We start from the raw sequence: 72,089 nt of genomic DNA, 5'->3' as shown, positions 1-72,089 counted from the left end.
CCTCATTTGTCGCTGGCGGCACAGTCTCGGCGAGCCTTGGAATCCCATTTGATAATCAAGCATTAAAGCCGAGGATAAAAGACTATTATGGGAGGCGATCACAAAGGGGGAGATAACCCCACGCAGCAAGTGAAATATCGTCAACATAAAATGCAATTAAGGAGCAGTGTGAACTGAGGATAGACACGCCCGTGTGGGGAGGGGGGGGGGGGGGGGGTGGGGGGTGGTTCCGCTTACATTATCTTGACCGGGATCAAATGAACACACAGGATATGATTGCCCGGTCAATTTTACCCACATGGCTACAGCTCAACATTTTCATCCTGGTATTAGGAGAATGTGCTCTTTGCGTTGTAGATATAAGAGCACGACAACCATCAGGTGTGTGTGTGTGTGTGTGTGTGTGTGTGTGTGTGTGTGTGTGTGTGTGTGTGTGTGTGTGTGTGTGTGTGTGTGTGTGTGTGTGTGTGTGTGTGTGTGTGTGTGTGCGCGCGCATGATTTATATAAAAGAGTTTATGGGGAAATGCATAGCTTATATTGTATGTACAGTATGTGTGTGTGTGTGTGTTTGTTCAACTATTGATCAACTATTTTCTAAAGAAAATGGTTTAGAATGACGTGCGTGTGTGCATGCAAATGTCTACGTGTGTGTGCTCATACTGTGTGTGTGTGTGTGTGTGTGTGTGTGTGTGTGTGTGTGTGTGTGTGTGTGTGTGTGTGTGTGTGTGTGTGTGTGTGTGTGTGTGTGTGTGTGTGTGTGTGTGTGTGTGTGTGAATGCCAGGCTGCCCTCACAGCCGCACACAGCGCAGAACTCCTGAGTGCTCGGTGTGGTTTCAACACCGCAAGACAACACGACCCGCGGTGAAGCCAGCAACATTTCTAGCAAGTCAATACTGCTAATCAATAGCCCCTTCGAGGTAGCCAGCCTGGGGTAAGCGATGACAACGGGTTTTAAAGGCGCTCTCATGAATACGGTGGCAAGCTTGGCACGCATGTAGCCAGCGCCTCATTTGCTTCCACCTCATGCCTTTGACCGTCAAGCTGTTCCTCGTTTCGTTTCAAAGAGCGGTACGGCGGCAAGCGCATGCTCGTCTCTCCTTTGGCTAATGATGGGTATGTTTCATCCAAATCCCCTCCCCTTCTTCTGGTAACACTTTGAGACGGAAGTCAAAGCCAAACTTTGTTTGTCATTGTTTTTAAGACGCCTGCTTGTTTGTGATTATCTCGAAAGAACTTGTTGTAGGACAACCCGACAGAGCCGTATGGAGCATACGTTGAGGTCCCTTATGGGATGCCTCCATTTTTCACATTGTACGTCAAACGCACAGGCGGTACGACTCAGCTGAAAACAATTTAGGTGGCTGGTGGCTGCTCTTTTTAATGACGTTATTCATACAACTTTTAGCTGTTTTGTATTTTTGTATTTTGTATATCACAAAATAGGCAACTCGCAAACAACCGTCAAATGCAAAAGTTAAAATTGTTTACACCACTGTTTTCACCATGTCACCATTATTAATAGGTGCAGTTTGGGATATTGTCATTTTATTATCTTTGATGATAAAACAAGGGTTATTTTTATGCATCTTGCTCCAGGAAGTAAGAATGTTTGTGTATGCGTATGTTTTAAGAAAGGGCATTAAATAAACATCCGCTGTCTGACAGAATGACAGAAAATACATAGAGATGTAGAATTGAATAGCAAATAGACGTAGGTTGTAAGGGAAAGATAGAGAGAGCATGGAAGACAGAGGGAGAGCGTGAGAGAGACTTTTGGTCTTGGAAGTGTAACGTCATGAGATATATTCCTCAGATGGCTCTGGTCAAAAGTAATGTTACAGAAACTAGAGGGAACAGGGCAAGACTTTAATGCGTTGTTTATAGGGATGTGCGATAACTTTTTTTTTTAACCGATACCTTTCAGCTCCTAAAGGCCGATACCGATTACCGATAACACACACACATATACATATACATGATCATGACATTGTCGCGCAGACATCAGTAGAATCAATGGGGGGGGTTTAGGGGGCTGGCTTGCAAGGGGCAGGATATGACGTAGGGTCGAGGTTCACAGTACGGCCCTGTCACTCAGGTGTGTTTTGGTCTGACCGCAGACAGCAACGGAGGCAGAATGGGCGGAACTCATCGCAATCATCTTAAATGTTGCTGCAGCGATGCATCATATATTCCGTTGCATCCACAACATCCGCATCAATCGATGAAAGATTGGAGCATACAGTTACAGACAAATAGAAGAAAACAACAAATAAGAAAGGCGTTGCGAATGACTGCGTTACCGGAGGAAGAGAGCGTCTTCTTTTGCTTCATTTCACATCTAACAAACACTGGGACAAATGTAGTTGATATCTCTGTTCAACTGAGAAAACAGGGAGTGGAAGGCCGGGACCCTATAATGTTCAGCTAACTGTTGTCAATAATGAGTGTTACGAGAGTAGCGAGATGTGTGTGCGCGGGAATGGCAGTGTGTGTGTGAGTGAGTGGACGAGCGAGGAGAGCGAGCGGTAGCGTGTGTCAGTTTAGTGAAGTAACGAACGAGTCCGGTTGTGTCTGTGCAAACGTGTATTGTAACGTTAGTGAAACTAAGAATAAAATACCCAGCCTGTCAATCATCGGCGGCCGCTTCATTCCGACCATATTCCGACCTATAACTTAAGCAGACCCACTGCCGGTCAAAGTGAAGGGTGGTACCCCCGAGAGAACATCTCCCCTGTGCTCCTCGACTACGGTCTGGGAGCCGACAGCAGGAAAAGTGTAACATAATATTAATAAAAAACATTTTCTATATCCGCGTGCAGTTATGAACTCATGTATTGTAATTGATTGTATGATGTGTACTTTTAGGGTTACGATAAGACCTTTATTTTAGCGTTAGTGGGAGCGGGGCACTGAAATTATATAGCCTATGTTATCGGGGCTATTCGTCATGATATCAGACTTATCGGAATGACGTAATAATTTCTGTTATCGGCCCGATAATTATTGTGCACCCCTAGTTGTTTATGCAATTTGTAATTAACAATTGATGATATACCTTTTTAAAAATGAAATTGAGAAACAAATGAGACGGTGTGGAATGTGTATCCAATGAGGAATGTGTGGTGCTGTTTTTTTTTTATATTGTATTACTTATCTATCTATGCTAATGAACATGATGTTGACAAATCCTCGAAGTGAATTTCCCCTGCGGGATAATTTCTTAGTGTGTCACCATATCGAAAAGCCAATGCATCGGAGCATTTGTTTATTCTCTCACAATCCAAATCAGCAATGCACACATTCTCAAACGACAGGAAGAGTCGGTGGTCTCTTCAATCCCTAATTGAGTACACAAGAATAATCACATTACCGCCGCAATCTACCAGAATATGGCTAATGACTTTCTCTGGCTAATGGCCTCCGCGGAGATGACAGACAGAAGTTTAGTTTTTTGAGTTGTGTTCGGATGATGACAGATGTGCCAGCCAGTCTTCGTGACAGGGTATAAGTGACAATTCATTCGTAGAAAAGGTGCTGCTCATTTGTCTGTTGTGTTTGTCAGTCTGGGACTAGGCGAGGGAGCCCAAAGGTTGTGTCAGGACAGCATTAGGGCCACACATGAGAAAAAAAAATTGAGTTCTGACTTGATTTTTTTGTTCTTATGTGTGGCCATAATTCTCTTCCGTACAATTCAGCCCTGCTTCCCTTCCAAATGTCCTGTACTTTACTGCCTCATACAAATATGATTTTATGTATATTTTTGGGCCACAGAAATCTGCTCTCTTTGTGCTTTGGGGTTAACGCTGCAGTTTAGTTTCACAAATCCATATGGCATTGTGGTGGCCGTTTTATATACTGTATAGATATAGATATATGTCATTGACTTTCATTGACCCCAAGTAATAAGGCCTGCTATTGATACAGGAACTGCAAACGTTAGATTTCGGGGGGTGGTCAACACAAACCCTTTTCACAGATAAAAACAAGGTTTTCTTGCCAGATTTGATTCCATTGTATGGTGTTTATCGTAACCTCCGCAGCTCAGAGTCAACAGAGACGGCTTCATCTCCTTCTTTTGTTTACATGTATTGCTTCAGACAACAGAGAGACAGTAATCAGATACGGTTTGATTCATCATCTTCTCCCAATGGATTAGCGTTGATGCCTGACATCGGCTCCTCCCCCCCCCCCCCCGTCTGTCAACGCCCTGCCAGAGGCTCTGGCTTTGGGGGAGACTGACAACCCCTACACCCCCCCGCCACGACGGTTCTACACCTTAGACGATGGTTATCGAGGGTGAAGCTATCCTCATTTTCACACACACACGCACACACACACACACACACGCATGCACGCATATGTAAAGCGCTTTGGGTGTCTTGATACCCCACACCGTATCACTACTATACGGCAGTTCGCCCGGACGTTCTTTGTGTATTACAGTGAAAGACCTAGAAACAGCGGGCACAGGGATAGTGCGCCGGGGCGGCCGCGGAACTCCTCAAGCCTCAAGACGTCTTGCTTTGATCGGACCCATTTCCACACACACACTAGCCCATGGACTGCGGAGCAATAACGCCCTATAGCTGCTCCCTAACGACCTGCGTGTCCCGTGCTCCCCCCCCCCCCCCCCCCCGGTTAGGAATGCCTGCTAAATAACTCCGCAGTAACAATATGTGGTTGTGCTGAGCTCACTGTTGGGTGCCTGATTGTTTTGAAGAAAAATAGAAAATGGCCTCGTTCTCTTTTAAACACAAAAGGCAATCACGAGCACTTGAGTATATGCAGCCCGCCGGAACTTCATAAGCGAACAGCGCTCCCCGAGATGGGGCGGGGGGGGGGGGCGGGGGTTTCTTATTATTTCTGCCGAGAGATTAAAATTGAAGATGTCCCCAGGAGGTGGGCTCGTGTGGGTGACTTGTGTGACATGTCATCATGAGGCGGTTAGCGTTTCGACGCCGCCCGGGTCTCCCAAGCGCTCTCTTATCCTTTAAACGGCTGCCGTTTGGAGGCAACAAACAGGGTTATTAGGGGATATTTTTACCTCTTTTCTATTTGAAGAAGAAGAAAAAGGAGGAGGGCTCAATCAAACAACATTAGTGCAGATTTTTCAAGAAATGACCAACAGCAAATTAAGTTTGTTTTTGTCCTCTTTAGGCCACTGAGTAGGCTATTGTACAACTCTGAATAAATTTGGAGAATAATGGCCCCAGATTTGTTAGAACTTGCTACGGCCTCAAGTGGGAAACCTTATTGATACAATAGGAGGTAAACCATGCAGCCATTGGGCAGAGCACAATGAACACGTTGGTATTTCTGTTGGATATGAACGTTATTAGTTAAAGGGCAGAAACAGTGGAAGCAGATAAATGGAGTAGAAGAATGGTAGCGCACTATTACGTAATTCTTTATCAAGCGCACTGCAGAGAAATCTGAAGGAAGATGATATTTTGTTTGGATCGTAGGACCAAAGTGTGTGCCAACCACTCTGCACGCATCAATTACAGACCAGAATAATAAATATCAGAAACCAAATGGCTTGTCCGTTTCATAGTCTGTTTCTATGCCTGTTCATCGTGACCAAACTGCCACACGTTTGGTGGGGCCGTGATGCATGCCGGAGCCCTGTTCTGTTGCCCACAGTCAGTGCGTTCACATTTGATAGCTTGATAGGATTAAACCATACACTGACTTGCCACTCAAACAGACAGCTGTCTCTTGTCTGAGTATACATGCCGATCAGAGAAATCTGATAAATAGCCGGAGCATGGCTGACTCCGCTGGCGCTGTATCCCTTTTCAACAAGTGGTTGTAGAGCAACTTCTGGTTGTCCTATAGGTCACATGAACAACAAACTATCTGGCGGCATTCAAGTTATTGTTTAATTCAATATTTTCATTTTATTTAGCTCTCGCAATTGGTGAAGCATGAACCGGGTCTCCTCGCCCGTCCAGAAGTGAGTTGTTGAGCTTTATTCTTTGAAGCCATGTGTCGTTTGTCCTTTCCGGCAACTACACTATTATATTATGTCGTCTCTTTCCACTTCCCGGTGAAAGCCCCGGCGGAAATCCGATTCCGATACGATGGCCGAATGTACGTGCTGTTAGTTTGGCGACTATGAACGACTTATCTAGGTGTTCTTGTCAGATTATGGGATGTCTGTCTTATGGTCCGCTATTGGTCCGATGTAGGTCAGACTAAGATTTCACATGCAGTTTACATGCATTTTAAAAGTCCAGACAGTGTCTGATGCCATCAGAAATGTAAATTTCTAGCGCCATGAAACCCCACTGAGTGAAACTAAATATACTTGACCTCTGAAAAAGAGTTTAAAGTGTGTTTTTTCTTTTGCTCCTCACACTAGTTTGGTCCTGTTGCATCAACACTGGTCCGTGCAAAATGCAATATTGGGTAACAAAAAATTAAATACGACAATGAATAACACTGTGTGTTTAGCCAATGAATAGGCTCTAACATTGAGTTAGGCTCTTGCATTGAAACACCCAAAGAAAAGGAAACAAAAAAACACTTTTCTCACCTCCCACCTGCGTTATTTTCAAGGGAAATTGTTGATAACCTAGATTCAATCACGAAAGACCACAAAATAATTTTTACCTCCACTTAAAAGACAATTCCTGTATTTTGAACATTGAGTCCCCTTTCTGGTTTGTCTAGGATGAAATAGAGTGGTTGATACCAACATTTTGACTATTGGTCCTGTCTCGGGTATTTGGCTCATTTAGAATCGCCCCTGCCTGCTTCAGAATGGCTGGCTACGGGCATTCACAAACCTGTCCTTAAAACAACCCTAAACGTTTGTTTACAGAAACGTGCAACTCACCGAGTGGTTAGTGGTGTTTGTTGATGTTCCGTATCAAGTATCGTAGCGAAATAGAGTTTCTGTCGTGTTTTATTTGGCATTTTGTTTATCCCATTGAAACGGAAACCGGACCGGAACTGGAAACGGAAATGTGGCTGTTTGGTTGTTGTTACATTTGGTTGTAGTCTTTTCGCTCGGTTCTCCGTCTCAACAGTAGGGCTAGACCGAGCGAAAAGACTACAACCAGCCCCCCCTTTCCGTTTCCGGTCAACGAGCAATGGATTTACAAAACACCAAATAAACACGACAGAAACTGTATTTCGCTACGATACATGATTTGGAACATCAACGAACACCACTCACCACTCGGTGACATTGCACATTTCTGTAAACAAACAGTTTAGGTTTTGTTTTATGGACAGGTTTGTGAATGCCCGTAGCCAGCCATTCTGAAGCAGGCAGGGGCGATTGTTAATGAGCCAAATACCCGAGACAGGACCAATAGTCAAACTTTCGGTGTCAACCACTCTATTTCATAGACGCCGACTACAAAGTGAAGCGGTCACAGGTTCCTATTAAAAGTCTGTGCCAAACTCCATGTCAGGTCACATTAGAACTGAAGAATGGACCCTTTTGAGCGTCACGTGCAATTCTTCTGGACATTTATTTAAATCTATTTAAACCGCAATTTATTTCAGGGTTTTGCGAAATAGAAGAAGCAACAATGCAACATTCATATTTCACCTGATGAATAAACCATGACGCATTGGCGTGTGAAAGCGCTAGCTGGGAGCCGCTGCTTTGTATCCATTAGGATGCAATGGAGTGTAAGGAAAACGCTGCTAACATATGATGCATGCTTTTCCATTAAATAGGAATAACGCCACCAAGACGCCACGGCCACAATAATAACAGCAGCGCGTTCTGACCGCGGTGTAACCTGTGGCGAATGAGAGCACTGCATCAAAACAATGCAAATGATGAGCTTGTGTGGTTGTTGAATGGGGAACACCTACGCGCACGCACACACGCACGCACGCACGCATGCACGCACGCACGCATATACATGCACTGTGTACACACGCGTACACACACACATGCATGCACACACAAACACTGAGTACACACAAACGCATACACTTACAACACGCACACACACACACACACACACACACACACACACACACGTGCATATACATACACACACACACACACTGTACACACGCATATACATACACTGAGTAATCACACACACACACACATACACACACACACACACACACACACAAACTTTACGCAGGCATATGCAACACGTGCAAGCGCAATTTTAAGCGTCATAAAGGTTTGTGATATAGAAATGTCACGAAAGCATTTCCTGTGGTAAAACACAGCGGGCCCTAAAATCCCCCAGTGGATATAGATTCAGGGGCTGACGCAGCACTTTCACTTCTAAAAAGGGCACTGCTTCAGTGGCGGTGGAGGAGCCAGAGCCCACCAGCTTAATAGAGCTCCCGGCTTCACCCTTGGCAAAGTTCCCCGCTGTCCAGTGATTGAGGCCCGCTGACACCTTCTCAATACGTCCGTCACCTCTCTCCTGTTTTCTTACACCAGGCAGCTGGTGTCTCCGGGGAGGAGTGGACCACACCCCCACACCCCACACCCCACACCCCCACACCCCCACACCCGCATGTGCACGCACAGCACACGCACGCACACGCACGCACATGCACGCAAGCAAATATGTATGCATGCATGCACACCAAATGCTTGCGCATGTAGGCACACAATCCAACTGCACACACACACACACACACACACACACACACACACACACACACACACACAGACGCCTGCATGCCTGTACACACATGCCCACACTCACACAGACAAACACACACACACTGCGACATAAACACAACCCCGCAAACACCCTTAACAACTCTCAGACACACACACTCACACAAATGTACTGCCCCTGTGTGTATGTATATACACATCTTCATTTATTTTTTCCACCCAGACACACTCATCTGCTCGCACACACACACACGAACATGCATGCACATGCACACACACACACATCCCTGCATTTGTTATTTGTCCCTGTACTCCTGTTGGGGCCTCTTGGACCAGAGCAACATTGAAAATAAGAAACTGTTCTTAATTGTTTTTATCTGGAAAAATAGAAGGTTTACACATACACACACATGCAGCCACTCAAAAATATGCGCATACAGACACACACGCACACACACACAATCTACCCTCTACCTCTATCCTTCGTCGTAGGACTATCCACGACTGTCTCTGTGCCTTGGTGCCACAGGGCACCGCCCTCTCTCTGACAGATGGGAGATGTGTAGGGAGAGCTCAACTCTGGAAAAACCCCCGGGTTATGACAGCAGTAACATGGTGAATAAAAACGTATTAGAAACAATCTGGAGCGCTCGCCTGTTAAAGCGCCACAATCTGTTTCAGCCAAACGATCTTAATTTTATATAGAAAATCTCGACGAAACGTAAGGGGCCAAGTGGGAAGCTTTGTAAAGTTCGTATCTGGGTCACTTTACTTTCATTGTCTTCCCCTTCCCTTGTGGAGAGATGTCTGTTCACGCTTCTTCCTCACGAGTTTGCAGGCATATGCAAGGAATTTTTTCTGAGGCTAAACGTGCCACAAGAGAGACGGAGCGACAGCGGTGTGGAATAAATACCCTGCCACACTGCCGGGGAGACGAGACGGATGGAAGCCTGGAACCACGGCAGCCACAGCAACCTTCAGCTCCGTGGTGAAGGCGAACGATATGGCACCGGAGCTCTGGCTGGATCGTTCAGCCAATGGCCTTTGACCGAAGCAGCATAGGTGGGGTGGATGTATCCGACTAATGAGGCCTGGCACCGCAGACCGCTCACCTTAACAACCACCGGGAACCACTTTCACAGGCACTTGTGGCAGCCAGTAATTCCTATCAAAACACAGGGGATTTGGATACCGGCGATAATGCCTGTGGTAGCGTACGGTTTAATAACAATGTCAATGTCAAGCGCTGTTACTCTCCCATTTCCCCGGCGCTTTCAAATGAACTCTCAAATCCATAAGAGGATATTACACAATGTACAATTGTCAAGTACGGCCTTCGTAATCTCCACCGATAATATAAGAACGCACAAAGAAATATCGTGTTGTGGAATTGGAAATTAGGAGAAAGAAAACCAGAAAAAACGACCCCACTGTCAACACTGGCATCGCTCGTGCTCCGAAATCCCCCTTGATGATTAAAACCACCACAGCCTTTCTTCACTCAGGGCGGGGCAACGGCAAGGAAAAAGGGAATAATTCCCCCCAAAATAGCGAGCACCGTTGGCAATTTCTACCCACCTGGAATAGTCTTGGTCGCGGTAGGACGGATCTGCATCATTACCCTGGCCCTATGACAGGGGGGGGGGGGGGGGGAGGGGGTGGTGGTGGCCCATGCATGACCCCTTGACCTCTGCTGGGCATTGGGAGGGGGGAGGAGGACCCCCCCCCCTTTCCCCCTGGTGTTGGGGAAGATGTGTGCTGACAAGGCACACATCTTTGTGCTACCTCCACCATGCATGCAGCCTTCAATTAATGAGGCTTCTCCAGTACTCTGCACAGGGGTGGGTGGGGGGGGGGGGGGGGGGGCGGGTGGGGGGGTGAGCTGGGATGGGAGGTGAGGCAGGGGGCGGAGCCTCTGTTGTCATGGAGGTGAAGAGAGAACTGTACTAATAAGTAAAGTCCACAGGGCAGAGCAGACATCTATAGATATATGGTGAATTCCACCTACCCCCCCCCCCCCTCCCACACACACACACTTTTGAGAGTTCCTATGCATTCAACTATTCCGACTATTCAACTAAAGGGTAGGTCTCTGTCAGTGCGTTTTCAAAACACACATTTCTGATACAGCATGTCTTTCCACAAAGAGCAAAATGCTACACGGCTGTTTTTTTTTTTTTTTTTTTTTACATTTGTGGTAGTCGCGGTCGGTTTCTCCACAGGAGAATCGTGGCATTGTGCGGGGGGCTAACCCTTAACAAGCTGTCAGGGAAGGAAATGGGGCTTCATTTGAGGCTATTCCGTGTTGCTTGTTATGGAAAAGGCAAAAAAAAAAAAAAAAACCCAGAGAGAATCTCGCTGCAGTGGCGGGGCGATGTCACGCCGTGACCACAACGATTTCCAACGAGCACAGCTATACTCTACCCTTACTCAAACGATTGGTCGCAAAGCGTCTTCTGGCGCCTTTGTCCCCGGCGGCTCACCGCACGGCTCATTTATAGTGTCTCTGAGAAATTCTGCCAACGCTGCTCTCACCCGGACCTAAAATAATCACGGGAGAGAGAGAGAGAGCGCGGAGGCCTTCACTGTGAAATAAACAAAACCAGGTCATCCCGGCTTCTTCAAAAGCCAGACGGTGCAATTGAGAAGCCCGGCTGTGGCTGTCGACGGTCTGTCTAGAGGGGAGCACACAAAATGTTTGCCAATTGAAATGTGCCCTTTAACAATTGTTTTGGCATTCAAATGATGACAGCGAAGAAGTGCGGAGAATTGGAAACTGTCCGAGTTTGGAAAAGAGGTAATGCACTTCATCAAGACGGCGTTATTTAATTGGTGTAGCATTTAATGAACCATTGTGAATATATGTATTATTTAATGAAGCAGTATGGACAGTGAAATTAGTTTGTTACACGCCAGCAAACATTTGATTAGAATTAATAGATCAATGACTGTCTTGCATTCGTTAGCCACTCATTGAGTTAAAGTCGCAACGTGTTGCATTTGAACTGGCTTGCAGCTTGAAATAACATGGACATATCTGTAGTCAAATGCTGATCGATATTGATTTTAATGAAAGTATCTATTATGTCACATATTACTGATATATTCTAGGAACAAAATGCTGGCCAGCCTGTAGCTCTCTCTTTGTATACAACAATCGTACTATCGGCACTCCCAACAGCACTCATGCCCCCCGGCCAGCCGAGCTACGCTACGCTAGTTTATAAAAACCAGTTAGAGTGGACTAAACACGGTTATTGAGCGTCTGGCTGGGAAAGGCTCAATTTAACACATTGTGATTTTAAGTAGGCACTCAATTACCTTAAAGTTATGATATCAAACTGCTTCTAAGAACAATGTCCATAGTGGTATACCATTTCAAGGGAACACAGCCATGAACTGTCCAGATTTAGATTAGGTAGACTCTGCTTAGTAGGCTGGTTCGTGTATGATCTTTTCATCAAAGTGCTGGCTGTGAACTCCCATTTGTGATGAAATGGCTTGTAGTGGCTAATCAACTTCACACGGGGTGGCAAAGGGACCATTTAATTAATGACTGGTCATCAACAATAAGCAGACGATGGACTCAGGACTACCCTCCACTAACATATGGTGTCTATGGCCCACGCAGGCCCAGTCAGTCCCAACCTGACGTGATTACACAGCAGGCAGAGGGAAAGGAAACGTACTGTGTTCCACTCACTAATTACAACCTCTGCCAAACATTACTGCATGTGTTTTACTGTGTTACTCTGCATTACTGTGTGTGTGTGTGTGTGTGTTCCGGAAGGACATGGAAATACGCCATATAAACGTCTCAGTGTTATTTGACAAGGCTTGAACCCAACCCCCTTTCATCACTATTATGCTCTTGCCTTTGTTGATCCGCTACGAACATTCAAAACAAAGACGGAACAAAGCACAAAGGCGGATAAAAACGATTTGTTGATTTGTAGAGAAGACATGTGAGCTATGTCTTCACAGGAACTCCTAGATCTTAAATCAATAGTCATCAGTTTAAATAATGGTGAAACGTTACAATAAGGTAGCATTAATTAACCGTTCTTGACCATTAGTTCATGTAATAAGCATTTACTTAGTTAATCAATGTCTAGTAATGATTTACTAATGGTTGTCATGTTTACTAATGGTGTTCATGTTAACTTAGGCATTAATTTATACATTATTCAATAGGGTAGGGTAAGGGCTACCTCAAGCCCTTACCCACTAACCCTAACCCTAACCCTAACCCTAATCAGGGTAATATTCATGTTGGCTTACTTCCTCTCAGTTTTTGCGATTAATACTCCCCTCCCTCCTTCCCTGTCTCTTTTCCTGACTTTAGATTAAGTCATAATTGTATTTTTCAGAATGCATAGTGCTACCTTAATCACATCCATAAATAATTTATACTTTGAGTAAAGGACGGTACGGACATTTAAAACACTAGGGGTTTTATTCATCCTAAATATAGTGAGCTTAATGCTACGTGTTTTTCCAAATATTATTGCAGCCATACCTTTTTTTCTTTTAGGTCTTTTAAGAAGGCAGAAATCCCCTTAATGTTAAATAGAAAACAATTCATTGAATACAATAATGAATATAATTGGTACTTTGTACTGTTCCAGGAAAACTATTGCAATTCTCAGACTATTTCCTTTATCTGAGAACATCATGCATACAGGACACAACGACAGCGCTGGTGTCAAACAAGGTTGTGGATGTGTGATGGTCTTTTTTTAGCCTGTCATACAAAGAGCAAACCATGTTGACTCAAACAGATACACGCCGTTACTATGGTGAAATTATCTGTACAAATCAGTTTGTTATTGAACGTATATTACAAAGCTTTCTCCTCTTTCTATCTCTAACTGTACGTTCTAGGCCTGGGCGATATGTCTTAAAGACATATCACGATATAACATGATCATATTGATCGATATCGATTACTATTGATAATTGTAATGACCTAAATAGACTAGGAATTACCATGCTGGATTTAAACACTTCTGTTTAACACGTAATATGACCTTCCACTGTTCTTCATTGATAAATACTCCAATGTCGATACAACAATGAAAAACACTCAAATATTGTAAATAAATACGGAACCGTGTTTGTGTAACAAACCCAGCTGCTAGATTCTGTGGTCCAGTCTCTTATCGATATATATTGAACATGTTTTATATTGATATTGATCAAAAGTCTATCACAATACGATAATTTATTGATTTATTGTCCAGGCCTAGTACGTTCACACCAAAAGCGACGGGGCGACGCGACTCCATACAAAGTCAACGTGGAGATGCGTATCAGGCGACTTTTGTCGCTAGAAAAACCTGCGGCAAGATTTGACTTGTGGCGCGGGCGTGAACGCCCTGGCACGGGGCGAGAGTGTTCACGAGGATTTAGTAGCGCGACGTGACGCAGCACGTCGCTTGAGTTGAAATATTTGAACTTATTTTAAATTTTAAGAGCCAATCAGCGTTCACTCCCTGAGTGGCATAACGTAACAGCCAATCAGCGTTCAACCGTCCAACCGTTCCCTGCAGTCCGGAGTGAACCACAGCATGGAGGAGAAAGCGATTGTTGCCGTTTGTGACTCCCGGAGCTCTATATAATATATAAATATGTATATAATATAATATATAATATCACGCCCAAAAGCTGTGTGCGCCTCCAGATGATATTATGAATAGACTGCGTCGGGTTCTTCCGACGTCTCTGGTACTTCCACAACAACTCAACTTCCTCATACACGCACGACTATATCCGCGTGACAAAACTTGCACAAATCACTACAGCGACGCATTATGACTTGTCGCGCGAACCAAACTCGTGCGACACCGTGACAAATGTGGCGTTTGGTGTGAACGTACAGTTAGGAGTCATATTGTTTGCTAAAGCTTTCATACATGTTTCTCTTGTTTTTAGCAACTACCTACCACGTCACTCCTGAAGTGACTTTATCATTTGCTGCCAGGTTATTAATACCACAGGACCAAGTTTATTGTATGAAACGCATCGTGTATATAAAAGGTCATTCAAACGTAATACTTGCTGCAAGCATATGTAATTTTGGTATAGGGTAAATTGTATATTTCACATGGTAATAGCAGCTGGTTTGTTAAACAAAACAGAGTAGTTGCAGTATATGTTTGCGTTCGGAGAAGAAGATGTCTCCTTTATTGCCTGTCCCTGTTGTTTGACACCAGACAGACCCTTTCTCTGTTGTTCTCGCTGGAGTAAACACTCCACGGTTGATTTTCTGACAGAGGACGTTTAGTTTAACTCTCGGGTTAAACGTTTGTTTAACCATGATAATCAAGGAGGAAAACTTGGATCAAAATCCACGTTTTTATTGTTGTTGTCTATGTCACCAAACCTCACTCACAAGTTGTACGTGTCTAGCGAACAGAAGACAGAGTTATACCTCTACGTGCCATGGAACTTAAATGATGTTTCAAACGTTAAAATAAGATTGCTGAGCCGTCCTGTGGTTATGGTCCATTGAATGAAGCTGTTATGATCAATACTATACCTCTAGTGTACAGACCCACCCAGGTGAAGAGAAGCGCTGGGCACGTGCAGGAGTTTGTCGACCTGCTAAAAGAAAACTCCCAATATGAACACAGCGCACACATTTTAAGGATGGGATTCTGGAGACCAAGGCAACAGCACAGCTCGGTGACTTGTTTTTAAAAGCACCTTTCATCCACACTGGATGCCTTTGGCAGAGACTCCAAGAAATAGAATATGATGCTAGGAGGAATACAAGCCGGATCCTCTAGGATGGATTCAGCGACTCATCTGATGGCATCAAGGATACACACACAGATGCCCTTCTTCTACTCACTACTCTATGTTGTGCTTTTCTTCAAATGTCTGCTCATCCAATGGGATTCATTCACAATAACACCAGACTCCCTAAAAGGCATGCACATCGAAGGGTACTGCACACACTTGTCTATTTAACAATGATTCGCCGAAGGCGAAGTGACTATTCAGGGAGCCTGAGGTGAATAATTGTTTTAGTATATACTACACATGAACACTCCAAAAATAAACAAGATAACACTTTTTGCGGGGATTAATTTGTATTTATTAGTGGTTTATTTGTTTTTATTAGCGTGACGAGACGACCGTCACGTGCAACGTTTTGCGATGAAAACAATATCCCATGTTTGAGATCTCAATCATGCCCAATATCCCGAGATAGCGAACAAATCAAATTGTGCCATCTTAGGAGGTTCACGTGTAGCATATACTAAATTTGCATACTTGCATACTACAGACCAAGTATCTGGTTAAAGCGTAGAACAATTTGCAGTCCTCCTGGATACAGCCAGCAGGAAGACAGATGTAGAATCCAGCTCTAACACCTTTATCACAATTTGATGCTGATAACATGACTCGACACGATGCACTGACATTAATAGTATTCAATGAGAAAAACAGCCTTCACACGCAGAAATGTAGAAGAGATTTTAATTGACTTAAGGTGAACTGAATTACCCGGGAAAAAAGATAAATGTCAGCACATTACGCTCGACGTAGGCTGTGTACGGCCACAACGCACCGCGATTGCACCAGGGTTCTGCGGCGCGGAGAGATGAGGCAAACCACCGCCTCTCTCCTGCAATGGTCCGTCATCACTGTTTTGACAAGCGAAAAGAAAACCAAACGAATAATCAGCATTGACCTCGTGTACACAGCAGTCACTCCATAAACATGGATTCAGAATTGCTTAATGGTTAACGACTGTTTTCTAATTGGATGTTGTGAGTTTCTAGTTGAGATTTGATTGTATTTGCCAGTCAGGTGGGCTGTCACAAGAGGCCAGCCTCAGAAACCACACCCCATGCCTCATGATGGAGTACCCACAGTGGCTGCTCATGACTCGACACTGTCCATAAAAATCCATCTCCCGAGACTGAAAGTTAATATTGAAAAGTTTGAGAGGCTGAGCCGACCGTGACAATCCCCCCGCCGACCCCGACGCATCAACGACACCGTTCACTCATGTGGGTCACAACCCCTGCCTGCTTTTCTTTCACAACTCGGAAGACGATTGGTCCACCGTTTTCCGTAGGCCAATCACAACGGGGGGGGGGGCTCCCGGTGTGAGTGAAGCTGCTCAGCGACAGGCTATCTTGGAGGTTTTTACACGCTGGCGCTGCACTGATAATCGGGACCTCCTTTCGAGCACTTGTCCCAACACCTTTCCATCTGTTGACGTTAACATTAATCATAGTCGTGCTCCTGACGTTATTGTTCCAGATGGCTCCGTGTGTTTGTGTTCCTTCCTGGGGCAGATGTTTGGGGTTTAGGAGCATCGCCAAAATCTGGTTTTTTACTTTCTTTTTTTTTTTTTATCTGATGTTTAATCTGAAAAAATGACTGCTTCACCACACAGGATCCAAGTCCTGGCAACCTAGTCTCACAAACACCCTCGGTGCCAATGTTAACCAGTTGGGCTACACAGTCTGCCTCTTGCCTGAGGGGGGAAAAAAGCTGAATTTACGAGCTACGGGGCGAGTGGCTTTGAAGCTGCTGTCCTGTGTGAATGGATGACTCTATTTGGCATTCGCTAGGTAGCAGGAGTTCACAAGGAGCATTATGCGCGTATTCTGCCATTATTTCCACCAGACGGATGGAAGGCACGTCCTGCCATTGCAGCCGCAGCGCTGTGACAATAACAGTGGGGAGGCCCTGCTCAGTTGAGGAACCTCTCTGGGTTTTTTTTCTCTCGTACCACCGCTGAGTGATGGAATAAACAGCCGGTGTTTCTGCAGGGAGACAACGCGCTAGTGTCGCCAAGTCGTCGTAAATCCCCCTAACTTGAACACGGCAGAACCTATGAGCATCCACTGTCCCTCATCCTTTTGTCGGTGTCGTCTGGTGTGTTCGCTCACTGGCTCTAGGCCTAACGGGTCGCTGCAAGGGACTGCATCTGGATCCGAGGCGTAATGTCAGGATAATTATTGAAACGGGCTAATGTTCCGGTACTCTCCGCATTGAGCCAGAGTCACGCTATTGTGCTGATACGCAGATGTCAGCTGGGCTGTTTAAAACAGCACAGACATGGAATTGAGGTCACCCGATTTCGGCAGACTCCCCTGATTCATCTGCAAGATAAATGTCAGATGATGCTCGGCGTCCTTGCATTCTAAACAGCCAAACCGTAAGTATGCGAGACATTGGCTGCAGAGCCGGTACGAAGCGGCATGGGAACATTCATTTTGTGCGTTGTGTGTTGTCGTCGTTGTGTGTCAGACATTGTTACTAAACTTCATGGTTTGAATTTGTCTAAGTGGAATGTGCTGTCATTAAACAGGGTGTGAGCTGGAGGTTCTGTTGGTACTGTGACGTATTTCCAAGATCATAACCACATGTACGGAAGGAAGTAAATGATCACAATCAGGATTTTGTTTTATGGAGCTGCTTAATCGATTGCTGGATTTCTTTGGAAACATGCGTATTATTCATTGACTGCAAAATTCCTTGAAAGCCTTTTAAAATGTGTCCTTAGACACACAAAAGACTAGCTGTTGAGGAAGTTACTATTATTAGATTGGATGTGAAAGCACCAGTCCTGAAGGGTCGAAAAACACATTCCACATTACCGTATCTGAAAATCTCTGAAGATGCACTGTACAATATCATCAATGAGAATCCTGCGTTTTCATTTCGTTAATTTCCTCCCTTCAGTCTCCTCAATCAACGCAACGTTAATATTTTATTTCAGCGGGCGGGCAAGAAAAGATTAGAAATACAATACAGCGCGTACATGAAAAATGAGAGTAGAGGGTCATAATCCACCAGCAGCCATCTTCCAGCAGCAGCAGCAGCAGAGCTCATTTCCATCGCGCCCTCAGAAGCAACTGCAGAATCCATCTAATTGAAACACAATTACACCACCCCACATATTTATGGCAGGCGGGTGTAAGTGCTGTCGTAGGCAGCGCTTGAAAGCCCCTGGCCCCCGCACCGCCCTCGGCCGCCTCACTAATGAGGAAGCGGTACGTCTTAACGGACAGGCCGGGAGCCGACAAGCCCGGGCTCGGGCCAGGACGGTCGCTGATCACAAGCGAGCCGTTGTCTGTCAGAACGCAATCCTACCCACGTTGTACACAGAACGTTGTGCACCATTCCAATCACAAGTGTTTAGTGTATGGTGCGGGCGGGGCAAATTAGCATCCAACACGCGTGCACAGACAATGGGGCGCGGACACGTGGACAAGCACGCAGGCTGGCGTACTTGAAAGGGCTCTTGCGCACGGCCTCGGCTTTGAATGCTGCTGTATAAACATACTTGCCTTGCCTTACACATACACACACACTTGAATATACACACGTCGTGGACAGATACACATGCTCACCCACACACACACAAATGTGCACACACGCACAGCCACAAAGTCATACATCACTAGGGGATATATATGGGGGGGGGGGGGGGGGGGGGGGGCAGGGCGCTCAAAGGGGACGGCACGGCACGCCGGGCAGCGGTTTAAACTTCCACGGCCTCGGGTGCGACCGCTCACAGAGAGAAACATGGGAGCGTGTCCTCTGGAGGCAGATGGAAGATGGACGGCAACGCTCTTGGGACGCAGTAAACATAGTTTTTATTTTAGTTTATTAGAGTGGCGCCACGAACAAGCAACAATAAAATAAAGAGAGGACGAAGAACGAGGTGCGACGAAGCGAGGGGTAGCGGACTTGAAATGGAAAAAAATGCTAATTAGCTTCATCTTAGCGAGCCAGCGGGGGGGGAGTTCCGGTTTCTTGGGACGACTTACCGCAACGCCTGAGACGATCCTTTCAGCGGAGCAGATCAAATAAACCTGTTTACATGAATCCAATCTTTATTCAATACGATCATTACACGATTATGCTCCAGCATGTAAACGCAACTGTTGGTTATAATAAGTATATTGTTAATCAGTTCATGATTGGGCAGGTTGGATTGGGTTTACTAGATAGGATATCCATAATAACAACAACAACCCTGATATCACCATTGCATTTCATAAAATGTCACCCTTATAGCGTCACCATCATTCAGTGATGATGACCATTACTACCATTTAGTTAAGGTCATAGCAGTGATACAGCAAATGACCCATTGGGATTGGCACTAGTTAAGCAGTCAATGTTTCAATCATGTTTCTCTTCCAAACCAAAGGTGGCCTACCTTAGCCCCGTGCTGTTGAATAACTGCAGAGTCAGCGTTCAACTTGCAACAGCTCTGCAACCTGCTGTATTTGCCTTTTTTTTCCCCCTTCAATCAGATAAAAGAGTGAAACATGCTTACGGTATGGCTTTTAAATCGCTTTATCGTACACCATGTGGAAAAATGTCAATACAATTGTTGTCAAAGCATGGTCGTGACAAGCCTTATGCGCCCCCCCCCCCCCCCCTCCCCCCATGCCCCCCACCTGCTGAAAGAAGAGGGGGAATAGTCATTTATGGTGTCAATGTGGGTCGGTTCTTATATGTTTATATGTTTATATGTTATGCTTATTCTCCCATCCTCTAGAGGAATATTCATCTGAGCAATTATTTTATCGTGTTTTAAATGATGTTGAGGTCATAGCGCTAACACTTCAATGTAACAATCAGGATGGACAGTGGATCTGCATCGCCTGCCTATCTTTGGTAAAGAGATGGCTAGGGTGCTAGCTGTTAACTGTTAAAAAAGCAGAAATCAATGACCGTGTCGTGTAAGAAATAGGCCATTAATTGTGAAAATTGACAAGTATCAGGGTGACCTCCAGTCGAGTGAAACTGCGCTGTAGTCTTGATAATTGGACATGATCCGGACAACAATCACAAAATGGACAATATGTGGGCTTCAAAGATTTTTCTCTGCCTGCCTGTATCTGGTGAGCTAAGCTTGAAGTACAGAGATCAAGTAACAAAGTTCTCTATGCAGGTACACACTTTATATCTATACATAGGCCTCCAGTGTGTGAGAAACACCTCCGCTTCATGCTATGGCTAGAAAGGGGAAAAAAGAGAAACGTCTCTGTGGGCGATGACGTCTAATGGAAAGGGGGCCAACTGTTTTAACGCAAGAATATGGATTTTGTTTAAAAATGAGTTTGCGTAAATCACCGAGATAATGTCAACGGTGTAAAGGTCATAACTAAAGAGAATGTCCAGCGTATCAGCTAAAAGGCTGTGCGACACTTAACGGCTCTGCAGTGTATATATGCGATGGGACTCTAAAACCACTTTGCCCATGAATTGATATAACGCAAAAAAAAAATGCATCCGAGGCAAATGCGCACACGCGTGCACACACACACACACACACACACACACACACACACACACACACACACGGAGGATCTTGGGCACCTCTGCAATTAGAAAAAAAAATGCATTGTCAGTGATAAACAGTGGTGTAGTTTATTTCCCACCGTTATATATTGTGTATTCGCAAACGTTCTTCTGATGTAGCCCCCGGTCACCTATCTGTCATAATAACAGCCGCGTTCCAGCGCCCCCGTCGATGCTTGGCCGGGTCGTCCGCAAACCCGTGAATCTGGAGGAAGCAGCAGAAGAAGAAGAAAAACGGTGCGATGACGGTTTCATGGTTCCGGGCCGGCGGGTTTTGAATCTGTTGATTAGGCAGTAGGTGAAGCGGCCACTGGCTGTACAGTGCAGGAAGCTGCCCCCCCCCCCGAACCGTTCAAACCATTCAAACAGAACATGTACGTTCGGAGAGGAACGGGAAAGCTGTGGGAATGAATGGACACGCACACACACACATGCACAGACATACGGGACTTACACAAAAAAAAAAAAAGTCAATTATCTTAGAGGATGGAGTGTTGGCGGGGTTCTAAATGAGCTTCTTAACAGTGCGGTCGTTAGCATACATAAACATGCAGGGGCCTTATTAAAAGGCAGCTGGACCACTCTGAAAAAAAAAAAATGTGCGAGACTTGGTCTGACCTCATTAGTGGGAGCATATGGAGGAAGACCCGTGCACCAGCGCCATCATGCAACTTCCCCAGCATAACTGCTGTACGGCCAGCCCAAATATGAGCCCCCTCCTAATGAATAAATGCATAACTAATCTTACTAGCCTGGAAGTGGTGGCGGCTATCTTGGTTGCTTTGGTTATTTTTTTTCCGGCTGCGCAGCAGTTTTCTGTCATAAACAATCCCAAACACGGGTTCTTTTATGGGCCTGGTCCTCAGACGTCGCAGGGAGTTATGTTGCAGTTATTCATGGCAGGCGCTTGGCCCGTGCTCTTTGACTGCATTTTCTTCCCATGAACCTTTGCACGCTGGTCTGGGTTGAACCAACTTCCTCATCAGTAAAGCAAACATCTCTTAATTCGTCTCCGGCTCTGTGTCTCTCTTTGAGTTCCTGTTTCCGGGGATGACTTAACGCCACACATATTTACTCTAGTAGGCCTACAACCAGGTGAAAACAAAATGGGGCTAGCGGGTTTGGGATTGGTCCCAGTGTAACGTAATGTATTCGTATCTAGCTCCAAACTTTCCTTACAGTATGCTCGTGTGCTCATCATACGTACAGACATTCCAAAAGGCTTACTCTGAGCAGCACACTATACCTCCTCTAAAAGCCTGAAAAACAGGATTAACTGCAGGAGCCCGGGCACGGTGTTCAAATGCATGCACGTCTCTCTCTCTCCTCCCCCGTCTCCCCCGTCTCCACCGTCTCCCCCGTCTCCCCCATCCCCAGGCTGACATCCGGGAGAGGGTTGGGAGCCCATCAGTGTCTGGCAAATCAGCCAAAGTTACAGAGCTTGTCAGTCGATGGACAAATGCAGCCATCCGTGTGACTCGCAACGGTCAACTAAAACGGGCAACTTATTCTTCTTCCAACTAAGTCCGGTCTGCAGCGAATATCCCTGCTGTGGGTGGGATTCTCGGGAGGTTTTAGTTAGCGGTATTAAAGTCGGCTCTTTGCTCTGACAGGGACCGCCCAATGACATATGCAGTAAATAAGCCTTGGAGCAAAGGCAGGTCGTATAGGGAAAGGGGGGGAAAAAGAGCGAGATGGCTTTCTCATTACTACCTGCAGTGCTCCTCCACCGGCAGACGTTTCCGGAGGTATTATTGCCAGGGTTCATAGCCATCAGAATATGGCACTCGGTGCTTCAATGTCAGGGATTTGTGGCGGGGGCTTTTGACGACGCCTGGGGTTACCGTGGTGTCGAGACCCCCCCAGGGAGACCGGGGAGAGACAGAGACGTGGCCAGGAGGCGCAGTGAATTTGAAAAAAAACAGGCCCCTCCACAAAAATTGCATAGGTGGCGCTTTTAAGGGATCTAAAAATAACCTTGTTAAGAGATGGGTTTTATGGTTAAGGGGACCATTTGGAGGCTCACTTGCATAATGGGCATAAATATTCGCAAGCATACATACCGTCATATGCACACAATTTACATATAGCTCTTTTGCATGTGATTATAAATTCTCCAATCCCGGATTATTCCAGTTCTTATACACCTCATAAATATTGCCTAAATCCATGTGTGTACCTGTGTGTGTGTGTCTGTGTGTGAGTGCATGCACGCAAGGGTTTTTCCTAAGATTCCCTTGTTCTCTGTTCTCACACTGCCCCTTAATGAAAGGCAGTAGAGCTAATCATTTCTAATGCCAAGCAAGCTACTGGCCCCCTTCTGCTGACACAAAGCGAGGAACATGCTGTCAATGAGTTCTCAAGGTTGTTTACGTCCACCCCCCCCCCCCCCCGCTCCTCTGTAGCGTGTGACAGTAAGACCCCGTCTTCAATGGTGTTTGAAATCCCAGAGGCACGGGCGCTGGCTGCGCTGCACACTTAACACGACCCGATAAGGATTAGAGTTTGGGTTTCGTGTTTCTTCGTCTCCTTCTTCTGCTTCTCCTTCTTCATGTCCTCTTGATTCAACACTAAAAGAAACAACCTTCTACATAGAACGATGTCATGCTCATTTAATTGACCGTGCCGTGCCAGACGATTCAAAAAAAAAAAAGTAATTAACAGTGATGTGTGTGAAGTGAGCGTTATTCACCAAATCAGTCAATCAGGCCGTAGAGGGGGTAAAAAAAAAGAAAAAGAAGTAATCACATTCGCCGCGCGTTCATTTAGCTCCACTCAGAGAGTTTGGACTCATGTCTGCCTTCCCTCTCGCCCACTACATTGCCTTTCCCTTTTTTTATTTCTATCTGCTGGCGAGAACAGAACTTTTCACATTTAATAAGGGAACAAAACGCCTGACACGGGAATCGATGCACTTGTCATTCACAGCTTTGTTCACATCTGGAAAGGTCATGAGCTGAGCCCCCCTTCCCTCTCAAATGTCGATTTCCCATATAAAGTATGGATCTCCCCCCACCCCCCCCTCGCCCCACCACCCCGCCGCTGCCCCCCGGAGGCAGGCGAGGGAACAGGCCTGGTTAAGTGCTGCTTGAGCCTCCGAGCAGTGTGAGATGGTGGGTCCACCCCCATTAGCTGCACATGCACATTACAGTATAAATAATGTCACCTGTGCCATTAGTTGCGTGGACGCAGCTCAGGAAAGCCACATGTCGGCCGTATAACTCCCAGCGACATGGCTGGGGCAATTTCCTTTTTCTTTTTTTTTCTCCGCATACCTCTATGGAAATGCAACTCAACGCTTTCGTGCCATTTATAGTCGCAAGCAGGATTTATTAGTCTAATGAATCCTAATGGCATGAATTCAATATTAGTATTCATCTTTCATTAGGTTATGGCGACGTTAAATGGACTAGCTTGGGGCAGTTGGGGAAATTCAACCAGTGCCTGCATTATAATATTGTAATTAAATGCATTTCCATAAAGCGTGTCTCCTATTTCCTTAATGATTAAGATTAATCACAAGGCCAAATCTGGGGCTTGGCAACAGGGGGTCAAATCCTGTGTTGCAGCATTCAGGGAAACTCTCCCTTTAATCAACTCGTCACCTCAATGAGATTCAGCCCACGAGGAAGCTGTAGATTGCTGCTCGGAAAGGATATAGGGAGCATGTGATTTGATGCTAAACAGGAGCAATTCTGATTCCAACAATCTGAAGTTCATACAATCTGAAGTAGCGTATTGTCTCTCTCTCACACACACACACACACACACACACACACAGACACACACACACACACACACACACAGACACAGACACAGACACACACACATAATTATTATTGGAACAAAATTGAAGGTTGGTCTGAAACTTGACGTTGTTGAGTGCTGCTGTCTGGCCTGGCACACTTGAAAAAGAATGTAGGTGATTATACAAAAGTAAAAGACCATCATAGAGAGGCTCATCCAAGAGTTGGTCACCGATCATTATGATTTTTCATGAATATGGGTGGTGCATTATAATTTAATGATTTGCAACTAATGGAGGATAAGTCATGGTCATGATGCAAACAGCGGTCATGCAAGGATTACAGCAAACACATGTACGCCTATTAGATAATTAGACACATTTATTGTTCGACAAAATAATTCAAAATATATATTTCACTTCCATACCAACCTTTGATATGATATAGCAACATAATTAAAAATATTTTCAGAATATATATCCAAAAGAAGATGAAGGTTACACACCATTGTGTTGCTTTAAGCTGCAGCAACTTTTGTATTTGTGTATTTCTGATGCAAAAAAACATTGGAAATGCCTTTAAACTGAGATAATCCTTTCAAAGTTAAATTGGTATTACCATAAAGCATTTACAAGGTTAAGCCAATGTTGTATCTCGTGCAATGTTGTTCTCTTTACTCTTTCTTTACTCTTTACTCTTGTATGCTCTTCAAAAAAGTAATATAACTTTACCTATTACTCCATCTCACAAGCTTCAGTAGTTTCTATGCGCTTGTAGCCGGCCGAAAATACTGGAATCCAGTTTTGGTTGTTTAGCCACTTCTGCGGCCCCTGAGGACCCACCTTTCCCGGGAGCATGGCCATGTTGCGTGGTTGTGTTTTTGCATTCGAAGTGCGAAGGGTCTTAGTGTCTGCACACAGTTTACATTTGACAACAATGCTTGTATCTTTCCTCTCGAGGAAACAAAGTCATGGGAATATTCCCAGCCTCTGAATGACTCCCGAGAATAACTGAATAACTCGCCGAGCTAGCTAGCTCGCTTGGTGTCGTGTGTTGTAGTCTTTATGTAGAATATTGTAGTTTATTATATGCTACGTGTGAACCTCCTAAGATGGCGCAATTTGATTGGTTCGCTATTGCGGGATATTGGGCAATATCCCCATGATTGGATTGAGATCTCAAACATGGGATATTGTTTTCATCGCAAAATGTCACGCGTGACGGTCGTCTCGTCACGCTAATAAAAACAAATAAACCACTAATAGAAATAAATAATTCCCGGCAAAAAGTGTTATCTTGTTTATTTTTGGAGTGTTCACGTGTAGTATGTACTAAAACAGTAGAGTAACACCTCAGGCTCTGTGAATAGTGGGGAACATTCCCCACTATTCACTTCACCTTTGGCGAATAATTGTTAATTATTACTTGTTCTTACTCACTTAATCATATACATAACATACCCAGTGGATCACTGAACCCCGCAGTAGTGACAGTCCAGTGCTGGATCCACTGTACCACGGCGTGCGAGTGCGTCGATTACGATAATGAAGCAACAGGGTGAGGTCATTTGTTAAACTACTCGTGTGGGGAGTAGTACTAGGTCAAGTTATGTTACAACTTTAAGCGTCACTGGCCCAGCACTGATCCTGTGCCATTATTACCCTTTTAAAATTCATAACTCCGCTCTGCTTCTCTGTTATCAACTGCACCCAAACCTGCGCACCTTGTGTGGACTGGGGTCCAACCCGTAGAGAGCCCAGCTGCTTCCTGTTTACAAAGCGATGACTTTGAAATCATTATGGGAAACACGACCAAAAGTCCTATTTAAACATGAAAACGATGTGCTTGTACTTTATGATATCATCTGTGTACTCTGATGAGATTAATGTTATCATGGTTTGAAGAGCCCTAAGATTATGAAGAGCCCAGGAGCGTAGCCAGAGTCATAATTAACAAGGGGGTAAGTAAACAGGCACATTAATGTCACGCCATTAATATCATTACAACTCTGTGATTACCTAAGCGCTCGGGCATTTTAAAAACCAAGCAGGAACCGGCTTCGGTTGTTGGCATACTGGCCAACTTTGAGCCCTCGGAAATGAGGAGATTTGCAAAACACCACGGGGAGTCTGGGATCCTCCCCCACAGAAAGAGGATCCGGTTCACAGACTTATTTTCCGGCATTCTAGGGATTCTTTAAGGGTGTGAATCCCAGAAGAAAAAGACAGAGAATATGTTTGAAAACACGGATGGACTCTGAGGGATGGCCCATCACAGAGTCCAGACGTCTCAACGTGTTGCGTTATGACGGGATTATTCACTTCATCTGATTATTAGCCTAGCTTTCATGGTGTCATCGCCTTGCATTAAGTTTGGATAGTGACTTATATCGAACTATGACAGACAATCCGCGTTAAGCAACCAGGTAGATACAAGCGACAGAACTCATTTAATGTTTTGGGTATTCCTGTAAATCATGAAAACTGCAGGATAATGTTGTCCCCGGGTGCCTACCAGGAGAGGACAGTGAACCGTGACTCTCCCGGGAATATCAAGGAAATAGCTGGTGTAGTTGTTGGAGTCACGTCAGATTTTGTTTGTTTGTTTAAATTAACTTCCTCTAGGAAGCATCAAACTGTGCCATTGTAAAGAACATTAACAGAGCATGAAATGAAGATACAACAATACATCATTTACGTTTTACGATTCAGTATTTCAGCCTTCAGTCTTTTATCTGCTTTAGCCTATATATTTGATCTACACTTTTTAGAGCCACGTCATTCATCAGAAGGTTTTGCGGTCTAACCACCCTACCCTAGTCTCTCCTACACATAAAAACTAATGCTAATGCGTCCTTTGTCTATCTGATTCCTTATTTTTGCGTTTTTACAGTAAATACTTTCACAAGCAGCACTAGTGCCGAGGAATAACTCAAAAAACAGATTTAGGAGGAGTGTGTGTGTGTGTGTGTGTGTGTGTGTGTGTGTGAGTATCATCACATCATCTGTCTCACTACATCCAAGAGCCTTGACATCTTAGTCCCTGCTACGCCAAAGAAAGACACCTCAGTGAATTATTGGCCCAAAGGGCATTTTATTTATCCCAGAGACGGCATGAATGATGACTATTTCCCAGAAGCCAATGGTGCATAGGGGATGTGCATTCAAACTTTGCTTTGCTGGTCAAAGTAAATGCCCTGTAGAAGATAATTTCCATTTCCTAGTTCAAGCCGTTCAGCATCCTGTCCATGCATTTATTTAGGATGCCTGCTGGCTGCCTGGATCATTGCAGACAATAAGAGAAAATAGTGTGCATGTAAAAGATGAAGAGGGATGAATTCGCCTGTTTGTCTGGCATATTTAAATTTTTAAGCCGGGATCGGATTATGAATGAATATCTCATGTGGTATTTATACAAAAAATACAAAAACAGCAGGACCATCAAACAGAATACACTTAAAATGTGAAATCACCCGCATCAGAAATTCATCTCCCCACTTCCCCAAGAAAGACAGGGAAAAATATGCCGGTATTTAAATGTGACCTATCTTTGCCCAGTGTGTGGTAGCGTTGACGTGTCGGCGTGATGTGTTGCGTTTGATAAAGGGCATATTTGCCTAATATGAGGAGGAGGCTTTGATTGCTCTTGGATGCGGTCTTGCTTAGAAAAAAAACACCTCTGCAAATGCTAGGTGTGATCATTACAACAATGAGAGAGCGCACGCAGCTTAATTAACTCGAGAGGTTGCTAGGTATTCGTGATCTAAAAATATTTGGTCGACATGCACTTACCTAACTGTAGTTGTCACTGCGCTTTCGCCTCCCCAGAGCACATTTGTATTCCCTAACATCGTGCTTATCTTCGCTGTCTTTGTTGGCCTGGAGCCCTGCGACTTCTCATGCAAACATGGCCTCCTCCATCCAACGATGCATACATATACATGTTTATTCACTGCGGGTTGAGCTGCCATGATGACATTGGCATTGTGGTGTCAGCTGCACATTTGATTTTGCTCTGTTTTTGAAAGTGCCTTGACAGCACCCTCACCTCAACCTCGCACGCGCCTGTGGTTTTCTTATTGCGTCACGGCTGATTCAGAGAGTGAATCATTCTCCTGAGATGTAGGTAAACGTGGGACTATCCGTACAGAACTACAAGCCACCCATGATCCATGATCCTTGATTATCACTCTGGCATATCTTGCCGAGCAGCATTTTCGTTCCCGAGACAAAGGCATCGCAAACCTCAGATCCAAGGTCGTCCGTAAGTCCGCTCCGAGTACACTCCAGCTCTGCCAGCCTGAGCAAACACAAAGTCTTATCCCAGGCGCCATCTGAATGACATGGAGATAATTATCAAGGTGCACCCTCCGGATTTCATCAGAAGACGTATTCATTCTCTCTCTCTCTCTCTCTCTCTCTCTCTCTCTCTCTCTCTCTCTCGCTCTGTCTCTCTCTCTCTCTCTGTGTCTCTCTCTCTCTCTCTGTCTGTGAGACAATGTGACTATTATGTCAAAACATTCCTGTCAGCTATTTTTTTCACATCTACCACTGAATCGAGTCGTCGCTGACTTCATAAAACAGTAATTACCTCAGACTCTGGAAACATGGGGGGGGGGGGGAGGCAGGGGGGTGAGGGTGGCAGTCCGCGAAGGAAAGAGATGTTTGGGTGCAAACATGCGGTTTGTCTGGCCGCACCGATAATACCAGAGGTACCGATATGAGAGGAGGACGCCATAAAAATGCATGTATGAGTTGAACCACATGACGTGAAGTCAGTCAAAAAAACAAGGGGGACCTGTGATAACCTGATGTTCCGGAGAGAGCCGTGGAGCGAGGCGTCTGCAGGAGAGACGGATTCGATAAACTGCGGTCCCCCGGAGCAGGCCCGGCTGTGTAGCCGCTCATATCTCCTTATTTATGCAGTGAACCACTTCCGTGGCCACTCAGAGGAAACAAACCAAATATGCAATTTTTAGATATGGAGAGGACGAATGACTCAAGCTGTTAGCGAAGCAAAAGTGGCAAACAATCCTAGCCTCTCGTATTGCTTTCTTTTTCTCCCTTTCCTTTGCTTTTTTTTTTTTTTTGGGGTAAGCATAAATAAGTTATTAAAATGCGTGCAACAGTCTCGTTGCAACAGTTTCTTAATTAACCAGAGGAGCAAGGAAATAAGCCCCGTGACATTCAGACCAAGGACAAACACTACCTCCTCTCTTCACGCCTATGTTGAGACCGGGGACGGTCATAGGCTGCTCTGACTGATTATTTGCTCCAATGAGAAGCCCCCCCCACCACCATCGACAAGGGGGGGCCGAACAGAGACTCAATTACAATTCAATTACCGTGTTTTGGAATTTAATATCTCAAGCATCTAAACCGTCGCTCATCCGAGACTTTTTAATATCCGCAAAAATGAAGAGACTCCGTAAAACATCCCACAGCGAGATCGCTTGTCAAACGCCCCGCGTGGTAAATAAAAGCTCCCAATTGACAGGATCACAACCCCTCCCCCCCACCCTGCGCCGCCTTCATCGCAACTCCGTCACTCCATACCCCCGGACCCCCCCTGTGAGTCCAAACGCGACACATTTAATCAGCCACCGGCTGCGTGATCTCGTTACCCGGGCCACCTTTCAGGAACTCGTCTCTTGGCAAACAATGGGGCCCAAGGTTGGTTTCTGCGGTCCTTTATATCCAATCACGCCGCCTTGTGTGTGGCGCCGTGCCAGGTAATAGAGTGACCCGGTGGCACCGCCGCGACTGGCGCGGTTCCGCCGCTGACCGGACCACCTAGCGCAAATTCAGTGCGGCTGACCAGCGCTGCCAGACACGCCGCGGGGCCAGATTGATGATGTTGCTCTTTTTTAATTACTTTTATTTGTGTTTTTGGCAATGGGGTGTCTTTGGCCGTTTTTTTTTTTTTTTTCTTCCGTTCTTGTCAGGGAAAACCAATCACAAAGACAAGGATTTACAGGCCCGGTGCGATGGCGCGTGTGTTGCCCTCCGTTCCACCGGGCTGCTCATTAAACCAGCTTGTCATTTGCAGATAAAGAACTGACTTCCTGCTTTCCCCCCCACTGGAAGGGCAGAGTGTTGCTAATCAGACGCGGCTGAATGTAGAACGCTAGTGGGCATCATCTTACTAACAAGCTTCTCTGTTATGGTAGAGGAACAAAGATCAACCAAAATTGACAGACGCATGATGCAGAGAGCTACGGTATAGATCCCATGTACATTTCTACATACACTTACACAGTATAAATAAATACATATATACACAGAAGTGTAAGATATTGTGAATAAGTAATAAGGTGCTGGCTTTCTAAGTATACGTGCTTGTTGCTATTCTTAGTTATACGAGGCTGCGGCCAGTTGTTACACAAGGGGTGTTCTCCAGTCATAAACATGACGATCGTCCCTGTATTTCCTACCATCAGATAAACATTCTGAGGGTCCTTCAGATGGTCCTTGTGACAGCCACGCAATAACTCAGAGTCGATGTTTGCTACCCCCCAGATTATGAAGCTTCAGCCACTTCCGTTGAAAAAACAAAAGATTATGCACAAAGAGATGAATAAGAAATGACCCGCTTTTCCCTCTAGTGCTTACTTTTGACGGAAGAGGACCCAAGGGAATATTTACGTGGGTAAAGCAGTGCCATAGTGGTGTCATAGTTCACTTACCAAGTCCCGCAGAGCTGTCTCTTCGAAACTAAAGCACTCAGTGTTCAGATGTGACTTACAACTTGCATCACGAATCACGTGAGTAGGAAGTGAACCGGCCATAGATTCTTTTTAACAAGCATCTATGGCCGGGGGGGGGGGGGGGGGGGGCGGTGATCCTTAGAATTGATCAGGGGTGTTCTTCTTAAGCCCGTCTTACCATGAAATCAGATTATCGTTAATTATTTACAATTGAGTATTTAAAGCAGACACTTTTTTCTTGTATTAGTAACATGAAGGGGAAGCCAGGCATTAGTGAGCAGGTAGAGGGACACGCATCTCCAGGTAGGCCGTGGACCCTGGGGGTCTTATCCAGTCATTTTGGCAGGGTGGCAGTCCTCACAGTCCTCACAGTCACACAGTGGCAGTTGGAGCCGGAGGTTATTTGCGGTCGGTTTCCAGTTAATGGCTGGCTTTTTCCTGGAGGACACGGGTATCTGCTCGGTTCATTAGTCCTAATGACAAATGTGATTTTCCAAAACGCTTTCCGCCTCTCGTTAAACAGAACAATAACACCAGTACATCATGCCTCAAATAAAAAGACTCCCTTGGTAATCACTGCTAAGTAATAACACATATTAACAAATCACCACACCAGCGCCGCGTCCCCGCCTCCCCGCTTCCAGTGCGGCGACTTTAACTGAAACCAGAAGCGAGACTAAGCAGAGGCACACTTACTGACGGTCCCCGTCATTTGATGTGCTGGGAGCATAAGACTGAAAAGACTACTGTGACAGCACCCATGTCTAACTAGGGCTTCTCTGACGTTTATTGGCACCTTGGAAACCGTTCCAGGCAGAGCAGGTGCCATGTCGGAGCTGTTCCTTGAGCGTGTGCACGCTGACGGCCAGTTTTTCCTGTGCGCTTTGATTAGTTCAATGCAGCACAGGTAGTGCAGCTTCACTGAGCCCCAGAGCCTAATCGACCCCATAGCTATATATATACTGACTAGATATCGCATTCGGCTTCTAAGCATGCATCAACAATGCCGCCATCTTTGCCGCGGGGTAACCACCCCCCTGAATGAATGAACGCCGATGGGGCAGAGGTCCTTTCCCACCAGTCTAAATCACTCTAAAACGCCTTATTTTAACGCAGTATTCAAGCAGGTTGGTTTCTGACATAGGTCAGACGTGTAATGATAGTAAAAAAAAAAGAAGTATTTTAAAATTTATTTTTACTAGCATTACCACAAACACACGTTTGACCCGACCCCAAGAGTTTTAGAGTGATTTAGACCGGGAAAGGACTTCTGCCCCATCGACGTTCATTCATTCAGGTGGGTGGTTACCCCGCGGCAAGATGGCGGCGGCATTGACGTATATGTTCCACTGAACAGCGCAGCTCAGGCGATATCTAGTCAGTATATATATATCTATGAATCGACCCTGTGTTCCAATGCCCATGCTACCATGCTATTTAGGATGCCAGTAAACTATTCAGTATGTCCCAATACATGGTACGGAAAATGCAGTAAAAATACCAGGATGCTGTACTACATCCAGTCGCATTCCGCAGTATGCAAGCCAGCATGCTTTTGGGCTATTCTGCCCCACAATCCAAGATACGTCCCATCCACTGAGCATGAAGAAGTCGCTGGGTGGCACTACAGCTGTGCGACCAGTAAAATCCCCTGCAGTATGTCCTGATTGTGTGCATAGTGTGTGCAACAGTACGTTCTTTGTAACCTAGCTGCAGTACGTACTAGAAGTAAAAAGAAAAACGTATGCGATTTGGAACGCAGCCCTAGTCTAACTCAGTCCAGGTGAGGCTGCTTAAACCACCGTCCTCACGCACGCACACACACTCACTCACTCACTCACTCACTCACTCACTCACTCACTCACTCACTCACTCACACTCTCTCTCTCTCTCTCTACTAATACATTCACGCATATTCACAACCCAACCATGGCTTGTTAATCGGCTCTCACCGGACAAATTAGCCCTTGGCTACTTAAACACAAATCTCTCATTCCTTGAGCATTAGTGTTTTTTTTCCCTGATCGTACCTAATCTACACGCATTGCCCGTGAACGCAAATGAGAAGCCTCTCCGAAAAGCATGGCAAAAATAGATAATTAGGAAACAGACACGAGGAAGATGTTGCACTCTTATGGCCCATGTATTCCCCGCTCCTCGCTGCCCCCCTCCCCGTCCTCATTGTGTTCTGGCCCGAAACCCATTTGCAGAGAATGTTGTCACTTAAAGACGCGGGAGAAAAACAGTCGGATCTGTTCTGGAGTCTTTTCTTTGGTGGTGCCCAACCTTACCGCACAGGAGGTGAGAAATACCAGTTCAAGTGTAACTCCCGGTTGATAACTCCTGCTGCTTCCATCGCTGTTCTAAGGGGCCGCAATCCCTCCTCTGCCGTCTGGCCCCCCCCCCCCCCCTCCGACACATCTCCGCGGTTCGGAGAAAGTCTTCCTCTCGCTGACGTGTTTATGCGCGTGGAGTCGAGGACCAATTGTTCTTCAAATGGGCCTGTTGTCTGCCTGGTGTCTGTCGAGCGACTGGCAGGTATCTGCGCGCAACGGCGTCTTGACAGGAAAATGTGAATGTGAAACGGTTCGGGAGTGTTTGAAACCGGGCGGGGGAGTATAGAAGGCTGCTGAAGTCTGAAAAAGAGGTGTGTGTGCGTGCGTGTGCGTGTGTGTGTGTGTGGACAGATTGATGAGGCTTTAACTGATAGATGTCCTTTAAGAAAACGCTCGGCTACACCTGGGATGAATATTCCCAGCTGCGCGTGAATTCTGCGACTGACAGTTTCTACTTGACTGCCAGAAGTCAGTAACGCCAAGCTTTGACATTCACTTCTGAGTGTGTGGAGGGATAATGCTTTACTATTCAAAAGTATATTCATGTTGTTGGAAACTTTGACATTTACATTTTGCATTGGCCTTCGGAAATGTGTCGGAATCGGTCGAGATTGCAGTTGAGTACTTTGAGGAATGATTTGAGGGACAAACAGAGCCTTAAACGTCTGTTCCGGGGTCACTGGAAGGTCACCAATGTGGATCCTGCAACCTTTTGGAAATAATGAGTCAAGTCGATTGTATTTGTGTGGCTCTTAATCCCTATGAATCTATGTCTCAAAGGGTTTCACAGGCACACAATAGATAACATTAATGATCCCCTGACCCTAAGCCCTCTATAGTACAATGGAAACAAAAAAACCCTAAACCAGAGAAGAAACCTTTACGAGGAACATAAACAGAAGTATCCGTCCCTCCGGGGTTGTTAAAGAGCGCCATGGACATAACGATAGAATAACAAGCCAAACAGTTGAAGTAAAAAGGTTCAGTGATAATGGGCGTGATTCCTGTCAAAGTTGTGGAATAGCATGTTACAAAACGTACGCCAAGTGAAAAGTAGCTCAAACTTTGCTGGTGTTTCCAGGACCTGGCACCCGTGTGGAGAACTTGTTTACCCAATGAAACTGCAGATCAGGACATGATTGATCAATCAAAAGCATCGTCTCTAAAGCCAGGGGTGACCATGTTGTGAATGGTCGACGGGACTTTTTAAGATACTTTGAAGGAAGAGGTCTTATATTGTCAACTTGTCCTTGTCCTAGCCAATTGAGGGATTAGGAGGCAGGATCAAGGAGTGTGCAAACGCATGAATCAAAGCCCTCTGCTCAAATATGGATGCCCTGCTCAGATTCTAAATGAGAAGGGCACGTGACGGCACGGTACACACACACACACACACACACACACACACACACACACACACACACACACACACACAAACACCTTTTGTGTTTCGCACGACTCGAGGGAGTTGCACACAACTTGACGTCCCTGTACGTTGAAATAGATAAGAAGCAAGAGCTGTCGGATAGGCAGTGTTTGTCGGATAGGCAGTGTTTGGAGGACTGCACTACAAGGGAACGCGTTGGTGTACTCTGGAATACTTCTTTGCTCGAACGGGAAGCGTTGGTTTCTCAACTCAAGTAATCAATTATTTAGTTACGTTTTTTCCAATAATCAATCTGCCGCTGTTAAAATCTGCATTCACACAGTTTGACAAGTCTCAGTGAACGTGCCCTGCAGGGTCTCCATCAAACACTGGAACTCAGTCAGGGCTCGGGGACGGCGTTTCTCATAGACCAGGGATGGGCCTGTTTTGAGCTGGGCCTGGTTAATCAAACCAAACACGGTGCAGGACACACAGTAAACAGCAGTTTGAATGTCGACTTCTCTCAGGCCGTATGATGCCAGCAGTCTCGTCTTACAAGGTGAGCATGTTATAAGGGCAGCTTATTGCATGATATCAGGGATGTGACTGTCATTCACACCGTTTCTGTTACTTTCATACTTCTTGGCGGGTAGCTGCATACTGCGCATGTGTGGCATGTGTCACAGCAGGGACCATAGGTGGGGTAGGCCTTTGACTGAACGTAGCACTCTGGCTCCTACTACTGTGTCACCCACTCATCAAACATCAAGCGATATGAATGAAAGACGAGGTTTTAGCGAGGTTACTTTTAAACCAACATGCTCATTGAATTGTCAAGGGGTTTTCTTCAGGCTAAACAGTTACTTTTCTCAGTAGGTAAAACCGAAACGAGTTACAGGTGGCGGTCAGCTTGTAATGTAACAAGTACATTTTAAAAGCTATGTTACCAAACACTTCTGCTAAGCAACGTAGCTTCTGGTCATAAACACAGAAAAACGTGGCCAACAACCTGTAGGTACTGGGTCAGCCTAGAATAGTGCACTACAGCATTGTAAATGGTACTTACGACCTGCTAGTATAAATATGTGTATTCATAACAACTCCAGGCCCGGGTTTTAGCTGCTGATTGACCTGGTTAACCTAGTTCAAAAGGGGCGTCCGTTGGTGTTTAATGTTGCTTTTTCGTAGAGCCCATTAGTGGTTTCCCCAGCAACCAGTATGTGGGCAGCCTTTGAGGAGGTTGGTTGGAGATGCAGGGCGCCCTGCACAGTAGGGCTGTGCAATTAATCAAATTGTATTTCGTGATTCAGATTTTTTGTGTCAAAGGGTCTCCAAACTAATATAATGGAGTTGAAACTTTTTTTTTTTTTTTTTTTGGAGAGGAATGCTTAATAAATGCATAATGTTTTCAAACTCAAAAATAATCGTTTGAATAATCGCTATTTCAATATTGACCAAAATATTCACGATTCTGATTTTTTTTTCCATAATCGAGCAGCACTACTGCACAGTGGAGCATTGTTGTCAATGGACTGAAGACCCCCACCTCTTTACTCTTTACTCCTCCCCCCGTGGCACTCTTCCTTAAAGACGTAGGGTTATTGCACTGTGCCTGAACTAAAAAACGTTTGATTTGGTTTAGTGGTGGGAGTATACTTCACAGCGTATGAAGGGTAAACCCACAAGCACACACTGCTGCTTGGAAAAGTGCGAGCAATTACACTGGAGTAAGCATGAGAAATCAGCCAAGGCTTTTACTCCCCAGTGCCAAAAACACAGGATTTTCTTATTATTACTGAGTATCACCCTTAAAGGCTTGCAGGATTATTAGTTTAAAACATTCAAAGATGAAGAAACATTATCAACAGTATGAAGAAATAAACTTTTTGACAATATGTCCAAGAACTTTATGCATTGTGTTGTTACTTGAGATATTTGCTTTACTTGAGATGTTTACTTTATCCCGGGTAGCTGTGGCCATTACCTTCTCATGCTTCTCCTCTGTACCTCAAGAGGTCACCGCCACTGCAGAGTCCAGTCTGCCCTCAGTCCAACATGAGAGGATGAAAAGGGAGAGATGTCCAGAGGGCTTTTTCTAAAATCTTCAATAAATAAATAGATGATAGAACTAGAAGCAGAAACCAAGGCAACAATGGCATTGCATTTCCACCACTGGGGACAGCTCTGGGCGAGGAGAGCAAGAACGTTTGATGCTGATCTCGCAACGTTTCTTCGAGACTGCCGAGTAAACAGATGTTTATACTAACAGCTGGCTATGTAGCAATTGCTTAATCCTTGGCCTTGATTGCCCTGTTACAACAAGATAAAGAACAAGATTGTACAACCGTTTCTTTTTATTTCTGTTGTATTTTGGTTAATAAAAATATCAGTTTACACGCTTTATGGGCAGTTCATGATAAATATGCTCACGCACATAAAGGTTTCAGGTTTGAACACATAACCATCGTTTTCACATCTGCAAGAATGGGCATAGTTGCTTTGGATTATTCTGTGAATTATGTTTAATAATTAAAATGCAAGGTCTACGACTGAGGACAGGTATCGTAGGAGAGGTAGGCATAGCAAGGCAATATTCCAGATACGTTTTAATATGACTTCCCTTATCTTCCCACACTGGTGTGCGACTGGTGTTGAATAAGCGACTGGTGACTTGACAACGCTTCTGCGAGACATTCTGTCTAGACAACAACCATCCTCTCATCAATCTAAACCGACTGTGGGAGGAGGTGGTTGTTGACATCTCCGGTGCCACCATTTCCACCTGTCTCTATTGAGGAAACGTCTCTTTTTGCATCGTGATCTCAACACAGTTTTCAAATTGATTTGAAGATAGATTCATAAAGCACTAGGTAAAGATCCAAATACAATTTAACTCAAACTGCAGTGTATCATTGCTCTGTGAAATAGTCATTATTTAACGTGAATATTTACAAATATTCTATTCTCAATAACTATTACAAATAGTTACAAGTATATTGCTGGAGGACGTGTAATGCTAAGGTAAACTTTATACGTGTGAGTGTGAGTGTGTTTCTGACCTCTCATTTATACAGGAATTTTGCCCTTCTGTCCTTCGTTGGAAAAACCTCTCAATGTCCCATTATTGAAGTCAGAAGTATTTCTGATGTCTCCCCTCCCTGGCTAGCGCAGCTCAGGCATGCCGGCGATCCTTTGTCACGATGTCCCCCCTGGAAGGTCCCGGTCCTGTTTAAAGTAGAGAAAGAACCCTTTGATACGGCCGTTGTCATGAGTGTGGTGATGAGAATCTGCAGAGGATCGACAAGTCTCAGTGAACGTGCCCTGCAGGGTCTCCGTTAAACACTGGAACACAGTCGGGGCTCGGAGACGGCGTTTCTCATAGACCAGGGATGGTCCTGTTTTGAGCTGGGCCTGGTTAATTGGTTTCCAGTGCTGAATCTGGGAATCTTTTACGGTGTGGTCCGGTGATCAAGTCTTCTCGCGGTGGAGTGGCGCTGATGCCCCGGGGAAAGAGAAACGCTGCTTAGCATGACCCATCACACACCTATGAAATGATACGGGGCAATCAAACACGGTGCAGGACACACAGTAAACAGCAGTTTGAATGTCGACTTCTCTCAGGCCTTATGATGCCAGCAGTCTCCTCTTACAAGGTGAGCATGTTATAAGGGCAGCTTATTGCATGATATCAGGAATGTGTAATATCCAGATCTTAACACTTCAGTGTTGGCCTTCCTCAGAGGTGTGGTGAATGAACCCCGTCACATGTGGTGGAATCATGTTTTTGTAGAACTATTTTACTATCACACAGGAAGTGAAGAAGGCGAGTGAAGACAGTGGAGACATAGCAGAGGGTCATTTTACGCATCGTTACACATTAATACATAATAAAATCAGTAAAAAGACAGACTTGAGTATCTTGTAAACAGAACTTTTTTTTTACAGCTTACCCTTGTTGCTTACTGCGGTGGCCCTCCTCAGTGTTTCTTTATGGCCTGCTGTTGCACATCCCCTGTATCGCCCATAGATAGAAGGAATGAAGTCCCTGATCCAAAACACAAGTCACCTACCTCACATCGGTTCCAGAAGCTCCTACAACTCCTAAGAGTCGTACAGTGTCTGTTATTGTCTACCGTGTTTAATAAAATGTGTATTATCTTAAACTTTAATTCCCATTCACTGTCTTAAACATGTTGAAACAAGTACGTACTTGTGAGTTACTCTATTGTGTTCACATTTGCGTTTAGACAGTTTTCAATTAAAACAATGTTTTCATAATAAGCTTTTTTTTTCTTTACCAATAATAATTATTAACGGTAATTAACCGGATGTGCCTTTTCTGCATGTCCACGTGTGGCATGATCTTGCAAAAACAATGCCAGAAAAGAAAAGCTGGAATCCTCCACATCCAGCCTTCTCACCAAACACCCCCACCCACCCCCCCCGGCCTCTCTGACAGTCGGAGGATCAAAGTTACCCAAGTCTCTGATGGTCTTGAAACCCAGCAGGGGTTCATCCCGGTGCTCATATCCAGCGTTAAAAGCAAGACTGTGCCATTTTTCACCTTGAAGTTTCAGGACGTCTCTTGATCACGCACACGGGGTGGCTTCGCGTGAAAGGCCGAGAGAAGTAAAGTATATGCAGCGCGTCCACCGCCTCGCTCTGAAAAACAAGCCCCGACCCTGGGGGATGTGTGAGCCGCATGCTGCGTGATGAGGCTCATCTGATGGCCATGGCGGTGGACGTATTGTGCACCGCGTGAACATCTTTTACCTACCGCTGCGATGCCCGTGTGGCCCCCCCCGTCATCATGGCTCACCCCCCCCCCCCCCCCCCCCCCCCCCCCGTGTTACGCCTCGTTCACACTACCTCCGTCTTTTTGACGTGTCCGTGTGTTTTCCCGGGTCGTGTTACAACGGCGGCATTTCATTGGACAGTGCACTTGCGTATATTTGCATGACGCGATTTTATCGGCTGACGGTTCCGTCGCTGCCCGAAAAGTTGGAACATTTCTTACTTTACTTTTGACGCAGGCCACGGAGCCGAAAGAACGGACGGACGGACCCACAATGCATTTCGATGGCACCCCATGCAAAGTCAATGAGATGCGTCCGTTGACGGCGGTAGTGTGGTGTGCAAAGAGGCGTTAGGCCTCCGGCTATTCGTCTTCTCTCTTGTCCGTCAGGGAGGATAGCGATGCCGAGCCTCTCGGAACAGAACAGTCACATCCACAGCGATGTGGTCGTCGGGTCATCGGTTGCTAACTGAGGAGGCTTGAACTCGTATGTACTGTAGCATATGCAGCAACTGTCGGTGGGTGGAAATGTCAGTCTATGCCTGAATGGTAAAAAAAAAGAAAAGATCTGCATATTTACTTCCTCCAGAATGTTATCTTAAGAATTGACAGCATGGAGTCCAAAGGGCACTTTGCCCACAGTCTTTGCGGTAGCTGTGTGTGTGTGTGTGTGTGTGTGTGTGTGTGTGTGTGTGTGTGTGTGTGTGTGTGTGTTTCCGCAGGTGCATCTATGTGAGTGTGTGTATGTGTGTTTTCTCTGCAGGTGCATCGATGTGTGTGTGTGTGTGTGTGACAATAAACCCCTGAATAAACCGGGTTGTTTGAGGATTTGGTTTCATTGTAGCCGCACAAGGCCAGCTGAGACCTGCAGTAATGAAGTTATCTGTGATAAGTTATGCCTGTTCTTATTCATCGCTCTGTTTCCTCACCCCAATCCTGTTATCCATGTGTGCCCCCCGTTCACGCAGGTTTCTGTCATCATATCAAGTGTTTCAACTACCTTGACCCTGACATTTCCATGTTGTCTCTGTTCCCCAGACATTTTCGAAAGTAAGCATAGGAAGCAAATGAAGGCATTTACCTGACCGCATTGAGCTAGCCAAGCCTGCGGTTGTACCAATGAGAAGCCTCAGATGGACCATTACCTTTTTGGCTAGCGTGTTCTCTGATTTTGATGTCATGTTGATCTGGCCTGAGCTCTTTGACTTTCTCCACCAAAGATCTAATTCCACATGGAGTTTGGAGAAGAGATCTTAATTGAAATCGAGGGCGGCTGAAATCCTGTGTCTGGAGTGGCCACATTCATCATTGTAAATGTCAGTAATGTCAGGTATCCCCGCTGCACCACAGACAGACTCTTCTTGGGGCGGTAAATAAATCGCCCTTTAGGCATCCATTTCAAGGAGGTGCATCAGCTAAATTTGTGTTGCTTTAAAAAATATATAATAATAATAAAAATAATAATAAGACACCTCTCTATTGGCAAGCCGTTCCTGTATTTAGTTATATAGCAGACACTTGTATCCATAGCGACTTACAAGTGAGGCTCACAGAATAACTATTTAAATTAAAGATTATAAAGTCCATAAGATTAATTTGTTATTTGAATAACTCAATCAATATAATCTATAGCAGCTTGAGCTGCTGCCCCCGCGACCCGACCCTGGATAAGCGGATGACGATGAGGATGAGGAATATAATCTATTGAGATTGAGAATTGTTAAAATTGTACAGTTTTACAGTTACAAACCATAGACTTAGACTTAGATTAGAAGTGAAAATTCTTACCCGTTGTTGAATTATCAAATAACCTATTCCATGTTTGCCTTTGAAAGTGAACACAATACTTGGACAGGGCAATATCTGCAAATATGTTCTCTTCCCTGTTTTATGTTGTTGTTTTTTTAAGCCGATGAAATGTGTTTAGCTGAACATGCTGTTTCCTTCTCCTTCAATGCTCCAATGATGAAAGTGTACAGACGACAAAATATACACCAATGTCTCGATCCATTTCGTAGATTACGTTGTTTCAACTCCAAGAAGAAATACATCCCCACATATAACATTTAGACAGGATATTATCACACAAATTAAAATCTCTACTTGACTTACAGGTTAAAGGGATAGTTCAATCTAACAGTACATTTCTATAGTAGTGATAGTCTCTGAGGACTCCAACGTCGTATTTCCAGAGGGGGGAGTTAACATGGGAGACCTTTTTCTGTAAGTCACTGCAACTGCAACAACCAAATGACACACAGCCATGTTTGGTATGATAACCAACAACATGGTAAGCCATTGGAATAGTCACAACCAACTACTTTTTATTAAATTAAACTCAGACCTAGATAGACCCGATTAATCAAGCCATAATTCCCCATGTCGCACACAAGCCATAATATTATTATTACAGAAATATATTTTTCAAATATATATACTCTATATATACTCTACTCTACTCTACTACTATATTACAATTAAATATTTGCAATGCAGCAGTTGTTATGCTAGTTGACTGCAGGACAACGAAATGCCTCGGTAAAGCATTTCATTAATCTCAATCAATCTCATTACAATGGATAACGTGTCCCTTTAACCAGACCAATGACTTGAACCTTCAACAGAACCTAACCCTAACCCTATCTTCTAAATCAGTGAATAGATGCAGAGGGCATAACTCCATGGCAATCACCTCCCCTCCTGATTGATATACAAATCATCTAATTGAAACGGTACAGGCCACATTTTGACTCTGTAATCCACTCTAATCTATTCACCAATTAACACATGAATAACTTATTCTCTCCACATCCAATTAGTTTGAAACCGCTTCTCTTCTTCTGAAAAATAAAAACATTAAATCAGAGCCGTCGGGGCGCCCCGGCATTCCATTAAGGCTCAGTACTTACGGCAACGACTGGGGTTCGATTCCTGCCCGGGCTTATTTGCTGCATGTCCCCATGTCCCCTCTCTCTCTCCCCCATACCTTCCTGTCCAACTCTCACTGTATCTTCATGAATAAAGCATAAAAAAAGCAACAAAAAAAAACAACAATCGTCAACGAAAAAAGAAAGGTATTCTGAGCTTTATAACTGCTATTGATTTACGCATATTCACCTCATTGTGCACCTAAGCTAGACATCTTAAAAGCGGGCACTCAGCAAAAACACAAACGAAATGCCTGCGTCACCTGCTGGCTTCCCCTCGCCATCCGTAATGACTCTCACTCGTTTATGATTCCTCAGAGGTGTAAAGGTTAGGAACTATCATCAGATTAACCATTGATTTCAATTAGCGCAGCCTGCTACTAAACAACCTTTGTCTGGCCGCCATCACTGACGCCTATCGATTACTCCGCTTGTTCTATTATGTTTGATTGCTACAGCTTGCCCTGTCATTCCCAAAACCCAGATTACCAGTGCGTCCCTGCGCGTCCCCCCTTTCATTCCTCCCTCCGGTTATACACGTACACAACGCAGCGGACGCCGTGTCCACGGAGTCCTCGGCGTGGAAAGTTGGCCGTAACCAAATGGTAATGAGGTTGCCCTACGAGGTGGACTTTCGGCGAAGGGGGGGGGGGGGGGAAAGGTCAAAGTGAACAATTACTTCAGGGGAATAAGGAGTGGACCTGCAGTAGGCATCAGCAGTTAGGGCTGGTTAAGGATTCAGCCGCTATTGACGTCTCTTTTGTGTTGCATCAGCGGGGATCGGGAAAAAAAAGCGTCTGTCTGTAGAAATACGTTTACTGTCATGGTCTGGCTATTTATATATATATATTACCGTGTTTGCCCGATGATTTGTTTACCACAGCGATGCTGAGGGGTGTGTGAGGTGTACAATGTTGAGGTCGGCTCAGGCCATATTTCTCTGGCATTAATGTTAACATAAATACAGTTTTTCAATCTGCAATTTGTAGCCATCCCATCGTCTGGGTTTAAAACAGTTTCTTCTCTTTTCAATTATGTAGGATTCTTCCTATTATGAAGTCACTTATTCGTTTTATTTTCATGCTTCCTACATTTAGTTTAGAGCCTTTAATGAGCTAATGCCACTAACAGTAACATCATCAATGCTATTTTGTCAGTATTTTTCCAAAAAGTTGCTCCAATGACAATGAGGATAATATGACAGTTGAGGGGGGTTTAGTAAGGGAGGCCATCATATGTATGTTTTTAAATGAAACAAAAAGCATTTTCCAATATTATATTCATTTAAATCTAGGAATCAAGCGGCTGTGCTGCTGGTTACCGCTGGATGCGTGTGGGGGAAACATTGATATATATAGAATTATATCTTGGCCACAAAGAACGTTTTTTCTTCAGGTTTTCCTATAAATGTTTACCTTTCTTTTCATCGTGATAAAATACTCTCAGCAAGTTGAAAAGTTGGTAATTCAAACACATAGTGTTAAATTAGTTTATTGATTCTTGAGGAAACCCATTCATGCATCGCAAAGAACATATTTAAAAGTAATTAAAATAACTCACTACTGCACAGCTAAGGACTCTCTTTGGAGCTTTTTAAAGGACTATTTTGTAACTATACGCTGAGGGATTTTATGCCTTCTAAATCGAGCAGGAGACAAATCCAGATATTTAACTGCTTTTGTATTTAGGTTGTATTTAGATTCAACACTCCTCTGTTTAGATAGATGGCGGAATTTTCTCCACCTGTTTATTTGTGGGGCCATACCGGGTATCAGGTTCCTAATATCTCAGAGAATGGTTGGTTGTGTGTTTGAGTACCAGTTTACATTGCTTTAAATAATGGATCATTTGCCTATGACATCCCCCTGGCTTTATCGACCAATGAGGTATGGGCTCAGCAAGGGACTTGGCCCACGCTTGCTTCGACTAGAGATTGTGTCTGGATGAGAATCTACCTCGTCGTCAATCTTGATTGATGGTGGCATATACCTCCTCCAGAGGCTTGGAAAGCCGTTGTATACAGCACACGTCTGTTTAGGCAGGGACAGCCTCTCCCTTCGCATCCCAATCGCACATCCGTTTTCAAACTGTAACTTGGCTATGAAACAGTGAATGACTATGTAAATAGGCCAAGAGCCATCTAGAGAGAGGGTTGCGCCAACATGAGATGATTTTCAGATAGTTCGAGTGAGTGCTTGGCGGGCTATTTTAATATGATTTCAAAGCGTAAATATAGCAACAGATCTGGGGATTACTGATAGTTACGAGTCAAAGTACAGTATATTTTGCTAATATTTGTAGACTCTTGTGAGCAGCCAGCGTTGCCTACCTTGTTTGAACATTGTACGTTACAGTTGAAGAGCGTGTGTCTGTGTATTGCTTTGAATGAATGAATAAAATACATGGAATACATTCAGAAACATGAGTAGCGTGGCAAGCGGTTTGTCTGTGCCCTTTACTCCGTGTGGTCCATTCATATCAGCGGCAACGACCAAACTATAATCTAAGACTACAACAACGACAAAATAATATTTGAGGTAATCACATTCAATCGCTTTTGCATTCGCGCATGCTTTCACAAACAAAGACATAACCATCGGGAAGCTTAATGTTTGGGTTATTCAGGAAGAGGAACAGGGAAAACCATCGCAGGAACCCGGAGAGTTGAGCTTCCTTGGTGGCAGGCTGAGGATCCTCAGCCTCATCGGGGAAGGCTTCAGGCTCCATTGATCCCCCCTGTGGTTCCTGTAGAGAGAGAGAGAGAGAGCGAGAGAGAGAGAGAGAGAGAGAGAGAGAGAGAGAGAGAGAGAGAGAGAGAGAGAGAGAGAGAGAGAGAGAGAGAGAGAGAGAGAGAGAGAGAGAGAGAGAGAGAGAGAGAGAGAGAGAGAGAGGTGGGGGGGTCTTGGACTGAAAATTGCCTTGGGAGATGAGGCGAGGCCTTTGTTCCTGAACTTCTGCTACAGAATTTCTTAGTGGTGACCATCAACATCTTTGGCTGCTGAGGTTCAACAAGTGGCATTAGTTACCAGTGCGGTGCGAATCGGCCAATGGTGGTGTCATGTTGTTGGTTGTTAGTAATATACACTTACAATATTACTTATATAATACAATAATAGAATACATGTGTGATTACTGTTATAATACAGATGTATAATACTTTAGTAGTATGACTCCCCAAGAAGCGTAGTAGGATTCATTTATATATTTTATGATTTCAAAACATTTTAAACTAGTACAAGCCCCATAAACCGATGCATTTGGCGAGTGAATGAGTCTGGTGTATCTGGTGGTGTGTTATAAACAGTGCGTTACTATTTAGCTAATAAACAGTGTGTTACTATTAGGCTAATGAACAGTGAGCGACTATTAGGCTAATGAACAGTGAGCGACTATTAGGCTAATGAACAGTGAGCGACTATTTGACAAATCAACAGTGAGCGACTGTTTGGCTAATCAAGAGTAGAGGACTGTTTGGCTAATCAAGAGTAGAGGACTGTTTGAATGGATCTCACACATGGCAGGCATACCGGCTGCAAAGTTTCAGTGCATTCCGTGCAAGTTAATGGAAGAGTTACGGCACAAGTTCATCTCATAGGATTATCCAATTCAAATCCAATTCAATATTTGAGCAGGAGAATTGAATGTGAAGGCTCACAATAACATGCTTTATGGGTTTTCAATAAGAAAATGAAGAAATATATAATATAATGGATGCATAAAGTGTGATTGTGAAATAAGTTTCAAGGTAAAACTTATATTACTTAAAGTTAAAATAAGTTATCATACTTTTAGGCACAGGGCAATATTCAATCATTGATTTGCCATACATTTACATTTGAATCAGAGCGTTTAGTTTGTTATCATTAAGGGATAATCACCGTACCAACAGTTTGATATTCCCGGCTCGTGCTTACCGGCTTGTGGAAGAGGTAACCTTCCACGAGCCGGGCATATCAAACTTTTTATTTATTTGCCCTGCCTTGAGGTGATTATCCCGTTTATTCTACTTCTTGCTTGCCAACATAATAAAACAATTCAAATACTTTAATAATTATGCTTTTTCTTTTTCTTCAACCTGCCAGGTTAATGCCCTCCTCCCAGCCAATCAGAATCAAGCATTCTTAAATGAAGTAGAATAATGTGTTATATAGGTGTTAACAAGAGGTAATTAAAAAATTGGGGATAAAAACAGAATAATCTGAAAGTAAGTATCAGGCCTTCTCTTATATCCTTTCAGCGCTCCTAAACAAGGTAATTATTCATTCACCATCAAGAGAGCTGCGTGAGCCAAGATAAGGATCAATTATAGTCCTCAGAACCGCCTTTGTTCAAAAACAGAAGATGTACTAATGAACTGCCTGGGTTTCCTTTGAGTCCAGTTTACAGCCAGGTCTCTCTCTCACTCTCTCTCACTCTCGTTCTCTCTTTTTTTCTCTTTCGCTCTCTCTCTCTCTTGTTCACTCTCTCGCACTCTCTCCCTCGTTCCCTCTTGTTTTCTCTCTCTCCCTCTCATTCACACTCTCTTTCTCTCGTTTTCGCTCTCTCTCCTTCCCCCTCTCGCTCTTTCACACACACACACACACACACAAACACACACACACATGCACTCACATCGACGGCACCTGCAGAAAAACCACGCATACGCACACGGCCCCCACCCCATCAGCAATAGCATCGGTAGGAAACGTTGACGTTTGGAATTGAACAGTCGTTGAAAGCGATGCGGGGATAAAGGCTGATTTCCTGCATGTCGGGCTCCTCCAGCGACGAGCAAATGCTAATAAAAACCAACCATCGATATCTGGCTTTAATTAACCCTGCCGTGTACTCTCCGGAAACCGCAATATCTCCCAGTCTTCCAGGGGGCGAATTGAGTTGGTTTTCCCAGAGTTTAGAGGACACACCCACCTCTCCCCTCACCCCCACCCCCCCGTCTCCCGTATCCCCACCCCCCCTCCCTTTCCATTCAGCTGAGCAGATATCCCCCCAAATCCGACGGCACAACACTGCAGTTCCATCCACATTAAAGTGAGTTGAGAAGAGCTCCCTTGGCCAGGAGGAGGAGGAGGAGGAGGAGGGTGGTGGTTGGGGGGCAGTGGAGGGGGGGGGGCAGGAGGGGGTGCCACGTCTCTTCCCCCCCCCCCCCCCCCAGCTCCGGAGCCACGCAGGCTGGTTAGTATTCTGTGTGATAGGACCGCAGACTGACTTCCATCATCGGCGTGTTCCTTTTGAAAGGCGCACAGATTGGTCGGATTGCCCACAGTGGTAGATAAAGGCTGTCTGGGTTCGGTGGCCCCTTGATTTCAATGCGTTCTTATGCTTCATAAGTAAGTGTTACGCCGGGGCTGCGAGCTGCCGATGACGGCCAGCCACTTAATGCAATTATTAATGCTGCCTAGATGGGGAACATGGAGTCCGGTTAAAATGCACGGGGAGGAAAAGGTCACCGATGTTATTCTATTAATTATTCATTAGGAGGGAAAATCACACGTGTATATATATATATATATATATATATATATATATATATATATATATATAAAACGAACCATATATTGTATATACTGTATATGTAGATCAGAACACACTGTTCGGAAAATCCTGCTTAAAGGAATTAAATGACACTGATTATATCATGTAATCCACTTTAAGGCGGAAACCTTTGTAGAAATGAAGAGACTACTAGGGATAAATGGATAGGGCATGAATCATGACAAATGATTGGTTATTTTCCCTTGGCCAGAGAGGCATGCATGCATCTGTATTGAATCATAGTCATCATCGTGTGTGTGTGTGTGTGTGTGTGTGTGTGTGTGTGTGTGTGTGTGTGTGTGTGTGTGTGTGTGTGCGTGTGCGTGTGCGTGTGTGTGTGTGTGTACTTGCAAACTCCCATCTGTGTGTGCCTGTGTTGTTTCAGTTTCTGAATACGTTTCTAGTTTTATTGTATATCTGTTTCTATTTCAGTTTGTTTTAAATATTATATTACTTCCAATAAGTTTCACAAGTTATAGTTCGCTTTTGTTTTTGTTGAGGTCTTTCCATTTACATTTTAGTGTTTCAAAATTCCAGCTTTGGGAAATTAACAGCAACACAAATGTATTAATTTATGCTTTTTTGGAATAATAACTACTGCCATACAGCTGAAATGTGAATTACTGGATATTCAAACAATCATAAATTGTGGCAAGCAGTATCAACAATGCTTATGAACAAAGATAGCGTAAATCTAACTCTGCCTCCTTCTTTTCTAGTCTTTTAAAGGTTTAAAACTGAATTAAATTAAACAACAGCTGAACGACTGTCATAGTTAATTACAATTCCTGACCGCAGGACCTTCTGGTCAAGCCATTATGGTTAACAGAAACAAACTTAATAGGTTCAGGGTCAGTTAGTTAATAAAAAACGAACTGAAACTGAAATTGTGTGTTTACAAAAGCAAGACAAAAGACATTTATCGTTTCGTATAGATAGATGTATTTAATGCACCTTTCAACATTGCCTGCCACAGATTGACATTCCAATTTTTATATTTAAAATGGCTAAAATCCTATTTTATTGTACAGCTCGGCCGAGCATATTGATTCTCCCAAAACATGATCATGCACCAGAGGAAGGGTTGTTGTAGACGGGGTGAATCCCGGAATAAAATCAATCCAGAGTTCACCAAAGGTTAGTTAGGGATGCGACAAACCCAAAACTTCCAATCAAATACACTCCCTAAATCCCAAAGAGGCTTAAAGGCTGGCTATGTGCTCTCCATTCACACCGGAGCGCCACTGACTGCATCTCATCTCTATCACTTTACCTGCTTTTCCCTGTTGCAGAGCTAGTGTGATACACTCCTTTAATGTAACATCCACTGGGTCCATTTTGACGGAGTACTTTGTCATCTGTCTATTGTGTGGGAATATTGACCAAGCGATGGCTCCGTAGAGAGAAGCGCTGCCGGCCAACCTTCACCTCAGAAGGTACACGCCGCTAGACACACAGGACTCAAACCGCTGATAACTTTAGTGCAGTACACCACAGAGCAAACACAGGCCGGTAAGAGAGTCCAGTCTAAATGTTTTTGCTTTTCTCGTTCATTGATTTGCATTGATTGGCCTCTTGACCTCATTGATGGCACACTTCCCTTAACGAACGTAGTTAACTTCACCGGCTTTGTTGTCTGACTTTGCGCCAAAGAATGTAGGTATCAGTGGCTGAAAAGTTGTCTATTGTGGAAATGTTTGTTACATACACTTGCCATGTTGTAGATATTCATACCTGTTTATGTAGACGGTACCTAAGCTGCAATGCATGACCCTCTCTCTGCCTACGGACAAGAACACGTACACTCTCACTCACAGATCCCCCCCCCCCCCCCCCCCCCCGCAGATCACTACTAATAACACGGGTCAACTTTACCTTGAGAGAGGGAAGGTATCCTAGGAAACGAGCACTTGTTTTAGTTATTGAGTGCAAGGAGTGCAACTCATTTCAATATGATAACAGTTTCCTGACTTTCCATTACCTTTTAACTTGACCGCACAACCACCTTTTCCACGGCTTCTCTCCTTCCAGTAAGGTCATGCATGACTTAATCATTCCTCGTGCATCCAATCTATTTACATGGTGGTACCCAGTAGTAGACCTCACAAGTGGCAATACAAACTAGCATATAACGGAGAGCATACATAATATGAATACACTGGTTGTATTGCTACACAAAACAAGGAAGCACAAGGAAATGTATTGCATATAATATTGTTTTAAATCACACGGTAAGATAAACTTCAATGATCCCAATCTTTTCCACATAAATTCAAATTCCTATCCATGACAGGAACACACACACACACACACACACACACACACACACACACACACACACACACACACAAATACAAAGGCACACTAACCCACATAACACACACACACACACACACACACACACACACACACAACCAAGCTCATAGAAACACACACACACACACACACAAAAACAAGCTCACACACAAGGCCAGGCACACACAAACCCGTACTTACTCACACTCACAAGCTCACACACACACACACACACACACACACACACACACGATCACACAAACAGGCACACACACACACGCCATAGTTTAGTGTGTGAGCGGGAGAAGTGGGAGGAGCGTCTGGGCAGGATAGGAGCAGCATTCCAAGACCAGGGAGAAGCTCCTGTGTCCAATTTAAAAGTGAGGTTTGGGAGTTGAGTCTGCAGCAAAGGGCCCATAATTGGCATCCTTCTTGTCTTATTAAAGACGAGGAGCACTGAGACGGATCCCCAAAGCAAAAGGTTGGCCTTTATTAGAATCCTCTGTCAACTGAAACATCCGCAGAAGGGACTCAATTAAGCCGAAAAGCAATTGCATCCCCCTTTGAACTGTTTATTGTTTTCAAGAGATAATTAAGGTTGATGACCTTCATAAACTTCATAAAGACAAACAAAGCTGGGGCTCGTTGTTCACTCTGGTTTTTTCCTCCAGAACAGATGGTCCCTGCTAGTTTTCTGCTATCATTATTATTAGATTTATTGACCTTTTTTGTATTTATTTATTTATTTATCTTTGAATGTAGGCTAAATTACTTCAAGTCCCAGTGTGTCGATTTTGCTTGCAACTAGTGGTGAGGTTTCAGATCGTGGCGTACTGAATCCCTCCCCCACCCTATCCTTCCTCCTCTAGCGACTAGGGTAGCCAGTGCTGGCCTGTGTTATGTAAGGGCCCAGTAGGCACTTCCAGAATGATTGCCCCATGTCTACGACAGCACTGAGTACCCCAGTGTGAATGGAAATGGTTCTTTTTTGCATTTGAATTTGTATTTCTGTATTAAGTAAGAGCTCCCACTCCCAACCTGGATATAAATGCCACATTCTGAGTTAACAAAGACGCCACCCTCCTTATTTTAATGGTGAGTACACACTAATAAAGACAAAAAAAAAAAAACCTATGAATATTATATTCCATTCCTGCAACGTCCCTTCCGCTAGATGCCACTCAATTCCAAACACGACACCTTAAATTAGTTTGCTCCTTAATTGCCTTCAGAGTACCCTTCCTTTCCCCGCCCATCAGAATACCAAAAAGTTGAAACTGAATAATTTTCCTCCTCCGTAATTCCGAGCCAAGATCAGACGCAGCCTCGCTGAAAGCTGGAGGAAGATCCAGACCTCCGCCACCCCACCCCACCCCACCCCCCTGCTCCACCACACCCACACCCCCCCTGCTCAGCCACACCACCTCCACCACCCACCCCACCCCCCCCCCCCCCCCTGCTCCACCACACCACCACTCCCACGTCTCCGTCGAAAACCAATTCAGCCTCCGCCCTGAGACCCTCTTAAAGCAGCGGTGTTCACCGAGGCCGGCGGACTGGGACAGGCTTGACGGGTTCACTGCGAGCTCCTTCTGGCCCAGTAAAGCGTGTGTGGTGGGTTTTATTTTGTACTAGCATGTGACACTCGACGGCCACCGACTTAATCCCTCAGTGGAGGGATTAAGTTATTAAAAAAAAAAAAAAGAAAAAAAGAAGAAGAATTGTCGTTTTTTTTTTTTTCTTCTTTCTTCTTTTTATTCTTCCACGTCGCCGGTGGCGGCCCCGTTGTTCGAGTGATTGTCACCGACTCGTCGGTTAAGCGTAGTATTAATGACGCAGCACCGCACCGCCCACCTGCCCCATCCGCCCACCAGTGGACCCCCCCCCCACTGGGCCACCCAGTAGCACCATTAACGCTGAGCTGCGGTGGCAGTTTCCCCCCCCCCTCAGAGTCATATTTAGTGTATTGCTGACGTGCTGAACCAATGTGACAATTAGCATTTCTCTTTGCTCGTTGCTGTTTTAATAACCCTGTGAAGGGGGGGGGGGGGGGGGGGGGGGGGGTGGGGTTCAGACCTCCTTCATCAGCGGAAAGCTGCCTTGTTTTATATTTTTTCCAAGGGACCCCAGGAAGGGACCCTGGAATGTCGCGTCTCCTGCTCGGTTATTGTCTCTCCCCCCCCCCCGCCCCCCACCGTTGGCTCCTCTGTGTTGGCTTGTTTCTGGAAAAGTGTTTACTGTGACTCCACAGTAGCAGGCTGGGACTCTCTGAACACTCGGCTATTATACAATTTTGTTCCAAATTGTTCCTCTTTTGTACAAACAAGCCTCCGAACACAAGCGGTTTCATTACCGCCCGTAGGTGCGCAAAGGTTCTCAGACGGGGGTGAAATATGAACGTGTTAACATGGCCATTAAGTCAGTTAGTTCGCCTTGTTTATTTTATGTAATTGTTGGAACCCCCACCCCCCACCCCACCCCCCATAATTTGAAGGGAATGTGCTGGCTCAAAAATAATAAAAAAGAAAGCTTGCATATTCTATGCACTCTGGTCGGACATGATTTGCCAACTAAGGCATTAAATTATCGGACTATGCGAATGTAGTGTATATGTTCATTGTTGGCCGATACAATTGGCCACGTTCCTTTAAAAAAAAAGACCTCCGTCCATGTTCTAATGTTTCCATAAGAAAGCAATCCCTCATTGTGCTCTGAAATGAGGTGTCCGACTACACGAATATGTGGAATAATTGAAAATAATGTTATTCACGAAAGGTTTATTTTAGTCTTGTCCTTGATGGAAAATTCCTTGACTCCCAGCAGCAAAGCGCTTTGTGTGTTAATACAATAAAGGGACAAAGACTTGGTATCATCAGATTAGCTCTGTGTATGGAGCTGGCTCTTGGACACAGTTCCTGTAAGTCGAACAGAAAACTCAGTATAAAGTATTGTTAATTAGCCACAGGGCCATACGATACCAGTACTCATTTTCAACAATTTACATTTCGCTTCGTCGTAATGTTTACGTAATGTTTTATTTATTGACTATTTAATATGAATGGACCTGTAGCGAAGGCTGCGTTATATAGGCCAGACCCCCTATAGAGTTGTATTATCAAATGAGCATTATTTGGAAAAGTATCCTATGGGAAATAGAGATTTGCATGCCTGATGTGGCACTTTGATCTTAAGGACCTTTGTTGTGTGCTTTGCCGTTTCATCAGTTCTGTCGGGATTCACTCTCATGTCATAGATTTAACCATTGGTAATACTAATTCAGTTTGGTTGTATGATTCCCCTCTTATCTGGTGCTCCCTGCTGTATTATTTAAAGCATGACATACAGATGTCAGATACAGAATAACAACAGCGCAACACCGACATTTGATGACCCATCACTATCACCCACAGCCTCCGCCTGCTTTGGTTCTCCTCTGTATTGCGTTTAACCCACACAATGGGTTGAGATATCAGATGTACCCCGTGGGGGATTGAATAGCGCTCCCTGCGTAATTATGCTCGGCACACTTAACTTTGCAGCGCAGGTGTTTGAGACGGAAGGTCTTACATTGATCGCCTATCATTGTACATGGGTTTGATTGGACCGCGTCAGCCAATAGGGACGCATGACTAAGCGCTCTGGCGCGTTGGATGAAAGCGCTATATAAATGAGGACCATGACTAGTCTCCCGCCAGAGTGTTTCTGTACAAACTGTTCTGGTTACATTTTGAAGTCAAGTCGTTTTATTTATATAGCCCATTTCATACACGGAACGGTAATACAATGTGCTTAACATGGTCATGAAAAAAAATCACATGAATTAAAATAGTTAAATGACAGGGAGATCACATAGATAAAAAATGATTAAAATAATAAATTAAAAAAACGTGGAAAATTAACAAAATACAAAACCCAATACAAGAAAATGAACACAATAATAATAATGATAATAAAAGATACAAGACACAACACAAATAAAAAGCAAGAGTAATGGAGCACAGGTGCAGGGGTGGGTTAGTGAAAGGCATCGGTAAACAATTTGGTTTTAAGTCTGGATTTAAAAATGGAGACGGTGGGAGAAGTCTTGATATCTAGATCTTGATTTCTACATTTTGAAGACACAGACTCTCTGCCATTGCTCGTCATTTCTTGTTCATGAAAAACATTTGCATTTTCTAGAAAGAACAAACAAATGATGGATATGACAACATGACCTTGATTCCTTCAAAATGTAGATATTAAGACGGATTTCAAAGAGGGATTTCAATTGGACACCACGTCTTGGAGGGGGGTCAGTGCATATCATGGTAGATGGGGGGGCCAATCGGGTCAAGGGCCCGATATACTGACAACAAAGTCCATACAGTATCTGTGTTTTCCCATAGGCTATCGAACTGCTGGCGATTTTGACAGGGTACAATATACTGGTCATGGTCATGATGTATAGTCAATACGATGTGTGGGTTAATTGAAATAACAGGAGATTCCACGAGATTACATACCATCTCAGTGTCCTTGCACTCCCAGACCTTATATTTACAGTTACCGGATACTGATGTCATAATTCACGTGGTATCGTTAACCAATCGCAGACATCAGTGTGTTAGGGGCACATCGTGCAAAAGTTGAACTATTTTTCGACTGGGCACCCTACCCAATCGTGCCAAACGCGACCTTTCATTTAAAATGCAAACCGGAGATTTTGGGTCGTGAGGGGTGGAGAGAGGGTTGTGAGGGGTGGAGAGAGGGTTACAAGGGGTGGAGAGAGGGTAGCACACTCAAAAAAATAACTCATTAGATTAACGCAATTAAATTGTAGGCAGAATTTCCATCCAATAAATATATGTTACCCCAACCTAAAACAAGTCCATTGATTCAATATAATGTATATGAGTTCATCTACCATTTTTTTTTTAAGTTGGTCCAGCTGAAACTAAATTCATCTATCTAATGAAATTTAATTGAGTTACCTCTACATATTTGTGTCAAAGAGAGCTAAACAAAAGTGATTATATTAAAGTAGTGAAAAATAAATTGTGTTTGTTCAACCTAAAAATATATGGTTAATTGAAAATGAATTATTCAAAAATCCCCCCCCCCACCCCTATAACCCCATATAACATACATGAGACATTACCTGTTTGAGGTGCTTTTATTTAAACCCAACCGGATCATTAGTGCAGCCAAAAGATTATTTCTTTCGAACAAGACTTCAAAATAAGTAAGTGTTAGTAGTAATTCCTCAATAAAGGTCCTCAAAAGGTCAATAGAGCTCTGAATACAATATGTGCATATGCACATGCTCAAAATACAACTGTGCTCATGCACGCAAACATTTGAAAATGTTTGAATTGAAAAAATCTGGGAGGAGCAATTACAGACCAATGCCCTATTATTTATGGCTCAAAGCTCAGTTAAAAAAAAGAAAAAAGAAAGTGTCAGTCCCAGACCCAGTTATTGGTCACCCGTTCCTCCTTTCACATGAACAGTTTGATTTTCAACTGCTGTATTTTGGTGTTGAGCCTGTGTCCATCCAGATTCATGAGGATTTTCTGGACAAACTCAAAAGTGTATTTCAGATTGTCTGGGAAACTAAGATCCAGAGCATAGATAAGCCCAAACAACATGATGAAAGCCATTGTAGCACTTCCGACATTGGTGAGGACTTTCACGCCTTCAATGACGACTCCAATGTCATCTGGCTCCTCAAACTTACGGACTGTGTGAATGCCCATAACTGTGGCAACAATGTTGTTACCGAGAGTAGTAGAGTTGTAGTCGCTCGCTGCAGGCAGAATAGGACCAAAATGGCGCGTGCCTCTGGGTGTGGAAAGAGCTAGACTAAGGGCGTGGTCACCTCACCTGCGCATGCTCCCCTAATTGACATAAATCTTTTTGGGTTGAACGGATAGGTCAGCAGCGTCAGCAGAGACGATGAATACATTTTAAGTTACGCGTGTTAAACTATTTTGGTTTTTATTTGAATTAATATATATTTCATTAGACAAATATAATATTAATTTGTCACATCTAAGAAGGGCTTGAATCATTTTTTGGAGTGCATAGTCCATCAGTTCAGACCAAGATTGACGGACAGAAGGAAAAGATGAGAGGTTAGAATCATGTTCAATACAAGAAATGTAACGGTAACATTTTCTGGCCCCAGAAAGAGCTGAAAGTAGTCAACGATTGCACCGCCTCCAACATATGCCCTCTCAGGCTTATGCTTATGCCCCTCAGTGCACATGGGGATTTTACTTTTTGATTGACAGCTCTAAGCGGGCTCGCCCAGCTGTTCTGGGGGCTTGTTTTGAAAGTATTGCATGTTTAAGTTCTCTTATTTCAGGTTTATTTGACCGAAAATCCCCCCGCGTGGAGTTTCACAAAAGACAAAATGATACTTGTAGATAAGACCCAGTGTCAGTGAATCAGCATAACACCTATCAAATTGTGGTAATTGAGGAATTCACAAAAGGCAGACGAAAGTAGCAGAGAAAATATATTTCTTCAAACCTTTTTGTTTTTGTGGTGTGAAGTGTGTGCACATCATGCATGATGCATGATGAGTATTAAGAGTCCCGTGTGTAAAATGGAGGTGGACACCAACCAAATCCCCCCCTTCTCATATTTCCCTTTCAAACAGCTACTGTGGCCCATACCGGTCTATACTGGCCTGTACCGGCACTTACCGGCTTGTATTGTGTCTGGTTCCAAGTAGGTACTTGCAGAATTATGTCAACCATCTAAATCAGTAGCCAAGTGTCAAGTTAAGGGGTTATTTTTTGTAAAACCATAGGTGTTTTTACATTAAACACAATTGTTCCTTGCGTTTTTTCCCCACGTAAATAAAATAATAAAAACATCATGGAGCTGAATGGGACTGTACACATTCACCGCTATTTCTGTTTTGCAAAAATGTGTTTTTTGCAATTCGATAACATGAAGGTGTGCGGTTGTACCGCTACACTTTTGTTTTGGAAACCATCTTCCTCTGAAAGAGTGAGAGAGAGCCTACTTTTAGTTATCGGACAGGGAAACCTAGAAAACGTACGTTTCCAAAACATGGATGTATCAAAGAATGCCCACCCACTTCATAATCACAATCCCCTCATCCACAAAACACCATGCGCCTCACTATTTGACCGTCTGTGCTGTCTGCAGTTGACGTTGATATCTGTTCTGGGCTACCGTAGCACCATGGCGGTGTTACATGGTGGTCTCCCTGAAAGAGGATCTACTAGTGTTGAATAGAGCACTTCACTTCACTAACACAACCTTAATAACAGTATTATGGCTATGTGCTGTGATGATAGATTTTATACCACTCAAAGGCATGTGAACAGGCCTCTGGTTTACATTCTCTGGCACCTTTTGTGGGATGAACCAAGCGATCGCAAAAAGCTTTGTCAAGATCTTCTTGATTATTTCTTAAGTAACAATAATAAACTCAATAGGAAAGTCCTCCTTCCTGTAAACCCAGGATCAGGCGTATGGATAGCGGCGCGCAGCATGTTGTTTTAAATTACGGCCTAGTGATGATATATTATACGCTTCCTCTACCAGAACGCACACGGGAAATGATACATATTACTCTGTGTGCGCTTTCTTTTGATTCTAATATCATGCCAATCCATATGTTTTTATAGTCTCAAGTCCACGGTGCTGAGATGAAAACCACAGCTACAGCACGGCATGATGTGCTGCGCTCATCTGTTCTCCGCTACCTTACTGCAGAGCTCACACTTTCTTTCACTATTGTGGTTACTTTTTGCATCGATTTTCGTTCGCTGCAGCTTGCTTTTCCCGGACTTCTTGTTTAAGAAGTCAGCCAGCTGCAGTGTTTTGTGAAATAAAAAATATATACACGCGAAAAACCTTTGCATCTGCAATGGAGCCCTGAGAAGCTACGACTTATGAGTTACGACGTAACCTGGCATTCGCTCAAGAAATATTGGCATTGATTTCTGCAATATCAATATTTCACTTCATTTGTATAGCACCTCTCATACAGCATTAAATGGATGGAGTTGGAACTGCAACCGTTACTTACCTGTGTTCAATTGAAAGTTTAGTTTGAGGCTTGTGTCACTCAATAAGCAAATTAGGAATAATTTATGTAAAAGAAAAATGAGCCCACAAAATTGTGTCATTTATTCAAGCGTCACCGTGATGGTCGCACACACACAGACACACACACACACACGTCTGCCACACACACACACACACATAACCACACTCGCGCACTCTGCTTTAATTTTCAAAGTGGTTCGTCAAAAAGAGCCACAATGTGCCAAACACTGTATAACATGTTATGGCTTTGAAGTGTGTCCACCAGCTGCCTCCCGGCTTGGCACATGCTTTCAAAGCAGTATATTAGCGTTGGACAGCCAGCAGGGGGAAAAAACAAAAACAAAACCCTAACCAAAAGAGTATCATTGTCTATGACATCTAATCTCCATGCATCTTTATGCATTATCACAGAGTCAGCAAGTGAGATGGAGATAAATCGCAGGGGCAGAGCAAGGGAGAGCGAGAGAGGGAGAGATAGCGCCAGATGAAGTCAGGACGAGGGTTAGGAACGGAGGAAGTGAAGATGCAAATCCGTGGCCCGAGATTTGATCTAGAGGACTTGTGTCAGAAGCACTGACATAAATGATGTATCACCGCGGGCTCATCAATAACACTCAAAGAAGACCTAATGGAAGTATAGAACTGGGCTAGATAAGAAGTTTGGCTGGGGGATTTCATAAATCAGCCTCTCTGAGTGACCTATTTAAAAGTGAGCCGCTGTGACATCCGCATACATTACAAACGCGGACACATGCATCGCGGGGGGGGGAAACAATGCTCTTGCCCTGACTGGAATTGTCACAGACAACTTAAGCACATGTACTTCTCCACATGTACTCAAGATTCGGAAGCGGTTTGTGGGTTGGAAACTTCCCCCGAGAGGGGATCGACGTGATTTGAGATCGCCGTTTTCCCCCTACTGGTTTGTGTCAAGGTGTCAGCATTAGCGAAATGTTGTTTTGTTTAGGAGCCATGCTTTTCGGAGGCGACCCAAAGTGAAGATATGCAGGGCTTGGAACTGAGAGATGAATACTTTATATTCTATCCTTATGTTATTTAATCCAATGGCATGGATTTCACAATTGTATATTAATGGTGGTTATCATTATCATTGTTATCAATATCTACTGAAAATGGACAAAGGATGTCAGGTAAAGTGACAGATAGATAATTACTTCATTTATCCCCGAAGGGAATCTATGTTGACAAAAATGAACGCAATGACTATGAAATCACGAAACTTATGATGCTCAATTACAAACATTCACGCCGATAACACAAATTCACACACCACGGCTTTTGTCATTAACAAGCAGTTCTACATATGTTACCACAGATGTGTGTGATCACGTGTGCACCAGCGGATTTTCCTTCACCTAATCGTTTGTGTGGGAATGTAAGCGGGACCCTCCTAATGACTTCGGGTTGGAGCCAAACATCACCTGCAGTCCGTCTCGTTTGGACGCATCCCGCCTATTCCACCATGGGCCATAGCGTTACTTCCTCCTTCACTCGCAGTTCCTGCGAGTGAAGGAGGAAGTGACCTTTTAAAACGCTGTTGAGCATCTTGCCACCAGACGGTACTGTAGAAAGTCCAAAGTACACACTAATTCCCCAGCTCAGGGGGGAACGCAAATAGATGTGTATGATGTGCACCAGGTGCAAGGCGACTGTCGCAACACATCTTGATTCATCACAATTTGTGTGTGCAGTTCCTCTTTGTGTTCTTTTTTGTCGTGTTATAAACGTGTGTTACACAAACCAGGAATAGCAGTACCAGGAGTGCACATTGCTTTGGAGCCTGTTTTTATTTGTCTCTGTGAATCCATACACATACACTCTCTGGTGGACGTACACAAACATGTCATTACCTTGATTGCTATGGGTCTTATGCAAATGAACACACACAACATTAGACAAATCAAAATCAAAATCAAAATGAGCTTTTATTCATGCTTGACCTGAGCACTCCTCCTTTGTAGAGCACATTCAAAATAGCTTTAAAGCAGTAGACGGTAGAAGATGGGAAGCAGGGATTCAAACTAACTGTCTTGAAACCATCGCTAACACTATTGGCTTGGGAAGGGAGCTGGCTTTGAACCATAGCTCTAGCTAGTACAGCCGCACTCTGGGGTGTGCTCTTAAGCATAGGGTTCTGATGCAACAGATCATTTAGTCAAAGCTTTGGAAGAAAGGAATAAAGACAGTGGATGGATCTTTTTCAACGCAGGGTGTCTGAGGACGCTAATGAAAGCCCCCTTGCCCCCTCCAGCATGAACCAGCAATCACGTTGACTCGACCGGGAGTAGGTAGCTGGTAAAGGGTAAATGGACTGCATTTATATAGCACTTTTCTATAACAAGTGGCCGCTCAAAGCGCTTTAAAATATTGCACAGCATACAAAACATTCACCCACTCATGCACACATTCATACACCGACAGCGGCGTCATCCATGCGACCGCCAGCTCAGCAAGGGAGCAGTCAGGGTGAGGTGTCTTGCTCATGGACACCTCAACACTCTAGGAAGACACAGCGAGGAGGAGCGGGGAATCAAACCAACAACCTTCTGGTCAGCAGCCAACCCGCTCCACCTCCTGCGCCACATGCCATCCCAGGTAGGTAGGTAGATGTTAGAAACGGCGATGTAATGAATGAAAAAGCTTTGCAGCTTGTGCCTGGTGGCGAGGGCTATAGTTTGTTCAGTCCTCTTATAGCAGTGTTTCCCAAACTTTCTTAAGTTACAAACCATCGCGACCCAATTCACATTAGGCCTTATCTATAAAATTGTGAGAAGAACAAATTTGTGCATAAATGAACATTCCTGAACGTTTTTACAGCCACTTCCGCGTCCGCATATATATGAACCTAAACCAGCCATTTCGAAGAGATAAATCACAATAATAAAGAAAAATTAGTTTTATGCACTTGTTATTGAAAACATAATACACATATTTTATACTTTATTAATGAGACCAAATAAATCCATTTAGGCGGAGTTAACAGCTCCTTGTTTTGGCTATCTCATTGTTTTTATTTCCTCTCATCAGTAAAACAAACACAATGTACGTTAGCCTTTCATACTAAATTCAAGTAAAATGATCAGAAACATTCAGTACTATCAAAAACATGCTTCTTGTTGAAAGTTTTTTTATTTTTTACTTAAATTTATTTGGCGACCCACATGGGGGTCGCGACCCAGTCTTTGGGAAAGACTTTCTTATAGGATCTGGGGCCTGGGCAGCTGGGCCTGAGCAGCCACAGAAGCAGCGCAGTTTTCTCTGTCACAGCGAATGAAAACTGCAGCTTTTCACATGGTGGAGAAAATGGAGAGATGGAGGGAACGGGACAAGGATAGGGATGTGTTAAAAATTAACGGCCGGCGCGAGAATGGAAGAATTAAGAAATGTCTAAGGAACTTCAAGGTTGGTGAACGTATTCCACAGCAGGGGAAGGACAAAGTGAGGTTTAAGAAGCTAGAGGGAAGTTTAGTAGTGTTAGGGTCAGGAAGACGGACAGCTGGGCACATCAGCAGTGACAAATACCTACTGGACAGAGCTGAGACAGGGACATGGAACTGGAACCTATTTAAGCTAAATGCCAATTAGCAATAGATTTTGAGTCAGTCAGGTCCAGTTGTCTTCTGAAGGATGAGTATCCCCCTCTGAAAGAATTGTCGTACCGCTGATAAATAAAGGGACAAACTAAATAAATAAATAGTTCATTAAAAAGATTGTTGAGAAATTTAAATATTTCAGGAAGCTATCTTTGTCTTATGGTCATTACCAATGATTTATGCTATTTGTTATGTTATTCGTGAAACTTCATAAGTAAAGTAACTTTGGACTGGTTTGCTTTGAGGCGCTTTCTCCAAGACTCCTACTCCCAGATCGGTTTTCTCTTTGGGCTTCTCTCTCTCCTAAAGCCAAAACTTGTGAAACGTCCCTGTTCTTTCAATTCAGAGGGAGCGGTTCTTTTGTAAGAATGACTGTGACAGCCAGGCCCCTATAGGCTTCCCTCCCCTCAAAAAAAATAATAAAATAAAATGAAAAAGATTACATTCTGCTATCATCTATTTGACCAGCCTCTTTGGAAAGCATATGCTTCTGCATTGCTCCACACATGAATGATATCAAGAAACATGGAGTATGGAAAAGACAGCTTGAAACCCCCCTGAGAGATTCTCACAATCTTACATGGCTTGTTCAAGCTAAACACTGTCTGTCGTGGTGTTATTATTGTTAATAATACGTACGTCCAAACATCCCTTTGGCTTGACCCAAGAAGTTGTTGCACGCTTAATGCCAACATTACTTTGTCTGATGATGACGATAACGATGGTGACGATGATGGTGGTGGTGGTGGTGGTGGTTGGGAACTGCATCTCTCTCTCTCTATTAAAACCTTACACCTATACCACCACCACTGTCGCCGTGGCCCCCCCTGCTTTGAGGAGCTCATTGTGGCTCACGGATGACATAATGGATGTCATCTCGGGCCCGCGAAAGAATTATCCCGTGTCCCCATTTATCACTCCTAATCATTTCCTGCAGATTTCTGGAGACCAGCGTTATTGAGTGCATCTATCTTTCCATAGCCGTGCCTCGAGACAGGGACAGATAGCCCTGGCTGAGAGATGAAGACACTCCTATAGTCGCACAGAGACCACCTGCCAGTCCCTAATTCTCCCGTCGCTAACTGCTCTTCAGTGGCTTACTGCTCTTCCAGTGCACACTTGACCATAAATGAGCACCGTTTACTATTTATAGAGTGATAATCTGCCAAGGGGGCGGGGGGGGGATATACTAATATTAAATACTAAACATTCTCATTAAATGTACTTATGCATTTAGCTTGAATAGCCAGCAAATGATCAAATAACTCTGGGGTCCACGTGACATAGGTTGGTCGTGAAAGCCAACAGGAAGGTTTTATACTTAAAAAAAGCATCTAGGGACTGAGGCAAAATTGCTGGGTGATATATGCTTTATTGATTTTGATATAATGTAGCATGAAATGAGAAAATGAGTCCGTCCATGCCAACCAAATTGCAGAGTTTATGTTTCTATGTTCAGAATAAACAGGCCTGTCTTTTAAACTGCTTAATGTAATGGTTATGTTTGGTCTCAGATTTACGAGCTGACAGGAAATGTTTTTGTTTGAATTCTCTATCATAGTCTGCCATTATTCTGGTAATTCAATTATCTGAACTGCATCTTATGTTTTTGGGATATCTATATTATATCTATGTTCACATTGATGCATTGACATGTATTCATCTTTTAATGTTTTTTGCTCCATTGGATTGAACCCTCCAGGGTGATTTTTAACAAATCAGTGCAATCTTTTATGATTTCATTGAGAGACCTCTACACATGTAGAAGCTTCTAGAAATATAATAATTCAGGTGCTTCGATCATCACATTACAGAGTATCTCTCGCACACAAAGACTTCATACCAACAGCTCTTATATCATTGTATAAACTCATAGATAGATAGATAGATAGATAGATAGATAGATAGATAGATAGATAGATGTAAATAACTCATATATATATCAACAACATCTCTGCCTTTATATGAAGAAACAGCCACACACATTTTTATTTACTAACTTGATCTAGTCAGATCGATGGAAAGGTAAATGATTGATAGATAGATTCATCAACATATACATAGACGGATGGATCGATGCAGTGCATCTACCCAGAGATGCACTGAGACCGCCCACCCGTCCACACGCTACACACACATGTTCCCCGTGGCAGGACTTCATGGCACTGTCACACACCAGCGCTTCAAACCCACTGTGCTGTGCACAAGTACTTTAAAATGACTTCAAGTATACCTCTACATTATTCATGAACCTGTCCCACGTTATCCCCCGCACAAAAGCCCCCCCCCCCAACCCACCAACCCACCAACCTCCGGCTTTTGCGTGTGACCAGTCAGAGGTCACGACCCTCATTAGAAAACGCCACCGAGAAGGGTTGGAGGAAGACATTTCGTAGATTGCTGAATAGTCTGAATGGAATTTGAATATCTTTGAAAAAAGTTCTCTCCCTCCCTCTCCACCCCCCACCCGTACTCTCTCTCTCTCTCTCTCTGTCTCTCGCTCTCTCTGTCTCTCGCTCTCTCTGTCTCTCGCTATCTCTTTTTGCTCTCCCTCTCTCTCTCCCTCGCTCTCTCTCTTTCTCTCGCTCTCTCTGTCTCTCGCTCTCTCTGTCTCTCGCTATCTCTTTTTGCTCTCCCTCTCTCTCTCCCTCGCTCTCTCTCTTTCTCTCTCTGTCTCTGTTTCTGTGTCTCTCTCTCGCTCTCTGTCTCTCTCCCTCTCTCTCTCTCTCTCTCTCTCTCTCGCTCTCTGTGTCTCTCTCTCTCTCTCTCTCTCTCTCTCTCTCTCTCTGTGTCTCTCTCTCTCTTAGCGGGGTGTAGCTGGGTAGGCCACTGCTGGCTGGGCCACCGCAGCACTGCTAATCCTGTGGAGAAACACTTTCCCGTTGCGCCCGCAGTACCATTTCACTATGTAATCACCTAGCTCATGAAAATTGCAACGGCAGTGAATAATTTAAAGTGTCTCTGTTAGAAAAGATGTGTTGCACTGTGTCATAACCACGCGGCACCAACATTGGAGGAGAGGACGGTGCAGTAGATAAAAAGAAATCTGAGTGGCTGATTTTTTTTTTTTTCTTTTTCTTTGTCGTTTATAGTGCTCACATTATATATTCCACTGTTCCCAATATCTCTTTCATTGTAACTGCAGGGCTCATGCTTCAATTGAGACGAAGCATGAAAGCAGCATATAAGAACAGGAGAGGGAATTTAATCAGCCGCGGCCTTGGGAAAATAATCCTCGATACATATGGATTGATTGAGCACCTCACAGGTGGCAAATGTAAAAAAACGTTTGCATGTTACACACTTTGAAAAGCTTTGGCAAAGATTCTGGAGGTTACATTTTGGCCACTTCACAAAAATTGCACTTCTCAAAAGAGAGAGAGAATCACAGCAAGAATAACGCATTGGCCGATGATTGTTGCCGTGGTGATTTGGTTTGATTAACTGCAATCAAGACAAGCCGAGGTTTACACAGCTGAAGATTATTTCCCCGGTCTGAGTTCCCAACAACAATACGCTGTTGCTTTATCTCGGAACGTTCCACAAATCATCCAAGTCAAGCTCTCACGTTTTGTGATCATATATTATTCAGCTGAAAATGGATTTGAAAAGCTCATACATAGTTAAATGAGTCTTTGTTATGGTAATGAATACGATCATTTCAATACGAGGGGGTGTGAAATCACTGGAACCCTTTAATCAAGATGCTTGTTAAATTATGAATTTCATATAGGTTTAATAAGAATGGGCAATAAGCGTTGCAGCTTGTTTCAATTCTTCGTTTTACTTTTAATTGATCGATGTAAAAAAAAAAAAGACAGGGATAATAATATCTTATTAACTTCCAGTGTTTTTTTAAATATATTTAATACATGAACAGGCTTTCTGAACATAGCAATCGGAACATCATGCATAAATAATTTTTATACAAAATAAAAAACCCAATGCAGTTTATGCAAGCTATATTGAGAAAAAAACAGCATACAATACAAAACTCAGTAACTACTGCTGAAAAAGGATGCAACACAATTGAACAGAACCATCATTCAGGAGGTCGGGCAGATCTCCCAACGGACGAGGGTGGGTGATGGTTCGACCCTTGGTTCCTCCCTTGATGAGTGTGATGTGTGTTTTCTACCCAAACAAGCAGCTGGTTGCATCGCCGCAGCCTGTGTCAGACAAGTTGGTACACATGAGTGTGCGGCACAAAGGGCTTCTGAGTGGCTGTAGAGACTGTATAGGAGAATACTGCGTGAGTGCATGTTCCATTGGAGCGGTCCATTGAAACAAGTCCCGGCCCCTAAATATAGTTAAGAGTACATCTCCAATATGCTCACCTGTATCATAACTCACATTGTACACATCAGTGTGTTTTACTCACTCCCACGCGTCTCTGAGAGGTCATCAGTGCAGTGTGATGATTTCAAAGGACGATGTTTGAAAGAAAATATTGAAAATAAGAAAAATGTATGAAGAAAATAAATACAAAACATCCATAACCTTGTGTATAGGATCAGGTATGAAGCCCCCCATCTATAGCGTTAGGCCGTGTCCCTTTGCCGGCCTCTGTCTTCTCAGTAGCCCCACCGTCTCAGGTGGCTCTACTTTGTGTTGTTCCACAGCTATTATGGCTGAAGTGCGATTGAAGTTTGTTCTGTTCTGCAGCTGCTGCTGCTGTACTGGCGCGACGCATGTGTTACAAATGGCTGTACCGCGGCGAAACGGGAGAATCTGCAGAAAAATACTGCCTGTTTAAGCAAATCCTTCCAATTCATAATGTGGGAGTTTTAAAAAGCAATTAACCTCCACGTTGTAGCGTTTCCAAGAAAGGTTTTGAATGGCCGCAGATGTGTTGCCAGGGCTCACGAGAAGAAGAAGAAGAAGAAGAAGAAGAAGTAGAAGTCAACACACTCAAGTTAATTTTCTCAGCAGCAAAACAATCAGGAGTAGACCACAGCGACGATTCTCATGTTGAGTCACAGCCCTCGAATCAGTGGGTCACCCGTTTTCAGGTTACCGTGACGTGTTGTTCTTTTGTTCCTCGTAGGAACGGGCGAGCGACAAAGGAAACACGTCCACGAGGGGAACGCGATGAGATCCCTCCCTCCTCATTGGTCCGGCTGCTGTAAGCCAGGCTGGTAAATGCCATCACATTTACAACGCCGGCGGTGCATTGTGAACTCTGGCGCAGAGTTCTCCCCACGCAGAGTCGGCTAAACATTTGATGGTCTCCATGGGTCCTCTATTGAAGTCTCTCTCTCTAGCCTCAGGTCACATCCAGTGTGTATTTATAGCCTCGATGGAGCTGACAGCTCCTGTGCGTTTACTGTGTAGGACGTTCCTTCCACCCCGTTGTAATTAATTGGCATATCGCCATGCAGTTATTTGTTTGTATAGAAATACAGCTTTTTCAAATCTTAGCCTCGAAGGAAATGTCATTGTTATTCATGCCTGAATACAAAAGTCATCATTTTGAGAAAACAAATATTTGCTGAACATGTGATAACTGGTACAAGTTAGCGGTGGGAATGTGTTTGCATTGTCTTTGTGTGTAAATGTGTGTATGAGAGAGAGTGTGCGTTGGTGCTATACTGATCATATTTCATATGGAATGCTAACTCCCCCGAATGAGAGAAATTAATGTGTGAATTGTGTTAATTACTCCTGAGTTTTAGAAAACTCTGAAATGTCACCGCCCAGATGTCAGAGGACATAAATCCTCAGCGCTCAACAGGCAATAATCTTTCATGAGGATGTCACCAACGTTTTACCCTTTCCCATTGATATTCCATTGGCACCTAGTCAAAAGTTAAGTTTAGTCAATTTGAATGCACAGCACCTGTTCCTTCATTCCCATTGGTCTGGGATTCGCCAAACCTATTAACTATCAAACAATTAAAAATGGGACACACCAATCACTCTGTGCTACAATCAAGTAAAGTGTGCTTAATATATTTCCTTTGCTCTTAGGGCCAGTCTGTCATTCTAATGGTAGTTTGTGGTAATGCTGGTAATGCTGCGGCCTCCCATTTCAAAAGTGACTGCTTTACAGCGCTTCTGTAATTCAATTCAATGTCACATCGCATACCGGAGAAAGGTTGTTCAATGGTTACACATTGAACAACCTTGTCGATTAAAATAATGATTTGAGGCCATTCATACGAAATCCTATGTGAACAGCATGAGTTCAACGGTATGACAAGGTTTCCGCACAATGAACCTAAGTGTATAGGAAGCGTGCACAAATAACACTGTAAACAAGAGCTTCTGTAGCAAAGATTAGAATTCATTAGCATTCCTTAATTATAGCAATTCCTTCACCATTAGTAACCTTTACCACCATGAAATTGCCTTCATGCTCATTAAATCCGCCACCAAGACGACAGGCCTTATAATCACGGTTGTTAACAAGGATTAAATGTATATATTTAGTAATTATATCGAACACAAAGTAACAATATAACAAAAGCTACTAAACTTGAGCACAGTTTTCTTTAAAGACGCAGCGAAGACGTATCAGCCTTGTACAATCCCTTATCCAACCTTGCCAGGTGATACAGATGGTGCCCACTACTCAGCTTTTGGATTATCCCCTTTAGTGGGTGTTCAGATGCTCTGAACGTTTGAAATCAATACCGGCAAAACACACAATATTTAACAATAGATTATACGCCTTCCCCTCTTTATCCCGCCACGCGTTGAGCTAATGGAGCATTTATTCCTGAGGATGGGAGTCTCTAAGTGAGGTTCAGGGAGAGGAACATTGGTATATTATAATCCCCTAGGCATCCAGGCCCTCGGTGGAACAGATGTGTTCTACAAGCTCGCTGGCACACTTGTGTTGATTGCAATACATTATGTCCAGTGAAAATGCAGCGTATGGGAAATATTGTGCGTGTATTTTCTGTAGGGTTCAACAAGGGGAAGAGAGATGTGATCAAGCTGCTTAGCCAGAACTAAACTCTCTCACGCTATCTTGTATTTATGTTTCTACTTGACCTCAGGGTGTCATGTTACTGTATTCATGTGGATGTTGTTGTCAACATCTTGTTATTGGCAGGGAGAGAAGCAGCCCGAATGCTGTCAACACACTTATCATACTTTTTAGACAAAGGAAATTGAACGATATATGAAAAAAACTAAACGATTTGATTGGACACTCTAACCTCCAATATCCTGTACAACAGCCAAACATCCTGTCCTTCCTCCTTCTCTCATGACTCTTTGTCTACCAAAAGCCGGTAACTGTAAGTGGACCAATCTAGACGTGTAATGATCATCCAGCCGCTGGCTCTTTTGTCGGTGCTGGTAGCATCGGCTTAAATGTCACTCGTCTCAACTAGAGTCAGAGATGTGCCAAACGTACTCAGTGGGTATAGTTTGCTAGTAAAGTGAACTTTAGAGGAGGAGGGAGCTGAGGCAAACTTGATACCCCGCTGACAAGAAGCATTGCAAGTGTCAGCATACTGTTAGCGTATATATTTCCCGCGGTCATTGGCGATTCCTCACATGCACAATAGTTAATGATTTTCCATGAAAAATTGGCTACTGGCAGTGGCACCAATGCAACCCAGTCTACATCTTAATCGCAGCGGCACTTAAAAAGGTCACAGTGTTGAGCCCTTGAACATGTTATTTGAAACTGCAGCAAAAACTCTTATCATAATTCATTGACCCGAAATATAAAATATAAGCAACATGCTACATCTTTTGCTCTAGCTGTGCGCAGATTAGCATTATTGCCAATGGGATTTCACTATTTTCCTTCTGCACACCAATTGAGGGCTGTGTTTCATGGCCAGTGTGCGCTAGTGGCGTTTTTGTAGATCTCTCAGGATGTGATTAAAAGGTGTTTTCTTTACTTTTCTCCCATTTTTTCATAGTAGGGATGGAACCACATTCATTTTATAAATTGATGATGATCTCTCCTATGATAGGTGATCTATTCCCTCATTAGACCACACAGTATTCAAGGTAACAGTATCACCTCATTGAACCTGAAGCTGTATTAGAGCTAACACCATGACTGTTAAACTGTGTGACATATAACAGACCCTATAGGCCTGACTGATTCACCATGGAGTGCTTACAGAATCTCCTTTGTCCCACAGTTGCTTCATGAACCATCTCCAGAGTGCACATCCATTTAACTCGTATCCCTGAACAAACCACGTGTTGAACCTTTGTCACTCTCCAGTCGTACCTAGTTCCGTAACCACGATAGAGGAGAGCATCGAAACCATGCTTCATCATAGGTCAGAATGGCATGTTTTTATTAATCCTGCAGACCATTCTGTGATTTTACTGGATTCAAATGGAAATGAGTCAATGCCCCACAATATTGTCACAATAGGGGGTTTCTCAATTATCAAATAAGCTGACCATCTAAGATCGTATTATTTATGGTGAAGAAGGAAGCACAAACCTTACTTTGTAACATTGAACTGAACTATCCTTACAGTAACATCAGAGTGCATATGAGAACACATCAACTTCTGACTGCATATTATTTGTCATTATTCAAACCGTTTCACGACGGGATACATATTCTAATAGGTGAGAGGAGAGAAGGATGGCTTGCTAAATGCGCTGAGACTAAACCAAAAGACCACTGACTGTGGTGCAATTATAACCCAGTTTAATTTGTTCATACATTGACTAATTTCCCAAGTTTTTGTCGGGTCAAAGTTGAAAGTGCAGTGAATAAAAAGCAGAACTTACGGACGTCATTAGCATTAGAGTCATTAGAGTCCCACTGATAATTAATCTCACAGGGTGGTGCTCTCTGAGCGGATGTAAGAGCAGCTTGAATATCTGTAAATTAATATAACAGGACCTTTTTATAGATTAAATATTCAATGTATGTATAGTGTTTGTCAAACCAAACTTGTTGCAGGTTGATGAATACACCGCATTTCAAAGAGGAAATCATCATCCTCTTCATCACCGTTCTCATCCGTTTTACAACAACAAAATAACAAGTGCACAGTGTGCAACGTGCCGATCACTTGGCAACATCGCATTTTGTTTACCAGCTCATTCACACTTAATTGTGCGTGCCTACGGGCTGTACAGAAAACATAATTGTACATCTCCACCCATCCCGCGCGCTCGGGCATCAGAGTCTTTGGAAGGGGGTTGCGGGTGCCAGAGTAAGTGAGTGATCATCTTGTTGAAATAAAAGGAAAAGGCTGCTTCAGAAGGTGCTTCGCAGCCTGACACCGGCTCATGAATAAGTCATCCTGATCACAACCGCTGGAGTAAACAAATCAGGGGAGACGAGCTGCGGCCGCAGAAGGAGAATTGTAAAGAAACCAGAACGTTTGTTTCTACTCTACTGATTCCAGGTATTAGGAAACTCTCTGGCTTTGATTTTTTACTTCTGGAAAGATGGCACTGTGAAGCTACCTGACGCCGTGGTCGAAAAAAGATGAAACTCATTCATGTGGTTTGCCTGACATCTGAGAAAGCCAGTAATGCTCCTCAGAAGCAAATATGAATATTTTACCCCGTGTTGGGAAAGCTTTTAAAGCATTCGTCTGGCCCTGGGATGGATTGGACTCGGCTCATTCTTCCAGGACATTTCCACGATTTTAGCAACACAACCCCCCCCCCCCCGAAATGCATCGTCTTTTCATTGTGGTTGAAGTTTGACGAGGGCTGCCACTCTAATGCATGCAGCGTCTGGTGTGAACCACAACTCCTCTGACCTGTCTCTCTGTTGGGAGGTAGTTA

Source organism: Micromesistius poutassou (assembly GCF_964030765.1).
Source record: "Micromesistius poutassou genome assembly, chromosome: 3".
Classification (NCBI taxonomy): domain Eukaryota; kingdom Metazoa; phylum Chordata; class Actinopteri; order Gadiformes; family Gadidae; genus Micromesistius; species Micromesistius poutassou.
Note: the sequence above shows the minus strand (reverse complement) of the source record.